At 52.8% G+C, this 53,479-nt stretch overlaps 4 protein-coding genes across 12 annotated transcripts; 1 reads left to right on the top strand and 3 right to left on the bottom strand.

The window, feature by feature from the left end:
• Window positions 1-16,342: 16,342 nt before the first annotated feature.
• ZNF668 (zinc finger protein 668) lies at window positions 16,343-25,601 on the bottom strand. Of its 4 annotated transcripts, XM_055136215.1 has the most exons (4): window positions 25,505-25,598; window positions 19,588-19,622; window positions 18,232-18,900; window positions 16,343-17,776 (listed from the first exon to the last, which is right to left on the bottom strand). In XM_055136215.1, the coding sequence occupies exons 3-4, from the start codon at window positions 18,876-18,878 to the stop codon at window positions 16,567-16,569; spliced, it is 1,857 nt and encodes a 618-aa protein (XP_054992190.1). In that variant the 5' UTR covers window positions 18,879-18,900; window positions 19,588-19,622; window positions 25,505-25,598; the 3' UTR covers window positions 16,343-16,566. The 4 variants fall into 4 exon arrangements, with proteins under 4 accessions (XP_054992190.1, XP_054992188.1, XP_054992189.1 ...); XM_055136213.1 differs by lacking the exon at window positions 19,588-19,622 and having other exon boundaries at window positions 25,505-25,601; XM_055136214.1 differs by lacking the exon at window positions 19,588-19,622 and having other exon boundaries at window positions 18,232-19,128; window positions 25,505-25,591.
• Window positions 25,602-25,663: 62 nt separating this feature from the next.
• ZNF646 (zinc finger protein 646) lies at window positions 25,664-34,794 on the top strand. Of its 4 annotated transcripts, XM_055135264.1 has the most exons (4): window positions 25,847-26,050; window positions 26,364-26,515; window positions 27,871-33,234; window positions 34,356-34,794. In XM_055135264.1, exons 3-4 carry the CDS (start codon window positions 27,945-27,947, stop codon window positions 34,475-34,477), a joined length of 5,412 nt encoding a protein of 1,803 aa, XP_054991239.1. In that variant the 5' UTR covers window positions 25,847-26,050; window positions 26,364-26,515; window positions 27,871-27,944; the 3' UTR covers window positions 34,478-34,794. The 4 variants fall into 4 exon arrangements, with proteins under 4 accessions (XP_054991240.1, XP_054991239.1, XP_004615952.2 ...); XM_055135265.1 differs by lacking the exons at window positions 25,847-26,050; window positions 26,364-26,515 and adding an exon at window positions 25,664-25,807; XM_004615895.3 differs by lacking the exon at window positions 26,364-26,515.
• A 139-nt stretch (window positions 34,795-34,933) lies between these two features.
• Window positions 34,934-41,717, bottom strand: PRSS53 (serine protease 53). 2 transcript variants are annotated; one of them, XM_004615962.2, is made up of 11 exons: window positions 40,004-41,717; window positions 39,254-39,274; window positions 39,016-39,178; window positions 38,109-38,374; window positions 37,844-37,998; window positions 37,521-37,740; window positions 36,168-36,315; window positions 35,839-36,083; window positions 35,612-35,757; window positions 35,259-35,469; window positions 34,934-35,059 (listed from the first exon to the last, which is right to left on the bottom strand). In XM_004615962.2, exons 1-11 carry the CDS (start codon window positions 40,059-40,061, stop codon window positions 35,040-35,042), a joined length of 1,653 nt encoding a protein of 550 aa, XP_004616019.1. In that variant the 5' UTR covers window positions 40,062-41,717; the 3' UTR covers window positions 34,934-35,039. The 2 variants fall into 2 exon arrangements, with proteins under 2 accessions (XP_004616019.1, XP_054991241.1); XM_055135266.1 differs by having other exon boundaries at window positions 34,962-35,469.
• Window positions 41,718-41,838: 121 nt separating this feature from the next.
• On the bottom strand, window positions 41,839-44,782 carry VKORC1 (vitamin K epoxide reductase complex subunit 1). Of its 2 annotated transcripts, XM_055135267.1 has the most exons (3): window positions 44,548-44,782; window positions 42,845-42,954; window positions 41,839-42,297 (listed from the first exon to the last, which is right to left on the bottom strand). In XM_055135267.1, exons 1-3 carry the CDS (start codon window positions 44,718-44,720, stop codon window positions 42,089-42,091), a joined length of 492 nt encoding a protein of 163 aa, XP_054991242.1. In that variant the 5' UTR covers window positions 44,721-44,782; the 3' UTR covers window positions 41,839-42,088. The 2 variants fall into 2 exon arrangements, with proteins under 2 accessions (XP_054991242.1, XP_004615953.1); XM_004615896.2 differs by lacking the exon at window positions 42,845-42,954.
• Between the last annotated feature and the right edge of the window lie 8,697 nt (window positions 44,783-53,479).

Below are 53,479 nucleotides of genomic sequence, written 5' to 3'. Positions count from 1 at the left end.
GAACCAGGAGTAAACCCTGAGCACAGGCCCCCACACAAACTTAGCTTCACTGGACTAAGATAAGAGTCAGCAGGGCTAGCACCTTTTTTGGGGAACTGTTTGCTTACGTTTTTGGGGAAAGGTGGGGCCAGCACCCCAGAATACACAGGGAGCCATGCAGTACTGAGGGTTAAACCCAGGACCTCACACATATGAGGTCTGTGCTCAACAACTTGAGCCATGCCCCCACCCAGCCTTGCTTTTTAATATAATTTTACTTTATTTAAACATTATGGTTTACAAAGTTGTTCATGAAACAGTTGTTTTGTTTTACCCAACTTCATTCCCACAACCAGAGTGACGATTGTCCCAGTTTTCTCCTCCCCCCAAGCGTGTCCCCATAGTAGGCACAACAACAATTATATTTTATATTCTTGTTACAGGACTGGAGCGATAGCGCAGTGGGTAGGGCGTTTGCCTTGCATGCGGCCAACCTGGGTTCAATTCCTCTGTCCCTCTCAGAGAGACCGGCAAGCTACCGAGAGTATCCCACCCGCACGGTAGAGCCTGGCAAGCTCCCCGTGGCGTATTCGATATGCCAAAAACAGTAACAACAGGTCTCAGAATGGAGACGTTACTGGTGCCCGCTCGAGCAAATCGATGAACAACGGGATGACAGTGCTACAGTGCATTCTTGTTACAACAAAATGGCCAATGGTATTATCAAAGAAATACTTCAGTAAAATTTGTGAAAGTTGTTTTATCTCACAGTGGAGCTATTAAGTAGTTGAGGGTTTACTGAACTGTGTGTTGCTAGTTGAGCCTTCTATGGTACTGATGTTGCTTACTGGGCGTAGCTGGCCTCTATGCTACTTTCCCATCTAATTGGCTGTGCTCCTGCCGGGCCCTCAGTCATGTGGAATTTGAAGGTGTTGCCCCAGGAGCTCCAGGCTCTGTAGAACTAGGATGATTCTCAGCCTGCCCTTTCCCACGGTTGGTGGTGGGGGGCGGGGAGGCATGGGCAGGATTTCAGCCTGAAGACAAGTGCACCTGGAAGTTTCGTTGGCTTGGCATCTCCGCAGAGATAAGTCATGCAGTAATGAAGCTGTGCCATCTACAGGGCAGTGGCCTGGGCTGTGGGTGAGGCTGCCAAGGCTTTGGCAGGGTGGGGACTCAGCCCACCCTTCCTCCCAAGGGTACCCCAGAGTTTTCAGCCTGAAGGCCAGGGGACTCGTGAGTGTTTGCGGCTTGGCTTACATCTCTTCTGAGATCAGTTGCGAATTTGTGAAGCTGGGCTGTGGTGTCGATGGCGGCGGCTCAGGAAATGCTTTTTAAAATTTTGTGTCTGGGCTGGAGTGATAGCACAGCGGGTAGGGCGTTTGCCTTGCATGCGGCCGACCCGGGTTCAAACCCCAGCACCCCATATGGTCCCCTGAGCACCGCCAGGAGTAATTCCTGAGTGCATGAGCCAGTCCTGAGTGCATGAGCCAGGAGTAACCCCTGTGCACTGCTGGGTGTGACCCAAAAAGCAAAAAAAAAAAAAAAAAAAAAAAGTGTCTGCATTTTTTTTTTTTTGGCTTTTTGGATCACACCCAGTGATGCACGGGGTCACTCCTGGCTCATGCACTCAGGAATTAGCTCCTGGCGGTGCTCAGGGAACCATATGGGATGCTGGGAATCGAATCCGGGTCGGCCACGTGCAAGGCAAATGCCCTACCCGCTGTGCTATCACTCCAGCCCTTTATTTATTTATTTGTTTGTTTATTTGTTTTTTGTGCCAGCATTTCTTTTTTGTTTGTTTGTTTGTTTGTTTTCAGGTCACACCTGGCGATGCACAGGGGTTACTCCTGGCTTTGCACTCAGGAATTACTCCTGGCGGTGCTCGGGTGACCATATGGGATGCTGGGAATCGAACCCGGGTTGGCTGCGTGCAAGGCAAACGCCCTACCCGTCCAGCTCCATATGGGTATTATTTTTAAGATGCTAAGTTTGTGGTCACTTGTGGTGCAGCAACAGAAACCTAACACTTACAATTTGAGTTGAGATTTGAACAAAGAAAAAGACATCACAGGCAGATCTAGGGTAATGGGTTCCATCCCCAGGGAAGAGAAAGTACAAAGGCCCTAAAGAAATAAACCAAAGACTAGTGTTGGTTGCTGAGCCCGCTGGGTATAAGGCGCAGGTGGGAAAGGAAGTCAGAACTGGGGCAGGAACTGGAAGCCACTTCACGGCAGGTCCTGGGCGGCTGATTGATTGATTGACAACTGCTCTCCAGGCCTTCTCAGTGGTTTCCAGAATAATCGCCACCCACAGAACCCACTGCCTCTGTACCTCTGCTTCTGTGGATTCTGGCAGCCACTGAGAGAGACTCATCCAGCCACTGCAACCCACAGCACAGGTGGGTGATGCTGCTGTCGCCCCTCAGTGGGGCGGTGACTTGGCCTTCCCAAGATGCTTCACTCTGGACAGTCCTGTCCCAGCACCGAGCAGGGGGAGGAAGCTGGAGCGGAGAAAATGTCAGACCAGCCCGGCAGGAATCTGGTTCTTGCCACAGAGGCTGGCTGGGGGCCCGGAGGGAAAATGGGGACATTGCTGGAGGGAAGCAGACAGCAGTGAAGGGACCAATGTTGGAACGTCGCAGGAATAACTCTGTAACTTTGTCACACTGATTTAATAAGTAAACTTTTATTTTTTTTGCTTTCTGGGTCACACCCAGCGATGCACAGGGGTTACTCCTGGCTCTGCACTCAGGAATTACCCCCGGGCAGTGCTCAGGAAACCATATGGGATGCTGGGAATTGAACACAGGTCGGCCGCGTGCAAGGCAAACACCCTACCCGCTGTGCTATCACTCCAGCCCCATAAGTGAACTTAACAAATAAAAACAGTGAGAGACATGTAGATTTTTTTTTTTTTTAAAGGAGAAGTCAGACTGTCTAGGAATTATCCCGATGACAAATCTGGACAAAGTCATCCCAAGACAAAAAGTTTAATAATAGTTGTTTTGAATAGAGATGTAAAAATCCTCCACCAAATATGAGCAAACCAAATCAGTAATTAAGAAACATGATAGGTAATGTGATAATGTGATTTTTTTTTAAGTTTTGCTTTTTCAAATCGAACAATACTATTAATAATGGTTTCTTGTGCACATAATTTCAACACCACACCCATCACCAGTGTACCTACATTTCTCCCGCAAGGATGCCCCAATTGTGTGGACCAGTTCACCCATTATGTTGCTTTTGGCCCTTTGTTGCTCCCTCACTGTGTACCTTTAACTCCCACATATAAGAGAGATCAATCTTTTTCTGTCCTTTTTTTTCTGACTGACTCTGCTCAGCACAATATCCTCTAATTCCATCCATTCATCCATCCATCCATCCATCCATCCATCCATCCATGTTGCTGCAAATTGTATGATTTTGTTCTTCCTTAGAGTTGCATAGTATCATTGTGTATCAACTTTGAACCATTCATCTATAGTTAGGCATTTGGGTTATTTCCATATCTTGGCTATTGTACTAAGTGCAGTGATGAACAAAGATGTTAATGTTTTTGTGTTTTGATTATAAATGCCAAGAAGTAATAACCAATATGATTTATCTCAGAAATGTATGGTGGTATTATGTATAAAGATCAATTAATGGACCTGTACCAGAGAGTACAGTGGGCAAGGCACTTGCCCTGAATATGGCTGATTTGGGTTCAATCCCTACTGCCCCATCGGGTTGCCCGAGTCATCATTAGTAAGTCCTGAGCACTGATAGGTGTGGCCCCAAAATGAAAAAAAAAAGTAATATAAAATAAAGAACGGGGTTGGAGGAATAGCACAGTGGGTAGGGTGTTTGCCTTGCATGCGGCCAATCCGGGTTCGATTCCCAGCATCCCATATGGTCCCCCAGCACCCCCAGGAGTAATTCCTGAGTGCAGAGCCAGGAGTAACCCCTGTACATCGCCAGGTGTGACCCAAAAAGCAAAAGAAAAAAAAAAGAAGAAATGAAGGAAACTAGGAATAAAAGGGAACTTCCTTAACTTGCTAATTATCTCGTGAATCTATGAAAAATTCACAGCTAACATCACACTTCAATGCCAGAAGATTTGGGGCCATAGCCATAGTATAGCAGGAAGGGTGTTTGCCTTGCACTCAACCAACCTGGGTTCACTCTCGGGTGCCCCATATGGTCCCCTGAACACCACCAGGAGTGATCCCTGAGCGCAGAGCCTGGGGTAACCCGAGCATCACTGGCTGTGTGGAGATTTCATATACATCCCCTAAGATCAGCATGTCTGTATGTCTGTTCCCAGGAGTTTTTTGTCTGAGAGGGGACTCCTAAGCGGTGCTGGGCAGGGGCAGGAGCACCCCCAGAGATCAGTGGCCAGTGTGGGCCTTGCAAGGCCAGAGCTACCCCACCTAAACCTAGCGGCGCCAAAGTGCAGGGGTGGGCACTCAAACCTGCGCTCAAACTTGGGGTGCATGTGCTATCTCCCCAACCCTCTGTGACTTTAACATTTCTTATTTCTGTTTGTTTTTTTGTTTGTTTGGTTTTGGGTCACACCCAGCGATGCTCAGGGGTTACTCCTGACTTTGCACTCAGGAATCACTCCTGGCGGTGCTCAAGGAACTATGTGAGATGCTGGGATTTGAACCCAGTTCGGCCGCGTGCAAGGCAAACGCCCTACCCGCTGTGCTATTGCTCCAGCCCCTTATTTCTGGTTTTTGACCACATCCAGCAGTACTCAGGGCTCACTCCTGGCTCTGCATTCAGGGCTCATGCTAGTGGTGCTTGGGGGATCATATGGGGTGCTGGGGATCAAACCCATGTTGGCCATGTGCAAGGCAAGTGGCCTACCTGCTGTACTGTCTCTCCAGCACCTGTTTCTGGTTTTATTTTGGGGTTCTACCTGGTTGTGCTCGGGAGCTACTCCTGGCTCTGTGCTCAGGAGTTGCTCTTGATGGTATTGAGAGAGCATCAGTGGTACCAAGAGCAGATCTGGGCCTCCGGCATGCAGACAATGTGTCTCTGCTCAGCCTGTTGAGCTGTCTCCGACTAATAGCTGTTTAGCTTTTGGCCACACCCTGTGGAGTTCAGGGGCTATTCCTAGCTTTGAGCTGGGGGATCATTCCCAGCAGAAAAATTAGAGTTTGAGGGGCTGGGAGAAATACTACAGTGGCTAGGGCATTTGTCGTGCATGTAGCTGACTCGGTTTGAGTCCCAGCACCCCATACTGTTCCTCAAGCATGGCAGGAGTGATTCCTGAGCACAGAACCAGGAGTCATCCCTGAGCTCCACTGGATTTTTGGCCCCAAAACCAAATAATAAATTAATTTAAAAAAATTTTTTTAAGTTCTAGTTTGAACAATTTAGGCAATTTAATCTCTTTTATCTAAAAGAGATACAAGAGATACAGAGTGAAGAGAAGTAAATCATTTCTAATGCATCTAGACTGTGAGCTGAGCTAAAATATCAGAAATCCAAAACTCATATAACTGTGCCCATATAATCTTCATTCTCAGCAATGGAAAACAAATTATCAAATGATGTCTTTTCAGCACGTTTGATTGTTGGGGTAAAATTCCAAATAATAATAGTGAGTTCTCGGGGCTGAAGTGATAGCACAGCGGTTAGGGCATTTGCCTTGCACGTGGCCAACCCGGGTTCAATTCCCAGCATCCCATATGGTCCCCCAGCACAGCCAGGAGTAATTCCTGAATGCAGAGCCAGGAGTGACCCCTATGCATCGCCGGGTGTGACCCAAAAAGAAAAAAAACAGTGAGTTCTCTGTTGAAATATTGAAAGTATTCAAAGTATAGAGAGAATAAAGTGAAGATCATTAGCCACTCAGGTGGGGGGTGAGTGTGTGGGGGTATATTGGGTTCTTGGTGATGGAACATGTGCACTGGTGAAGGGATGGGGGTTTGATCATTATATGACTGAGACTTAAACCTGAAAGCTTTGTAACTTTTTTCACGGTGATTCAATAAAATAAAAATTGAGAAAAAAAAGGGGCTGGAGTGATAGCACAGCGGGTAGGGTGTTTGCCTTGCATGTGGCTGACCCGGGTTCGATCCCCAGCATCCCATATGGTCCCCTGAGCACTGCCAGGAGTGCAGAGCCAGGAGTAACCCCTGTGCATCGCCAGATGTGACCCAAAAAGCAAAATAAATAAATAAAAAATAATAATAATAAAATATTTTTTACCAAGGTCAAACAAAAGAAAAAAATAAGTAAATCATTTCTATTTGTAAATTAAAAATCTAGTAAATAAAGAACTCTTGGGCATTCATATACACACAAAAAACATTATAGTAATAAAGTAACTTAGCAAGATTTCAAATGCAACAATTATGTCTTTGTGTTCTCACCACTAGTGATGAACAAGCCAAAATTGAAACAAAGAAAGCATTATTTATAACAGCTGCATAAGAAATGAAGTATTTCCATGTAAATGTAAGAGGTGTGATATTTATACACTGGAAAAGAAAACACATTATTGAGGGCAGAGCCATAGTACAGCAGGGACGGCGTTTACCTTGCATGCAGCCAACATGGGTTTGATCCCTGACACTCCATATAGCACCACTAGGAGATCCCTGAGCAGAGAGCCAGGAGTGATCCCTAAGCACCACTGATGTGGTACACCCCCAAAAAAAAACACTATTAAAAAATCAAAGGGGCCAGAGCAACACTACAGCAGGTAGGGCGTTTGCCTTGCACGCGGCCGACCCGGGTTTGATCCCCCCGCATCCCATATGACTGCCCCAGCACCGCTAGGAGTAATTCCTGAATGCAGAAACAGGAGTAACTCCTGTGCATCACTGGGTATGACCCAAAAAGCAAAAACAAATAAATTAATTAATTTAAAAATAAAAATAAATTTGATGACACCTATTTAATAGATTATCTAATTAAAAATAAAGTTAAGATTTTCCCAATGTTTATAGATCAGAAGATTTAATATTGTGAAGGTGGTCATATTCCTCAAGTTTATTTATTTTTTGCTTTTTGGGTCACACCCTGATGGTGCATAGAGGTTACTCCTGACTCTGCGCTCAGGAATTACTCCTGGTGGTGCTTGGGGGACCATATGGGATGCCGGGGATCGAACTGGGGTCGGCGATGTGCAAAGCAAATGCCCTACCCGCTGTGCTATGGTTCCAGCCCCACCTCAAGCTGATTTATAGATTCAGTGCAATCTCTACCAAAATCTTATCTAAATTCCCTTCCTTCCCTTCTCTCCCCGTCTTTTCTCCCCTTCCCTTCTTTCCCTCCCCTCTCTCCCCTTCCCCTCCCCCTTCCTCTTTTTCTCCTTCCCTCTTCTCTCTTCTCATCCTTAACCCTTCTTCTCCCCTCCTCTCCCCTTCTCCCATTCCTCCTCCATCCTTCCCATTGATTTTTTTTTTCTTTTTGGGTCACTCCCGGCAATGCACCAGGGTTATTCCTGGCTCTGCACTCAGGAGTTACTCTTGGTGGTGCTCAGGGGACCATATGGAATGCTGGGATCGAACCTGGGTCTGCCGCATGCAAGGCAAATGCCCTACCCGCTGTGCTATGACTTTAGCCCCCTCCCCAGTGATTCTTGACTTCTGGTTGCAGTCCCACTTTGCTATGCTGTGTTCGATGGTGCTGGAAGGCACCAGGCCTCAGCCAGCAGTGCTCACTGGAGCCGTGCAGTACAGGGCCTCACACATGCAAGCCTTGCTCTCTGCCCCTTGGAGTGCTCTCCCTAGGTCCCCTTCTTTTCCTTCCTTGCAGTTGTTGTTGTGTTTGATGCCACACCCAGCTGTGTTCAGTGCTTACTGCTGGCTCTGTACTCAAGAACCCCTCCTGGCAGTGCTGGGGTGGGGGTGGGGGGCACAGGGATTGAAACCAGGCTGGGTGCATGGAGGTAAATGCCTTACCTGCTGTTCTACCTCTCTGGACGCTTTGAGCTCTTTTGTCGTTACTGTTCTATTTCAGAGATCAAACTAGGATCTCCCACATGCAAGACAAGTGCTCTGCCCTTTGTCTATACCCTCAACCTCTTTCATTTTTTTTTGTCTTTTTTTTTTATTTTTGTGAAACTGACACCTGCTGCTAAAATTACTAGGAAAATGCAAACAATCTAAAAATAATATGATTGAAATACAAGAACAAATGGACCCATTCACAGGTTCCTGATTTTTGTGTGTATGTAAAGGAGTTGTACCTAGCAGGGCTCAGGGTTTACTCCCAGCTCCCAGGTCACTCCTGGTGGTGCCGGGGAGGGAACTGGTGTCAGGTACATGCAAGACAAATTCCTTAACTCTTGTTCTGTCTCTCTGGTCCCTGACGTGGGGGTGAAGGGGGTATGGTTTGGGTCACACCTAGATGTGTTCCAGGGCTGCTCCCAGCTCTCTGTGTTTGGGGGTTGCTCCCAGTGTTTCTGCTGGTGCTAAGGGGACCATGTGCTGTCAAAGGGCTTGCTGCAAGCACAACATGGCTTAGTCCTTTGGGCTTTCTCTCCCTCACATTTTTTTCTTGTTTATTTTTGTCTTCACCCAATGGTGGTGAGATGCTACTTCTGGCCCTGCACTCCCGGGCCGATGCAGTACTTGGGATTAAATCTCGGGGTCCCACATGCAAAGCATATGCTCATGCTCTTTTTTTTTTTTTTTTTTTTTCTTTTTGGGTCACACCCAGCGATGCTCAGGGGTTACTCCTGGCTTTGCACTCAGGAATTACTCCTGGCGGTGCTTGGGGGACCATATGGGATGCCGGGGATCGAACCCGGGTCGGCCGCGTGCAAGGCAAACGCCCTACCCGCTGTGCTATCGCTCCGGCCCTGCTCATGCTCTTTGAACCATCTCCACAGCCCATAGGTCCTGAGTTTTGAACGTTCTTACACAGCTATATAAGTAAAAGTGTGGCACACAGGCCAGAGAGCTAGTACAGCCAATAAGGCACTCACCTTGCACATGGCTGCCCAAGTTTGATCCCTCACACACTGCCAGGAGTGATCCCTGAGCACAGTACCAGGAGTAAGTCCCGAGAACTGCCAGGTATGGCCCCAAAACAACAAACACACAAAAACAAAAAATGTAGTACACTCATAAAGAAAGGAACCAGAGAGATAGTACAGGGGTTAAGGCACTTGCCTTGCCTATAGCCAACCTTGGTTAGGTTCACATACGATCCCCCCAAACTGCTAGGGGTTCACCCCTGAGAACAGAGCTAGGAATAGCCCCTGAGCATCATAGGGTGTGACCCTCCCCCCAAAAATTTCAGAGGCTAAAACTGAGAGTCGAGAAATAAGTCCTCATATTTAGTTTACTTTCAACAAGGGTGTCAAAACAATTTCAATGAAGAAATAATTTTTTCAACAATTTATTTCAAAATGGTTCTTTTTTGAAAAAGTTGAGCTTCCAAGTCATATATAAGAATTAATAAAAATGGGACAAAAATCAAATGCAAAAACCACTAGCTATAAAATATTTATAGTTGAAAAAATCTGAAAGGGGCAGAGAGGAAGTATAGCAGGTGGAGCGCTTGTCTTGCATGCGACCAACCTGGGTTCAATTCCTGGCACCCTATATGGCCCCCCAAGCCCCCCCAGGGAGGATTCCTGAGTTCAGGGCCAGGAATAAGCCCTGAGCACTGTCAGATGCGCTCCCCCCAAAAAAAGGTGGGCAAAGAACATGAGTAATTTTTGTCCAAAGGTGATATCCAAATGACAGCGAAGTACAGAAGAAAATGTTCAATATCATTTTCCATTAGGGAAAAATGCATATCAAAACCACTAATTCTATTCCAGAAGGATGCCTATAATTAGAGAGAGAGACAATAGCTGGTGATTAAGATATGAAGAAATTGGAGCATTAATATATTTTTGTAGAGAATGTAAAATTACTCCCTTACTTGGGAAAACAGATTGACATTCCTCAAATGGTTATATATAGAGTTATCATGTGACCCATCAATTTCACTCCCAGATCCATATCCAAGACAACTGAAAAATATGTGCAGGGGCTGGAGAGATAATAGAGTGAATCAGATGCTTGCCTTGCACAATTCTGGCCTGGATTCAATTCCTGGCATCTCATTTGGTCCCCTGAGTGCAGAGCCAGGAGTAACCTCTGAGCATCACTAAGTGTGACCCAAAAACAAAATTTAATAAAAAAGAAAAAGAAAAAGGAAAGGAAAATATGTTCAGACGAAAATTTACAAATGAATGTTCATTCACAATAGACAAAAAAATAAACATAGGGGCCCGGAGGTATAGTACAGCAGGTCGGGCGTTTGCCTTGCATGCAGCTGACCTGGGTTGATTCCTAGCCGCCCCCTCATCCGATATGGTCCCCTAAGCACCACCAGGAATAATTCCTGAGTGCAAAGCCAGGAGTTAGCTCTGAGCATTGCTAGGTGTGGCCCCAAAACAAAACCAAAAAAAGGAAACCTAAACGTCAACTGATGAATAAATAAAATGTACACTCATTCAGTGGAATATTTGACAATGGAAAGGAATGAAGTTCCTATGAGCTACAATATGAATGAAACTTGAGAACATTATGCTTAAGAAAGAAGCCAGTCATAGTAGATCACATGCCATGATTCCATTTATATGAAATCAACAGGCAAATCCAGAGAGACAGATTAGCAATTGACTAGGGCTGAAAGGAAAGAGTTGGGGATGATGACAAAAAGGAGTAACAGCTTTCAGGGGACATGAAATTATTCTAAAATTGTAATGGTTTCATGACCCCATGTGTAAACTTAAAACACAGAACTTTCCAGAACAATAGGACAGCGGGTAGGGTGTTTTTCTTGCATGCAGACTACCTGGGTTTCACCCCCAGCATCCCATATGAGCCTCTAAGCACCATCCGGAGTAATTCCTGAGTGCAAAGCCAGGAGTAACCCCTGAGCATTGCTGGGTGTGGCCCCAAAACAAAAATAAGTATATTAAAAAACCCAGAACTATAGTTTTGCACAGATTACCATACAATTGTATGATATGTTAATTATATCTTAATAAAGTAGTGAGAATAACATGAAAAGTTATATAAGGGGCTGGAGCTATAGTAAAGCAGGTAGTGCGCTTGCCTTGCATGTGGCTGACCGAGGTTTGATCCCTGGCATCCCATATGGTCCCCTGAGGCCCACCTGGAGTGATTTCTGAGAACAGAGCCAGGAGTAACCCCTCATCATCACCAGGTGTGGCAAACAAACAAACAGTTATTTAAAAATTCTGCTATGGAGAACAGAAATGAAGGTCTGTGTATGACAACCTGAGACCCACAGCATCAAGGATAACATCAAGAAGTAATATCCATTACTCCCGCTCCTGGTGCTATCTGATGAACCAGTACTGGGTTCTGACCTGTGTTCTCCACCCCCACATGCACCTAGAGGTGAGGTACACATGGTCACTAGCCAAGACTTCCATCTTGGTGGACCCCAAAATGCTAGCTATGAGTATAGAAAGAGGCATCTAGTTCACTCTGATCTTTGACTTTATCTTAGCCTTCTTGAGAATCCTGGACATATGAAGGATAAATGAGCACTTGTGGGGGCATTCTAATCAATCTGTCCTGTGCTCTGTGCTTTGCCTTTTCACCTATTTAAAAAAAATTTTCAGGGGCTGGAGCGATAGCACAGTGGGTAGGGCGTTTGCCTTGCACGTGGCCGACCCGGGTTCGATTCCCAGCATGGTCCCCTGAGCAGTGCCAGGAGTAATTCCTGAGTGCAGAGCCAGGAGTAACCCCTGTGCATTGCCGGGTGTGACCTAAAAAGCAAAAAAAAATTTTCAGCAATATTATTAGCCATGTTTGCTTGTTTGTTTTGTTTTTTGCCTTTTTTTTTTTTTTTTGGTGGTGCTTGGGGTTTAGAGCTGGCTTTGTAAACCAGCAATAAACCCTGAGGTTTGATCAAATCCTGGTATGTCATGGTCCCCCAAGCATCACTGGGAGCAACCCCTGCCCAAAACACAGAACCAGGAGTAGCTCCCTAAGTATTACTGGGTAGGATCCCAAACTCCAAAACAAAATTTTACTTTAAAAGTTGAAAACTGGGGCTGGAGCAATAGCACAGTGGGTAGGGCGTTTGCCTTGCAAGCGGCCATCCCAGGTTCGAATCCCATCATCCCATATGGCCCCCTGAGCACCACTGCCAGGAGTAACTCCTGAGTGCAGAGCCAAGAGTAACCCCTGTGCGTCGCCAGGTGTGATCCAAAAAGCAAAAAAAAAAAAAAAAAAAAGTTGAAAACTTGGGTCTGGAGGGATATATAACGGGTAGGGAATTTGCCTTGCATGCGGCCGACCTGGATTCAATCCCTGGCATCCCACATGGTCCCCAAGCACTGCCACTGCCAGGAGTAATTCCTGAGTGTAGAGCCAGGAGCAACCCCTGAACATCGCTGGGTTTGACCCAAAAAGCAAAGGAAAAAAAAATAGTAGTAAGCTTGAGAGCTGGAGTGATATAATACAGTGGGTAAGGAACTTACCTTGTAAGTGCTGACCAGGGTTCTATCCCTGACATCCCATATGGTCTCCCTGAATCTGAGTGCAGAGCCAGGAGTAACCCCTGTGCGTCATCAGATACAACCCCCAAACAAAACAAAAATAGTTCTAAGCTTTACTGAGTGTGGATGTAACGGTCAAGCTTGAACTGTGGTCAAGATTGAACTGTTCCCCACTTCACTGATGAATTTGTTCTTAGGCCAGTCATCTCTTTTTTCCTGTGTGTGTGGTGTTATTTTTCTGTCATTGGTCCTCCCTAGCACCACGGAGAGCATAGGGACCCTCTCAGACAATAGCCGGCTCAAGGATTTCTTGGGCCCTGAGGTGCTAGAGATTACCCGGGTCACCCTGGCAGGGCCTGGAGGTCTCAGGGCCACATCCGCTGTGCTCGAAGCCTTGAGGGCTGCCACCAGCCATGCTCAGGAAACCTGTGGTGCCAGGGACCAAGGGTTGGCCACATGCACCTTAATCCTGTACTATCGCTCCAGTCTCTGTCAAATCTTACTGGGGCTGGAGCGATAGCACAGCAGTTAGGGCATTTGCCTTGTACGAGGCTGACCAGGGTTCGATTCCCAGCATCCCATATGGTCCCCTGAGCACTGCCAGGAGTCATTCCTGAGTGCAGAACCAGGAGTAACCCTTGTGCATCACTGGGTGTGACCCAAAAAGCAATAAATAAATAAATAAATAAAACAACTATTACTCCAGTGCTCTGGTTGTGAAACCACTAAGTATATCACCTCCATTATGTTAAAAAATGTATTGCATATCATGCTAAGTGAAATGAGTCAGAAAGAGAGGGACAGACATAGAGGGACTGCACTCATTTGTGGAGTATAAAATAACATCACATGAGGCTGACACCCAAGGACAGTAGATACAAGGGCCGGGGGATTGCCCCATAGCTGGAAGACTGCTTCATGAGCAGAGGGGAGAAGGCAGATGGAATAGAGAAGGGATCACTAAGAAAATGATGGCTGGAGAAACCAGTTGGGATGGGAGATGCATGCTGAAAGTAGATAATGGACCAAACATGATGACCTCTCAATGTCTGTGTTGCAAGCTATAATTATCAAAAGTAGAGAGAATATGGGGAATATTGTCTGCCATAGAGGCAGGGGGAGGGTAGGAAAGGGGGGTATACAGGGGATATTGGTGGTGGGGAATGTGCACTGGTGGAGGGATAGGTGTTTGATCATTGTGAGATTGTAACCCAAACATGAAAGCTTATAACTATCTCACAGTGATTCAATAAAATTTAAAAAATTTTAAAAAATAAATGTATTGCATATATGTTTGTAGTTTCATGTTCTATTTAAAAATCCCTGGTGGGGCCCACCACCCACGTCTACCACCATGTCAACTCACTCACAGGCCCTGCTTCAGCAAATCCCGACTAAATCTCTGACGAGATGCAGGCCAAACGGCTAAACCTTATGGAATTGACGTCCCCCACCTCTCACCTCCACATGCCCCCCACACCCCCTACACCCCCCTAAAAACTCCGGAGCGCCAAGGAAGGCAGGCGTGCGAATATCCATCCCACCAAGGCAGCTACGCCAGGGGCTCAACTTCACGCCCTCACGAATGAACATTCTCTGAAGAGATGCCAATCACCAAATAACTTCAGGTACCTGGGGCTGAACCCAGAACGCTGGTGTATTTGCGGGAGTCAGGGCGGGTAGCCTCTTCCCCAGCCCCCCATACTTCCGGGATACCCAGGAGCCACGCCCACCTCCCACATCGGGCACCTTGTTGATTCGGTTTTCTTTTCTTTTTTTAAAAAATTTTTTTCTTTTTGGGTCAGACCTGGCGGTGCACAGGAGTCACTCCTGGCTCTGCACTCAGGAATCACCCCTGGCGGTGCTCAGGGGACCATATGGAATGCTGGGAATCGAACCCAGGTTGGCCGAGTGCAAGGCAAACGCCCTACCCGCTGAGCTATTGCTCCAGCCCCCACCTTGTTGATTCTGGTCCAAATCACAGATCTGGAAATGACTGGACTACTGGCCATGTGCGGGACACCTCCTGGAGCAACAAAAAGCTTAATAAATTCTTAGAAAAGAAGAATTTAGTGCTGGAGCGATAGCACAGCGGGTAGGGCGTTTGTTTGCCTTGCACGCGGCCGACCCGGATTCTAATCCCAGCATCCCATATGGTCCCCTGAGCACCGCCAGGAGTAATTCCTGAGTGAAGAGCCAGGAGTAACCCCTGTGCATCGCCGGGTGTGACCCAAAAACAAAAACAAAAACAAAAAAGAAAAGAAGAATTTAGGACAGACCAACCCTGCAATTAGATATTTGTTCACACAAATTTATTTTCTAGATCTATTGCAATTTTGTTTTGTAATTCAATTTTAATCCTAGAATTGTGTCAACAGTTGATTCTTTTTTAAATCAACATTGAATGAAAAATTTAAAAAAATAGATAAGGAGCTGGAGCAATAGCACAGCGGGTAGGGCATTTGCCTTGCATGTGGCCAACCCGGGTTCAATTCCCAGCATCCCATATGGTCCCCCGAGGACCGCCAGGAGTAATTCCTGAGTGCATGATCCAGGAGTAAACCCCGTGCTGTGACCCAAAAACCAAAAGAAAAAAAAATAGATAAAAATCCCTGGAGAGGGGCAGAAAGATTAGTACAGTGGGTATGTACCTGTCTGATTCACGATATATGGTTCTCTGAACCCTACCAGGAGTGATCCCTGAGCTTGGAGCCAGAAGTAAACCTAAGAACATCTGAGTATGGCCGGACACTCTCCCTCTCCTCCCCGCTGACAAATCCTTTGGGACTAGAATGCATTCTTTGTACGCAGAAGCCCCAGGTTCAATCCCTTAGGCCAGATGACCTTCTGAAAACCCCAGGTGTGGCCTCCCTAGAAAAGAACATTTTAGTTGGCTATGAATTTAAGGATTAAACTGGGGGGAACCAATATCTTGGTGTGTGGGAAGTGACAGGGGGTGCCAGGTTTGGAACCCCAGGTCTTGTGCATACTTAGGCATGTGCTCCAGCCCTTTATCTCCACAGCTCCTCCCCCGCCTCCCCAACTCATACATTATATTTCTGTTGTTATATTACATTATATAGGACTTACACTAATTTGTGGCTTCAATTAATTACCTGTAAAAGGATTATCAGTAAAATGGGCTGAACAAAGGAAGGATTATCAGTAAAATGGGCTGAACAAAGGTAGTTGTTCATTTTGGTGCACATCAATGACTTTAAATCTTTTAATTTTTTTTTTCAGAGCAGATCCAGCTGTGCTCAGGGCTTACTCCTGACTGCATTCAGGGATCAAACCTGGGTCAGCTGTGTGCAAGGAAAATTCCCTATCTGCTATACTATCACTCTGGTCTTAATACGCTTTTGTTCATCAAGAATTCCCAATAAGCGCATTAGAATTTTCTGCTTGTCCACAGAACCCTTTGTCACGAGACATTCTGAAATACTTTGTGAAACAAAACTCCCAAAAACTCCTCTGGGTTTTTTTTGGCACAGCCAGTAGTGCTCAGGGCTTACTCCTGCGGTAGTGCTCAGACACCCTATGGGGTGCTGGGGATCTAAACTAGGTGAGCAAGTGCCTTACGTACCCCCTGTACTCTCTCACTCACCCAATTCTTCCAGTTATTTTTATTTTTGGACCATACTCCCCTGGCGGTGCTCAAGGCTTACTCCTGGCTCTGCACTTAAGCATCACTTCTGGCAGGGCTTGGAGGACCTTATGGGATGCTGGGATTGAACCCCAGTTGTCGTGTGCAAAGCACACACCCAACCCGCTCCACTAACTCCCGGGCCCACTCTTCAGGTCTTTGTCAGTTTCAGTGTCTCTAATGAACCTCTACTAATGCCCAAACTCCCAGTCCCACACCCCGAACCAGAACACAGAAGACAACTCAGTACACAAGCGAATACTTTAATGTTTGCTTTTCAAAGGAACCAGGTTTTTCAACAGCTGCTCCCAGCATTCCGTCCCCAGCTCTCACGCTGGGTCAGGGGGAGCTACTGCCGAGGGAGGGGGGCGGACACCTAGAGTCTAGAATGCACGGGGGGGCGAGAGTAGGTTCGGGAGGACCCTGTGGGGGCCGAGCCCTGGGAGTGTGGCGGAGGGACTTCAGGCTGGCCCCTCTTCAGACATTTCCAGCAGAGCGACAAGTGGCTCGAGGGGCGTGGGGGTCTCCACGGGCACGGGGTGGGTGCGTTCGTGCTTGCGCAGGTCGCTGGCACTAAAGAAAGCCTTGGGGCAGTGGGGGCAGGGGTAGGGGCGCACGGTGCTGTGCGTGCGGCTGTGCTTGCGCAGCCCTGCGCGGTCGGAGAAGCTCTTGCCGCACTCGGTGCAGGGGAAGGGCCGCAGCTCGGGGTGGGAGCGCTCGTGCCGCCGCCGCAGCGTCTGCGTGGCGAACGTCTCCTTGCACTCGCGGCACGCGAACTGGGGGGGCTTCTCGTCGACCTCCTCCCCGACCACCTCGCTGGTCTCCCCCAAGGGACCGGTGGCCTCTTCCACCTCAGCCTCCGGGCACTCCACTTGCTCCAGCGTCATGCCCACTACTTGCCACTGGGTGGTCATCAGACCTGATTCAGTGGACAGTCCGAGCAGCCCTGCCTGTGGGTCCCCGAGCCCGTCGCCCGAGGCCGGGGCCACCGAACCCTCGCCGGCCACGCTGACCGGCAACGCCAGCCCCACCACCAGCTCCGGCTGCGGGGGCGCCACGGCGGCCTCGCTCGTGCGGTGGGTCCGCTCGTGCTTGCGCAGGCTGGACGACACCACGAAGGACTTCCCGCAGGCGTTGCAGTGGAACGGGCGCTCGCCCGAGTGCACGCGGCTGTGCTTGGTGAGGCTGGCGCGCTCGGCGAAGGCCCGCCCGCACTCCTCGCAGCGGAAGGGCCGCTGGCCCGAGTGCACCAGCGCGTGCCGCTTGAGGTCCCAGGACGCCACGAAGGTCTTGTCGCACTCCGGGCACTTGAAGGGCCGGTCCCCCGTGTGTACCCGCCGGTGCATGGCCAGGTCCGCTGGCTGCCGGAAGTCCTTGCCGCACTTCTCGCAGCGGTACGGCTTCACGCCCTCGTGCGCCCGCTGGTGGCGCCGGAAGCTCGACGGGTCGGAGAACATGCGGCCGCAGCGTGGGCACAGGAAGGGCTTCTCGCCCGAGTGTGTGCGCTCATGGCTCTGGTAGGAGCTGAGCTGCGTGAAGCCCTTGCCGCAGGAGGGGCAGCGATAGGGCTTGTGCGCCGCGTGGATGCGCTGGTGGCAGGTGAGAGAGGAAGAGCGGGAGAAGCTCTTCCCGCACTCGGAGCAGAGGAAGGGCCGCTCGCCTGTATGGGACCTGTGGGAGGGTGGAGAAGCCGGCATGAAGAGAACAGGCCCCTGACCCGAACCCCCACCCACCCCCCACCCACGCTTGTTTGGGGGGCAATTTAGGACCCTCCTAGTCTCCCCGGGAGCCCTGAGAACCATAGGGCAGTCCCGAGTGAGAAAGCTCTGGCTTCATTTCCGACACCACGCACCAAGCCCCCCACTCACACCTGGGCTCTCCCTGCCTCCACCATTCCTGTTCCCTTTCTGCTGTCCCGGGGCGGAAACCAACCCCCACTACCCCCATCAATTTCCCAGCCCTGCACTGAGCCATGGCCAAGAACTCCAACATATCCGCTAGGGCTTTGGCTCCGCCCACGCGCCGGCCCTTTGACACCCAGCCCCAAGTCCCATTGGCCGCTCAGTGGGGGCCTCTTGTCCCGCCGGCACCCCATTGGCCCGCTCCCCCCTAGAGCCCGCCCTCACCGCTCGTGGTTGCGTAGATCCTTGAGCTCCGCGTAAGCCTTGCCGCAGCGCTCGCAGCCGTAAGGCCGGAGGCCGGCGTGTGTGCGCCGATGCTTGCGGAACACCGACGGGTCTGCGAAGCTCTTGCCACAGTCGCCACAGGTGTAGGGCCGCTCGCCCGTGTGGCCGCGCTGGTGGATCTTGAGCTTGGAGAGCGCGCCGTAGGCTTTGGGGCAGTGGGAGCAGCGGAAGGGAAGCTCGCCAGCGTGAGAGGCCAAATGTACGCGCAGGCACACTGGCTGCATGAAGCGGCGGCCGCACTCGGGGCAGGGGAAGGGCTTCTCGCCCGTGTGGCTGCGCCCGTGACTGCGCAACTCGGGAGCAGTTTTGTAGGCCTTGGGGCACAGGGGGCACGCATAGGGACGGGGCTTGGCCGCTGCATCTGACGCCTTGTCCCCACTGGCATCCTCCGCTTTGGACTCTGTCTCTGGCTTCAGCGACTCTTCAGTTGCCGGCTCTGCAGAATCTGCGGGCCCATGGGTCGCAGCATGTCGTGCTGCCCTGGGCGCGTTTGGAAATGTCTTGGTGCAGGACAGGCACTTGTATCTGCGGCCAGAACGCTTGTAGCCGGGCGCTGGGGCTCTAGCCTCTGCAGACTCCACCTCCATGGTGCCACCGGGCGGGACTTCTCTTCGAGAGACACAAAATTACAATTGCAGCTGGAGGGAAACCAGGTCTCTTTTCCCCAAAGTCCCCAGGATGCGGGAGTGGGGTGGGGTGGGGGACTCATCTCATCTGCATTTCCCATCCAGATGCCAGGTGCTTCCTAGGCATTCGGGCTCTAACACTTCAGGTTTGAAGTGTCCTCTCTGGCCCGTTCGTTGATGAAAGGAGCTGGACCACGCAACCTCAGAAAGGCTAAGAGAGGGAGCTGGGGTCATGAATGTGCCCACCTGCGCCTCCTCTGACCCCCACTGGCCTCCGGCTTTTCCAAAGCCTGTGATACTGATGGCCCAGACTCCATATCTCATCATATTCCTCCTTCAGACTCAGATGTGGGGGCCCAGGGAAGACAGAGGTGGGTCCAGAAATGGGGGGGGGGTACCACTGAGCCCGCTAGCAGCTGGCAGCTCTCTCTGGAAGCACATATATTTGCCTTTGCTGGCTGGGGAGCTCAAGTGTTCACCATGAAGCCTGGCCTAGCGCAGCTGTAAGGGACCCCACCCAAGAGAGGAATCCGGGTCCACCCTCTGGAACTGCTGGGCTCCTGGCTGGGGTAATTCTGGTAATGAGGAGCTCAATCAGCCTTTAGCAGTTTGTCACTGCCAGCACTCATTCTGGGTGGGGTGGGGGGGTATGGTTCAGGGTAGTGCTGACCTTGCCTTGTATATGGGAGGCCTTGGATCCAATTCCTCATGAGAGAGAGAGAGAGAGAGAGAGAGAACTTCTTTTAGACTGATGCGGTATCTGCTCTAGGCTGGCTTCTTGGGACACCTGCTCTAGCGAAGGCTCTTTCTTTGTCCATTCAGAACCCAAATATACCCTCTCCCCAAGCTGCTCCTGGAGATCATGGTTGGGAGGAAATAGGATTAATGGCTTCAGTTAGTCTAACACCAGCTCATCCTCCCCTGGGGATGAAGGGAAGAGGATTATGGCAGATCCACTTAAGGAGAGCTCAGTAGCTGCCGCTGGGGCTGGGGGGGTGGGTGGGCAGGAAGGATCATGCCACAGGGGGAGCCAGGTGTGCAGAGAAACCAGGCAGGGAGGCCTGTGTTCCTAGCCTGCTTCCTTATCTATTTATCTCAGGGATTGGGGGCATCTATGCTATGACCAGAGAGACCTGGAGCCTAGGGGTGAGGAGCAAGGGCTACCGCTGTAGTCAGTACCCTTTTCTTGCTGTCCTGCCTCTGTACCCCAGGACACACGATCTCACAGGCAGCCAGAATCGTGTCCCTCACGTTCCCATGCTCAGGAGCCTTCCATGACATCCATCGCACCAGACAAGTTCTCAGGTCCTTCCTGGTTGTCAGAGTTCCCATAAATTCTACCTCTGAGCCCCGTTTCACCCAGGAAGCACTTCCTGTATTCTCCTCTTCTGTTATTAGCCCCAATATTGCAAAACTGTTTCACCCACAGCTTGGTTAACTTCATTTTTTAGACTAAATTCTGGGACTGGAAAATAAGTGAAATGGCTTGAGGGCCCAACGTTCCCTAGAGCTCAGATTCCTTCCTGGAATTCCAGGGACTCTTCACTATCCCCGGGCGAGGCACTTTCCTAGTGAGCCCTGGGAGTGGACTGAGCAGTTTCTCCTGAACAAAAGCACTGTCACTGTCCTCCCATTGCGCATCAATTTGCTTGAGCGGGCACCAGTCACATCTCCATTGTGAGACTTGCTACTGTTTTTTTGGCATATCGAATATGCCACAGGGAGCTTGCCAGGCTCTGCCGTGCAGGCAGGATACTCTTGGTAGCTTGCCGGGCTCTCCGAGAGGGAAGGAGGAATCGAACCCAGGTTGGCCGCATGCAAGGCAAACACCCTACCCGCTGTGCTATTGTTCCAGCCCAAACAAAAGCAATAGCTCACATTTAGAGAACCTGCTAAATGACAGGGCAGTCGAAGCTCTGAAGCTCTTCACAGGATGAGAGAGCTTCTATTCTCATTCCCTTTTCACAAGCAAGATAGTGCGGTCCAGAGAAATAAAATATCATTGTAGTAAAGGTCCACTCTCTGCATTCAGGCTCTTGCTTGCCTTGCTCGTGGCAATTCTGGTTCAAATGAATCCCCAGTACCCCGAGCACCACTGGGGGTCACTCCTGAGCACAGAGCCAGGAACAGCTCCTAAGCACTGGCTGAGTGTGGCCTCCAAACCCAGGAATAAAGCTCACAGTTTCTTTTCTTTTTCTTTTTTGCTTTTTGGGTCAAACCTGGCAATGCACAGGAGTTACTCCTGGCTCTGCACTCAGAAATTACTCCTGGTGAGGCTCAGGGGACCATATGGGATGCGGGGAATCAAACCTGGGTTGGCCGAGTGCAAGGCAAACACCCTACCCGCTGTACTATCACTCCAGCCCCAAAGCTCAGTTTCTTAAACTGATTGGCTTTGGGTCTTACTTCCCTCATTTCCTAGCTGTGGCCCTGTACAACTAATTCGTGCCTTAGGACTTAGTTTTCTCAGGGCTGGAGCGATAGTACAGCAGTACAGCAGGTAGGGCGTCTGCCTTGCACGCAGCCGACCCCCCCCCCCCCCCCCCCGGCTTCATTCCCAACATCCCATGTGGTCCCCCGAGCACTGCCAGGAGCAATTCCTGAGCACAGAACCAGGAGTAATCCCTAAGCATTGCTGGGTGTGACCCAAAAAGCAAAATAAATAAATAAATAGATGAGAACTTAGTTTTCTCATCTGAAAAAATGGAGATAAACAGATTTTACCTCACAGGGCTGGGTGAGGGCTGAATGAGGTAAGATAATTGTGCTTTCTCAGAGGTACTTTGCTGATTCTCTCATCACTGCCTGAGAAAAATGGTCCTCATTTGACAGAGTAAGTTGAGGTTCCGTGGTCACAGCCAGCACGGGACTGGAATCTAAGGGGATAGCTGATTTGGAGATGCCTGGGTCAGCGCCACAGTGACCACAGCCTGAGCTACGGCCACACTTTGGTCTCATTCCTGCAGCTCTGCCTGAGAAACTAGCCTCAAGCCTCAAGCAGCGGCCATCGTTTCTCAACTCTGGGCTTCAGTCTTCGTGTCTCTGAATCAGAAACCACGCGGCTGGGAGGGTAACCCCCTCCTAAGGCACTTCGGAAGAAGTGTGCCATGTTCCTAGCAGGTACCCAGCTCTGTGGAAAGTAGAGGATGAAATAAGCAGGTACTGATCCCAAATTCTACCTGTGGCTCCTCACCTTCCTGTCCAGGGAAGTCTACCTGCTCCAGTGAGCCACATTCTCCCCCATGGGTCCTGTACCAGTGTCAGAAGCACAATTACTCACGTAGAGTCGGGACTTCCCTCTGGCGGTGTTCAGGGGACCATACAGGGTGTGCGCAGCCCAGCAAGGCTAGCACCTCACCCACTGTACTATCTCTCAGACCCCCAACTATCTTTTGGGTTTTGTTTGTTTGCAAATTGTTTTGTTTTTGGCTCCACTAGGCAACGCTTAGGGGCTACTCCTGGCAGGGCTTGGGGGGCATATGGGATGCCAGGGAATGAACCCAAGTCAGCTGCATGCAAGGCAAGGGCCTTATTGTCTGTATTACTGCTCTAACCCTTTTTTTTTTTTTTTTTAAATTCATCTGGGTCTCAAGTTTCTGTCCTGGCTTCAAAGACTGTCTTCATGACAGCCCTTTGATAATACCAGCTAATAACTCTATTCCCACCTTTAACTTCCCTAGGCTGATGATCTGCTTGTCTTTCCTTTGTCACTTAGCAGTACCTGGAGGTCAGAGAAGAGGGATCAAGCCTAGGGCCTCACAAATACAGGTCCTTACTTGAGTCACTTTGACAATCCTTGAAACGCTTTAAAAAATTATTTATTTTGGGGGCTGGAGCTATAGCACAGCGGGTAGGGAGTTTGTCTTGCACACAGCCGACCCGGGTTCAATTCCCAGCATCCCATATGGTCCCCTGAGCACCGCCAGGAGTGGTTCCTGAGTACAGAGCCAGAAGTAACCCTGTGCATCGCCAGGTGTGACCCAAAAAGCAAAAAAAAAACAAAAAACAAACAAAAAAAAACTTATTTATTTTGATTTGGGGGTCACACCCAGCAGTGCTCAGAGGTTAATCCTGGCTCTGCACTAAAGAATAACTCCTAGTGGGCGCTTAGGGGACCGTATGAGATGCAGGGAATTGAGCCCTGGTTAGCGAAGCAAGTGCCTTATCTCTCCAGCCCCTTGAAATACTTTTTTTTTTTGCTTTTTGGGTCACACCCGACGATGCACAGGGGTTACTCCTGGCTCTGCACTCAGAAATCACCCTGGCGGTGCTCGGGGGACCATATGGGATGCTGGGAATCGAACCCGGGTCGGCCGAGTGCAAGGCAAACACCCTACCCGCTGTGCTATCGCTCCAGCCCCCCTTGAAATACTTTTATGTACTACCTGAACTAAGCCAAAAAGTTTGATAGATGAATGTAGGCTGAAAGACCATGTGAGGATAGAACAAGAAGAAAGCTATGTCATCTTGCAGCCGGAAAGAGAGCCTCGCTAGGAACAAACTAGGTCAGCATCTTGCTTTTGCCCTTCCCAACCTACAGAACACGGAGAAATACATTTGTGCCTTCAGTCACCTAGCCTGGGGTTTACTGCCGTTGTTATAAACAATATTATTTTCCTCATTTTCAGACAAGTAGCGTGAAGCATACAGAAGCAAAGCAACTGGTGGTGATCACAGTCAGTGATGCTGCTCAAACTCGTAGTCCCTTGATTACTGCCTTGAGAGCACAACTGTACAGTCTGGTTAACTCTCGATCTCTACTGTAGGCTGAAGAGCCACGAGCTTTTTTAAATTCTGTATTCTTTACAGCTCGAATGGTGCTTGATGCCCCAAACAAGTGGAATGGATCAACATTTGCCGCAGCATTCTAGTCCCGGCCTAGATTTCTGCTTTCCCCCACAGTAAGAGTTCATGAAAATGCTGGTAAATAACTATGAACTGAATTTCTCTGCCTTTTAAGTCAGAAGGTTCAATTACTGCTCCCATCTGTGAGTTCAAAGTGAGGGACCAACACTGTCTTTCCTTCACCACTATTTTAGAAGAGGGATGAAATTTAACGGGCTCTAATGTCAGAGGGTTAACCTAAGAGATAAGGTGGAAAAGGCGACATTTCCTACCCACTCCCCTGTCTTTGGAGTGATAGAGCCCAGGGTATCACAACTGTGAGGGTATTTGTTCTACCCCACTATCCTAACTTCGAGGGTATTTGTTCTACCCCACTATCCTAACTTCTTTTCTTGCTTGTTTTTGGCCCACACCGGGTCATTGCTGAGGGCTTACTCCCGGCTTTGCTCTCAAGGATCACTCCTGGTGAAGCTTGGGAAACCTTACGGGGTGCTGGGGATTGAACCTAGGTCAGCCAGCCACATGGAAGGCAAGCACCACCCACTGTATGATCTCTCCAGCCCTCCACTCCTAATTTCTAAACAAGTAGTCCCAATAGGCCAAAAGAGATCTGAGACATGGTGTATTGGTAAATGAGAAGCATGCAGAGGTGAAAGTTCATCTCCAAGGGCTGGAGAGATAGTACAGGGGCTAGGATGCTTGCTATGCACGTGGCCCACCTGGCTTTGATCCCCTGCGCAGATTATGGTCCTTTGAGCACTACTGGGAGTGATCCCTGAGCACTGATCCAGGAGTAAGCCTGAGCACAGCAGGTACAGCTCCCCCACCACACACACAAAATAAATAAATAAAACCCCAAGAACTCGAATCTGGTCAGTTTATTACCTAATCCCAACCCACTTTTCCACCTTCAGCTCCAGGAGCAACCCTACCTTGACCTCTCCCAACAAAAATTCTTGCATCCTTCCCCACTGCTCTTCATACCTAGAAAGGGAGTAGAGGAAAGGGCCCCAGGTACTCTAGGCCTCAGTTTTTCATCACTACAATAGGGGGGACGCAGGCATACGGGAAAACTGAACAACGTTTGGGCCTAAGAGATGCGCAAAAGAAAGGGGGCCCAAGGGCTGCGGAAACCGTTTGTGGCTGGCTCCCTGCAACCATTTGCAGACGTACAGTCCCGCAGGGCAGGGCAGGGCACTGGGATGACTCGATTCGGTATAAACCCTGGTAAAATGTGGCCTCAGAGAAGGTGGCAAGGAGGAGCGAACGAAAGATGACAGACCGAACAAATGAATGGACCGAGGGCGGGACGCTGGACAAAGGCCTGCAAAATGGCGTTCTCTAGGACCGCGGGAGGGGCCGCCAGAACCTCAGTCCGGGAGGGGGTTCTGCCGGAGCCGCGGACCTTGCTAGGCGAGCCGCGCGCCAGGGACAAAAGCCCGCAACATGGCGGGCTCTAGGACCCCCGGGCCCGCACCGCGCTAGGCGGGCAACCCCGCCGCCAGAGCCCAAGCGTCGGCAGCAGCGGGCCCGCGGGGACAGCCGGCGGGTTCTAGGACCCGCTGGGCCCGGAGCCCGCCCGCGCTCTCCCGGGGCCGTACTCCGCCTGCCCCGCCCGCGCGGCTCGCGCCGGGCCAACCCCATCCGCCCTCAGCCCTCACAGAGAAACTGAGGACGGTTCGGATTGCTTCCACGCTGGGTTTGCTCGGGGGTGTTCGCGGCTCCCTGCGGGCGTTTCCTACCTGAATGGACTGGGGCCGGCTCCGTGGAATCAGAGGCAGCTCCTCTAGCCGACAGAGCCCGTGACACTGGCAGGCGCTAGGACCCAGCAGGGGTGGGGGGTGGGGTGTGAGTGAGTGGGAGGGCGGGGGGCGGGGCCAGCGAACGGAAGTGGACGGAAGCTGTCCCGGCTACGAAGGAAGGCAAACTTTCCCCGAGCACCCCCAGCTGAAGGAGGTCTCAGTGGGTACAAATAAAAGGGGACGTCGGACAGATTTATGGTATACACCGAGCTAGCTTGGGGCCGGGTCACTCAGAACTCGAAGGTGAGAGGAAAGAAAGACCGTGTCCAAACTTCAGAGTGTTTAATTCCTCTAGTGTTACACAACATTTCCTTTAATGTGTGGAATGAATGAATTTACCATCTTGGGAAGCTGTGCAGGAAGCTTCACGAAAAGCGTCGCCATAGTAGCGAGACTAGGGCCGGAGAACCCCCTTATTTTCTTTTCTGCGCTCGGCCTTTCCGCGCCGGAACGATTTTAGCTGCTCTTGCCGGAAGTGTGGCTAAGGTTAGTGGGTTACCGAGCAAGTACTTTGACCTACGGGGGCGGAGTCAGAGCCGCGTTGCGTTCTGCGGCTTCTCCCTAGCACCGGAAGTGTCTGGTAGCGCTCTTGCTGGCGGAGGGACAGGAAATGTTCCAGTGGCGGCGGTTTCGCGGGGAAGCTTTTGCTGCCAGGACACTTCCTGTTTCCTAGTAACAATAGGAAGTGTTCGCGGACCTGGCGGTAGACTCCTAGTTAGAGTCAGCTGCGCCCTTTTCTCTTTCCCTCCTTCCTTCTTACTTTTAACCTTTTCCTCTTCCCTCCACTCCCACTTCTCAGAGCCCCGGCTACGGGTGCGGGTGCGGCAGCGCGAGAACTCCCCGCAGTGGCGCGGCTGCAGTTAGGGTGAGGGTCCCAGTGCGCAGGCGCGCTCGCATTCGCGGTCCCCAACGGACTCACCCGCGGCGGGAAGAAGGGACCACCCGTTCGAGGTAGGGATCCTGAGAGGAAAATAGAGCAAGAGAAGATGAGTGAAGCCAGAGGCCCGCTTTGGGGGTTGACTGGAAGAGGGAGGGGGCGGTTTGAGCGAAGGGGACCTGTGAGGGCAGAGCGTTTTAGAGTCGGACGCGGAGTGGAGAGTCGGAGATAGGAACTGTACGGAGTTCCCCAGGAGTGAAGAGTCAGTCAGAAAAGGCCAAGGTGATGTCGCCGGCAGGGGTGGGGGCGGGGCGGCAGAGGAGAGAGCGAGTGCTGTGGAAAGAATGCCTGAGCCCTTGAGGTTGCTCCTGTGTAAGCCACGGCCGCTGCAGAGGCAATGCAGTGTTAGGATAAGCACGCAGGGGGCCTCGGTGCTCTGCCCAGTGCACGGTAGTCCTGGCCGAGCCTGGACTGCGTCCTTCATCAGGGCTGTGAAAGGGGGAGGAGGAAAAATGAAAAAGGGTCGTGAGGGTAAAATGATGGTGAAGGAGGCATGGGGAAGAAAAAGATAAGGGGTGAACAACGCCCAGAAATGGAGGGGGCGTTCCAAGAGATTTGGGCTGAGGGGAAATAGGTGAAGGAAAGGGCGATGCTTTGGAAAGAAAAGTTTGTTTCCCTGAAGGGACCAGGGAAGGTGAAGAAAAAGCCAGACATTTTCCTGCTGGGCGCTAACGTCACCTCAGATTCTGCTGTCAGCTGGAGAAAGAGGCTGCTTTCTCAGTGCCTCTGGTCTACTCTGTAACTGAGGGACGTAGAAGGGAGTGTTGGACTTTTATTATTGCAGAACTAGAAAAGGTTGAGGTTTCCTTTTTAAGATATTACAGCAGATAAGTTGACCTGTGATTTCAGAATTTTAGAAAATAGTGTTAGGCACGTTTAAAAAGTTTCGGGTTTGTTCTTGTTATTTTTGGGGACTACACCTAGAAATGCTCAGGGTTTGCTCCTGGCTCTGCGCTCAGGGCTCAGGGACCATATGTTGTGCCAGGATTGAACTAGAGTCTGCTGCGTGCAAGACAGGCTCCTTTCCTGCTCGACTATCCTTCTGACCCCTGGGTTTGGTTTTAAGAACAGAAGGCTGTCATCAGAAATAGCTTGCATGTTTTTAGGTCTTAGTTTTCTCTAAGGATGAGTTAGGCCTAAGGGAGCTCTCATATTTGGGGGAACTTATATGCAAGAAAGCCTTAAATGTTGGTGCTTCCATCTTAGACTAGGTATAAAACAGGTCTGTGAGGTAAAATGATGATGGGGAGGGAGGCATGGAGAAGAAAAAGGTTTATTGGGGAATGTCTCTGGGGATAGGGACTGTTTATTGAACCAAGAGACAAAGGTAATTCAGCCCTTTCTTCTGAATCTGCCCCCGTCTTCCTAGGCCTTGGTCTCTCCCCCAGAGGAAGATGCTGCTGCCACCTCCGTGCTCTTCCTGAGCCTCCAAGTTTCTGCCCCATGGAGGACACTCCCACCTCCTTCAGCTGCTCTGACTGTGAACGCCACTTTCCTAGCCTCCCAGAACTATCACGGCACCGCGAACTGCTGCATCCATCTTCCAGTCAGGACAGTGAGGAGGCTGACGGTGTCCCACGGCCCTACCGCTGTCAGCAGTGTGGGCGAGGCTACCGTCACCCAGGGAGCCTGGTCAACCACCGCCGAACCCACGAGACTGGCCTTTTCCCTTGTACCACCTGTGGCAAGGACTGCACCAATCCCGTGGCCCTTAAGAGCCACATGAGAACTCATACTCCTGAGGGCCGACGCAGGCGCAGGCCCCCTCGCCCTCGCCCCAAGGAAGCCGCTCCACATCCCCCGGGTGCAACAGTGTCTACTGACTCCTGGGCCCAAAGAGTTGGCCCTGCAGAAGACTGGGGAAACCAGAAAGAGCATGCTGAAGAGACATCTGGCTGTGAGTCTGGGTCTGAACCCAGAGTAGCTTCGGGCAGCTGGGAAGATCCACCCGTCCAACAAGAAGCCTGGGAAAGCCAACCAGGTCCTGAGGAAGGTGCAGAGGACTGGGGCCCTTCCACCAACTCTGCCAGAGCCCCAGCACTCCCATCACAAGCCAGCAACCTTCTTAGCAATTTGGAACAGTATTTGGCTGAATCAGTAGTGAATTTCACAGGGGGCCAGGAACCCACCCAGTCTCCTCCTGCTGAGGAGGAACGGCGGTACAAGTGCAATCAGTGTGGCAAGACTTACAAGCATGCTGGGAGTCTCACCAACCATCGCCAGAGCCACACCTTGGGCGTCTATCCTTGCGCCATCTGCTTTAAGGAGTTTTCTAACCTCATGGCTTTGAAGAACCACTCACGACTCCATGCCCAGTATCGGCCTTACCAGTGTCCCCACTGCCCTCGCGCCTTTCGGCTTCCCCGAGAGCTTCTAGAACACCAACAATCCCACGAGGGAGAAAGTCAAGGGCAACTGTGGAAAGAGAAGGGGATGCCCACTACCAATGGGCATATAGACAAAGGCTGCCAGGACCAGCTCCCTAGTTCTCAGATGCTGAATGGCTCTGGGGAGCTCAGCACTTCAGGGGAACTAGAGGACAGTGGCTTGGAGGAATACCGGCCTTTCCGCTGTGGGGATTGTGGCCGTACTTACCGTCATGCTGGAAGCCTCATCAATCATCGCAAGAGCCATCAGACCGGTGTCTACCCCTGCGCCATCTGCTCCAAGCAGCTCTTCAATGCAGCGGCCCTCAAGAACCATGTGCGGGCTCATCACAGACCTCGGCAAGGAACTGGGGAGGATGGGCAGTCATCCCTGCTGCCGGCTCCCCTAACTCTGGCTGCAGGCACCTCCAAAGAGGAAGAGGGGCCCGCCAGCACCCTGGACCACCGCCCTTATAAGTGCAATGAGTGTGGCCGAGCTTACCGTCACCGAGGGAGCCTGGTAAATCACCGCCACAGCCATCGGACAGGAGAGTACCAGTGCTCACTCTGTCCCCGCAAGTACCCCAATCTTATGGCCCTGCGCAACCATGTACGAGTACATTGCAAGGCTGCTCGGCACAGTGCAGACCCGGGGACTGAGGGTACCCCTGGCCGCCTCAAGGGGGAGCTGCCGCCTGATTCGGTGGGAGCAGAGGCATCCCCACCAACAGGTTCGGGGTCCTGGTGCAAACCCACGGAAGAGGCCCCTGCCCTCCTCCCAGCAGCAGACAGGACAGCACCACAGATCTGTAGTGTGTGGGGGATGTTCTTTGAAGACCCCAAGAGCCTTGAAATTCATAGCCGGACCCATGAGGAAGGGGAGGAGAGCAGGACAGAGGCGCGGGAGTCACCTCCGCGTGCATTTGCCTGCCGCGACTGTGGGAAGAGCTATCGCCACTCAGGCAGTCTTATCAACCACAGGCAGACTCATCAGACAGGGGACTTCAGCTGTGGGACCTGCGCCAAGCATTTCCACACCATGGCTGCTATGAAGAACCATCTGCGACGCCACAGTCGACGGCGGAACAGGCGGCACCGGAGGCGAGTCGGTGGCGTAGGTGGCGAGGGAGAAGCCAAAGCCCCCTCCACTGGAATCTGGGCTCAGGAATCGGTAGGAGATACTGCGCGCCTGGACTGTGGCCAGGATCGTTCAAGGGAAAGTTCTAGTGGAGCCGAAGTCAACTTGGAAAATGATGAGGGCTGTTTGCAGGCTGACTCTGAAAGGGACAAATGTGAGCTTGAAAGGGATGAGGCATGTCTCCAGAGTGACAGAGAGAGCAGAGGTACTGAGGAGGGAGTAGAGCAGAAGGAGTCCTGTTTCCTCGACAACTTGGATGTTTCAGGTGATGAGGAAAGCAGTGGGGCTCGCTTCTGTAACAGCCCGACTGGGATGGATGAAGATCAAAAGCCAACCCCTGGCCAGCCCGGCCCTTCCCATGGTGCCGAAGCTCTCAGTGACTGGCAGACTGAGGCCTCCCACACGTGTTCTGACTGCGGGCATTCTTTCCCCCATGCCACCAGCTTGCTGAGCCACAGGCCTTGCCATCCACCTGGCATCTACCAGTGCTCCCTGTGCCCAAAGGAGTTTGACTCTCTGCCTGCCCTGCGCAGCCATTTCCAGAACCACAGGCCTGGGGAGGCAGCCTCAGCCCAACCCTACCTCTGCTGTCTCTGTGGCATGATCTTCCCTGGGCGGGCTGGCTACAGGCTTCACCGGCGCCAGGCCCATGGCTCCTCCAGCATGACTGAGGGCTCAGAGGAGGAGGGAGAAGAGGAAGGAGCCGCAGGGTCAGCCTGCAACCGGAGCCCCCCGCTGCAGCTCTCGGAAGCAGAGCTGCTAAATCAGCTGCAGCGGGAAGTGGAGGCACTAGATGGAGCTGGGTATGGGCACATCTGTGGCTGCTGCGGTCAGACCTATGATGACTTGGGGAGCCTCCAGCGTCACCACCAAAGTCAGAGTTCTGGTAACACCATGGACAAAGCTCCCAGCCCCTTGCGGGAGGCAGGTGATGCCACGGACATGGCCACAGATGGCGTCTTTGAGAGCACTATGACCTCTCTCTCTGAGGAGTGTGGGGACACAAAGTCTGATTTGGGAGTAGGCGCCATGGCAGCAGACAACCTTTGTGTGCAGGGAGAGGAAAGTTCACTGGAGGCTGAGGCCCAGCCCCGCCCGTTCCGCTGCAATCAGTGTGGCAAGACCTATCGCCACGGGGGCAGCCTGGTGAACCACCGCAAGATCCACCAGACCGGAGACTTTCTCTGCCCTGTCTGCTCCCGCTGCTACCCCAACCTGGCAGCCTACCGGAACCACCTGCGGAACCACCCGCGCTGCAAAGGGTCTGAGCCCCTTGTGCGGCCTGTTCCAGAGCAGGCAGGCAGCACTGAATCCCAGGACATGGAGGAGGGGCTGGGACAGGCCGAGGAGGTGAAGCTCCAGGAAGACTTTAAAGAGGAGCCCCTGGAGGAGGGCACCAGGGTGAAAGAAGAGGCCTGGGAGGAGACCACCGTGAAGGGAGAGGAGGAGCTGGAACTGAAGCTGGAGACTGCAGAGAAAGGCTGCCAGACCGAGGCCAGCACCGAGCGGCCCTTCACCTGTGAGGTGTGTGGCCGGTCATACAAACATGCTGGCAGCCTCATCAACCACCGGCAGAGTCACCAGACTGGCCACTTTGGCTGCCAGGCCTGCTCCAAAGGCTTCTCAAACCTCATGTCCCTCAAGAACCACCGGCGTATCCATGCCGACCCCCGGCGCTTCCGCTGCGGGGAGTGCGGGAAGGCCTTCCGCCTGCGGAAGCAGCTCGCCAGCCACCAGCGGGTCCACACCGACCGGAGTGGGAGTGGGACCACCCGAAAGCTGCCTCGGGAAGATAGGCCCTTCCGGTGCGGGCAGTGTGGACGGACCTACCGCCATTCCGGCAGCCTCCTGAACCATCGGCGCAGCCATGAGACAGGTCAGTACAGCTGTCCTACCTGCCCCAAGACCTGTTCCAACCGCATGGCCCTGAAGGACCATCAGAGACTGCACTCGGAGAGCAGGCGGAGGCGTGCGGGGCGCTCACGCCGGGTGGCTGTGCGCTGTGCCCTCTGTGGCCAGGGCTTCCCAGGCCGGGCGTCTCTGGAGAGGCACTTGAAAGAGCATGAGGAGACCAGAAGTGGTCAGGATGGCCCAAATGGCGCAGAAGGTGGTGAGGAGAACTTGGCCGGTGGCCAGGAACAGAAAGTCAGCTTAGATGGTGTTGAGTCAGTACCCCAGCTGGAGGCTGGCACCGTGGGGCCAGGGGGGCAGAGGCAGGGCCCCATCACGGCAGCAGCTCCAGAAGCCGTAGAGTCAGTATCTTGGCTGGAGAAAGCAGAAGGGTGGGGAGAAGATGGGGGACCAGTGAAGCATGATGGACAGTGGGTGCCTCAGGGTCAAGTACCAGCCGAACCAGAGGACGAGGCAGGAGGTAGTGTCCCCCGGAGTCCTCGCCATCTTGCTGATGGTCAACACAATGGGCCTCATCTGAGTCATGTGAATAACTGGGACAGTGGAGATGCCCTCACTCAGCCAGAGAGCCACTCCTTGTCTTGCAGCCGTTGTGGCAAGACTTTCCAGTCAGAGGGCCTGAACCACGGTGCCCACCGACCAGAAAGCCGCTGTTGCCTGCTCTGCTCCAAGGAGTTCCTGAAGAGCCACAGTCCTAATCACGGAGCTGCCCATGCCTGTGCCAGCCCCAATTGTGGCAAGACCTTTGAGTCCCACCACGAGCTAACCACCCACCTGCAGGCTCATTCCGGGGCCCTCAGTCAGACAGAGGCAGCCAGAGGCCCTGTGGCCAAGGAGGACGAAATGGCTGTCCCTGGTGAAGGGCAAGTCCTGTCAGCACCCTCGAGGGTCTCGGGAGAGAATGCCAGGAGTGAAGGGACGCCAGGACAAGGAGTGAAGTCCCCAGTGGCTGCAGATGAGGAGCGGCCCTTCCGCTGTGCCCAGTGTGGGCGCTCCTACCGCCATGCCGGCAGCCTGCTAAACCACCAGAAAGCCCACACCACTGGCCTCTATCCCTGCGCCCTCTGCCCCAAACTTCTCCCCAATCTGCTGTCCCTTAAGAACCATGGCAGGACCCACACAGACCCTAAGCGCCACCGCTGCAGTATCTGTGGCAAAGCCTTCCGGACAGCCGCCCGGCTGGAAGGCCATGGACGGGTCCATGCACCCCGGGAGGGGCCCTTCACCTGCCCCCACTGTCCCCGCCATTTCCGACGCCGAATCAGCTTCCTGCAGCACCAGCGGCAGCACCAGGAGGAATGGACAGAGTCCAATTCTGGTACGGGGATTGTGAGGGGCTGGGCCGAGGGTTCAAGGGTCACTTCCTAAATGTGCGTGCTCATGGGGCTCAGTTTGGCCCCCAGGTGGGTTACCCCAGGTGGGTCACCCCAGGTGGGTCAAGGGTTCCGGGAGGACTGGGATGGTGGGTGAGAAGATAGTTGGAGAACGCTGTTGGAAGAAGGGCTGAGACTTATGAGTCTGGGTCAGTAAAGTAAGTAGATCGGGGTAGGCAATGGTCAGGACTTCTGTTATGCAAGAGCCACAGAGGACTGGCCAGGGGTGGAGAAAGATTTGGCTTCTGGAAGCCCCCCTAACGAATGAAATAACTAAGGGCAGAGGTAGTGGAGGCTCCTAGAGTGGACAGGGAGTGAGGAACAGGGCATGGGAGGCACCCTCAGACCCGTGCTGACTTAGGGAAAGTGGTAACTGCATCTCTCCGTGCATCTTTTTTGTTTGTGTTTGGGGCTATGCCCAGCAGTGCTTGGGGGCAGCTCCTGGGGCTCCCACATCTGAAGCATCTCCCCGACCTCTTTCCCTGCATCTTGTTTCTGCGCCCGCGGCCCCCGCCCCCCAACCTCTGGGCTTGGCATCTTGCGTACCAATAAGTCCCCACATGACTTCTTCCTTTTAGTCACCCCTTGTCTTCTCTGCTGCTTATCTCCTTTTCAGGATCCCACCAAACCACCCCTCCCACCCGCACCCCCTTCCCCAGCAGCACCCCTGTAAATGGAGGACTGAGTCACCGGTAATTGCTTCTTTGAAGTCAGGCCCCACTTAGCAACAACAGTCATTAGCCCTGTCTCCAGCTCTATCAGGGCATCTCCCAGCCACTCCACCCCGCCCTGTGGACAGAGGCTGCCTCGGAGTGGGGTGGGGTCCCGGCCTCTCGCATCAGGACCTGTTCTGTTTAAGGTCACCAAGGGTGGGGGCCATCAGAGGGCTGAGAGAGGCCTTTCACCTTCTGGGGATGAATGAGGAATCAGTTAGCCAGGGCTAGGGATGCCATTGGTGCTGGTATTCAGGCCTCTGGTGCCTAGGCAAGGGGCGGTGGCAGGCCGGGACCTTAAGGCTGGACAGAATTGGCCTTCTCAGGCAGTGATGACCTCTTTCTCTCCTCAGGTGCCCCAAAGGCGGCGGCGGCAGGCAGAGGGGATTTGTCATTATCCCCTGCACCCACCTCCTCGACCCCACTCCTGGACCCTTCACCCCAGTGGCCTGCAGACCTCAGCTTCTCCCTCTGAACTTCAAGTCTCCAAAGATCGGAATTTGGCGGGATGGTGCAGGGACAGAAGTGATCTCCAGGTTTTTCTCAGGAGTAGTTGGGGCATCCTCATGCCTTCTCTCCCACTGAGAAGAAGACCCCCCCCCATCTGGTTCTGGGTGGGGGGGAACCCCCGGCCTGCCCTCCTCACTCTGCTCTTCCTGCAAGAAACCAGGGCGGGGCAGAGACCAGAGCTACAGGTGGGGGGCGCTGCCTGTGGAAGGGGAGCCTTTTGCTACAATTTGTAACTTATTTTCTAAAGTCTATTTTGTAACAATTTATTTAAGTTTTAAAAAAAAGGAACACTGCTCCCCCAAAAAACAGAAATTTTCAAAGTGAGGGCCTGTTGTGGTTGTGTCCAAGGGGCGGAAGAACAGGGGCACCTAAGGACACCGCGCTGGGTAGCGGAGCCGGGTGGGTCAGCCACGGTGGCAGCTCCCTGTCCAGCAGGGTGGGGGCACAGGCAGCTGTCAGGCCTGTCCCAAGGCCTGCAGTGGCGTGCGGGGGGGACTGGGAGCGGCCTCCCTGTGTCTGTGTGTCTGTCAGCAGCTGCCAGGCTGGCCTGTCAGAGGAAGAAGGGCGGGTCAGCCTCATACCGTTTCTCCCTCCCGAAAGGAGAGGAAGGAGCCAGAGCAGCTCAGGCACTCCCAGTCAGTCACCGCATCAAGCACCCAGACGCTCTGCCCCGTGCTCTGCCTACCCGGGTAGGAGGGTGGTTAGGGAAGGGCCGGAAATCTGCAGGGAGGCCCCTGGCCACCTACTCATGTTGGCCGGGCAGCTTGCAGGCTCGGGTTCAGGCTCCTCAGCAAAGTAGACCTGCCAGTCTAGGCTGGTGACCCAGTGCTCGTAGGGTGGCAGCGCCGTGAAGACCGCGTGCTTCGGCGGCCCCTGGCAGGCATCTCCGAAGCTGTGCAGTCCAGCCAGGAACCACGTGCCCCTCACCTCGTGCACCACTGGTGCCCCAGACAGACCCTGCCAGGGTCAGGGGACACTCATGGGCACATGGGGGTCAGGGAGCCAGAAGGATGGGCTGGGGAAAGACACCTGGAGGCCAGATCTGGCCCAGGTGCTCTTGAGTTGGAGGGCGGGGGCAGGGATCGGGCTGGGGGCTCACCTCACAGTGCGTCGGCTCCCCCACGACACTGGTGCACACCATCCCTGGCAGGATGGGGGTGCTGTTGCTCCCTAGGGCTGTTTGCAGGTGGCTGCAGGCCCTGTGCCCCAGGAGGGTCACAGGCACTGTCTGAGGCAAGCTGAGGCCTGTGGGGCAAGGGTTACAATGCAGCTGCCCCGTGCCTCCTGGCTGGCTGGACAGCCGCTGGTGTCCCCCATCCTACATACCTGTGCCTTCGTGGCTCAGCCCGAGGACCCAGCCACGCTCCCCATCAGGCAGGTGGTGGTCAGCATAGGGCAGGCACAGGGGCCTCAGGCTGGGGCCCAGTGTCACGGGCTGAGCCAGTAGCAGCAGGGCCACGTCGTAGCCTCCATTGGGGTGGGTGTAAGCCCCGTGCAGGATGAGTTGCTTCAAGCTCCATTCCTTTGGCTCGGTCCCCAGCCCCACGCTCCATTCCTCTGGGGTCTGGCGTCTATGCAGGGGAACGTTGACAGCACTGGATGGCGGGGCTGCCAACAGGGCTGGGGGCTGGGGCAGCAAGGGGCAGGGCACTCACCCGATGAAGCAGTGAGCGGCAGTCAGCACCACCTCTTCTGACACCAGGGCTCCACCGCAGGCCAGCCTCCCCTGGTGCTTTAGCCTGGCGTCCCAGGGCCATGGCGAGGGGGCCCCGGCAGTGGGCCCTCCCTTCAGAGATCCGCAGGCTGAAATGTTACACCCGGGACAAGTGTTCATTGCCTGCCACCCCCTGTGCTAAGCACTCCCCAAGTTAGTAACTTGGGAAATAACCTCCAGTTGGTTGCTTCTGGGGGGTTACATCATCCCTGTTCAGTGCTGGGTTTAGAGATCGTATCAGGGGCTCCTGCATGCAAAGCTTTCAGTTCCGCCGGCACCCCCAGCTCCAAAATAACATTTCAAGTTGAATGTTGTTTCTCACATTCCTGAAGGTAACCAAACTTCCAGTGAGGACTTTATAGCCGAGTTCAGTAACCACAGGCAAGTTGCCAACAGAGATTCAGAATATCGATCAGGGCTGTGGGGTATGGTTCAGCAGAAAAAGCCTAGTGGTCCCCAGCATCGAAACAGAAAAGCCAGATTCTTGGAGGCTGTGAATCCTGATGGTCCAGCTCCATGGAACTGGCCCTGCCCCACCCACCACCTGGACTGGCCCAGAACTCCTGGCTTACCAGCACTGCTCTGCCTATCAAGATAGCGCTTCCTTCCCGGGAATTCTTTTGCATGGAATTAGCATGTTACTCACTTAATGCCGGGATTGAGTAGAGCCCTAGTACCCACTCCACTTCCTCTGGGCCCCAAACCTTCAGCCAGATCAAGATCAAACCTCAAAAGATCAAACCCCAAACCTTTGGCCAGAACAAGCAGCTCAGAGGACGAGTTTGGACTTTGTATGTGGGCACCTTGATTCTATCCCAGCCCAGCTGTGTGAGGCTCCCCTGCCCTCCCTGGGAAGGGCCCCAAGCACCAGCAGGTGTTCCCCCACAAACCTAACAGACCTTCGAGATCTTTTTCTTTTTTGGGTCACATCCAGAATGCTCAGGTGTTACTCCTGGTTCTGCACTCATCAATTACCACTGACCATATGGGATGCTGGAAATCGAACCCAGTGTGCAAGGCAAATGCCCTACCCACTCTGCTATCACTCCAGCCCAAGATCTTTCTTTTTGCTCAAGTTCCAAATCTGTGAGGTCCACGCCATCCATGCCTCAGCCCTCTATAGAGCTGTTCCCAGCCTCAGAGCTGAAAGGAACCCCAAACTCCAACCCAGCCCTGGGGAGCAATGTGGGGGCCCTGGACTACTTCTCTCTTCCCAGCTGAAATGTGTTGCCTGCATTTTTCTTCCTGCCCACGCTGTCCCCGCATGTGCCAGTCCTCACAGCCCTGCTCCTACCTACACAGCTGTCCTCATCACTGATCTCCTCCGGTTCAGGGGTCTGGGCCAGGAAGGCGGCCCCCTCCGCTCGAGCCTGCAGCCAGGAGCTGTGAGCAGCCATATCCGTCAGCAGGACGGGCGTGTCTTCCTGGGCACAGCTGGACGCGAAGCTGATGATCCCAGCCTGAACCCAGTGTCCATCGGGCTCACGACAGATTACGGGGCCCCCGGAGTCTCCCTGGAGACAGGCAATGGAGTCGGGCAGATCCTTTACCGCTCTGCCCAGCCCAAGGCTGGGACCCTCCCTGCCTGCTGCTTGCTTCCTCTGCCCCAGCTCTGACCTGGCAGGGCCCCTGCATCCCAGGCTGGGCACCCCCACACAGCATCCCAGGCCGAGCCGGGCTGGCCAGTAGCCGCTGGTGTAGCCGGTTGTAGAGACAGTTGCACGTGGGGCGGCTGATCAGACGCAGGCGCAGGTTCCGTAGGGTCCTAGGAGCTGGCCAAAGAGGAGAACAGGGAAGACCGGGAGCAGGGCCCTTGGGCAGCTGCAGCTGGGTGACCCTGGCAAACAGCGCCTCTTTGGGCATCAGTCCAAGTAGCGCTTACCATCACTGGTGTCCTGATCCCAGCCAGTGGCCCAACAGGAGGTCCCAAAGGGGAAGCGATGGGCAGGTCGGGGCAGGCAGAGGGGTGTTGGGGCCATGGGGTGGGCGAGGCGCAGGAGGGCGAGGTCGGAGCCCTGGCTGTAGTGGTTATAGGCCCTGGGGAGCTGCAGGGCCGCCACTCCCACCTCCTCAGCCCCTGGGCTCAGCCCCTCTCGCTGCAGAGAACCCAGGACTACAGACCAGGAGTTCAGCTCTGTCATTGCCGCCCTACAAGGGGAGGGAAAAGGCCCAGGCATTGCGTGCATAGGAGGAAGGTGACACGCCAGGAGACAGGGAGTGGGAAAGGGCAGATAAGTTCACAACGGGCTGCAAACCCCCTCCAGCTCTCGGCCTCGTCTCCTTGTCAGGATTCTGCCGACATGTTCTCATTCAGATGAACCTGCCGTGGTCTCGGTAAATGGTACTTTGTTACTCTGGGGGCAGGGCTCCACCTTCTGGAATAAATCACCCACCCCCAAACCCAGAAACCCTGCTAGAGTCTAGCCAGGACTCAATTTTTTGTTGTTTTGGGGCCACACCTGATGATGCTCAGGGGTTACTCCTGGCTCAGCACTCAGAGATCACTTTTAAAGGTCTCAGGGGAACTGTATGGGGTGCCAGGGATCAAACACAGGTTGGCCACATGCAAGGCAAGCACCCTACTTGCTGTACTATCTCTCTGGCCCCAGCACTTTTTGTTTGGGGCAGCCACACTCAGCTGTGTTCAAGGCTTACTCTCAGCTCTGTCCAGAGATCGCTCTGGCAGTACTTGGGGGACCATACAGGGTATCGGGGATCGAACCCTGGTCAGTCACATGCAAAGCAAGCGCCCTACCCTCTGTACTATGGCTCTGGCCCCCAGGACTCACTTTTCAAAGCAATGAGCAGCGGTGAGGACCCAGGTGTCTGCCACCAGGGAGCCGCTGCACACGTGGACCCCCTCCTTCCTCACACTGGCCTGCCATGGCCACTCGCCCGGCACAGTGTGGTCCTCCTGGGGCTCAGGGGGGCCAGGGCCACGCTGCCCACAGGCTGTGGAGAGAGGCGAGTCAGGCGGACCACAGGACCCATGCTGCCTTCATCTGCCCCTCCCGCCCCGGCGCTTACCACGTTGAGCAGCTTGGAGACCTGGGGAGAGAGAGAGGCAGGTGAGATGGGGGAGCCTGACCTGCAGGCTGGGGGTGGCGGGGAGATGGGGTGGGTGGATGGGCCTCAGGTCCTTTGCCTATGACTCTCTGGCCACCTCACCAGCCCCTCCCAGAATGAAAATATTTATACGAGGTCAAATAGCAGCTTTTATTGGAACCTATTCAGAGTCTACACTCTAATTAATTCTCTCTCAGCTGTGCTCAGCACTCCTGGACTTGAGGAGCAGGCCTGGGGTTCAGCTTGGGCCCAGCCTAAGCCTCATCCACAATGAAGAGCCCCCACCTGCTGCCCCCGCCACTGGGTTCAGCTTAGCTGCGCGCACAGCCATGGGGCCAGAGAAAACCCGGGGGCCTGTGCTGAGGAGCAGAGCATCGGGATGGGCACTCCTGCACCCCTCTCCCCACGACTTCCCCCTCACAGCAAGAGCCAGATTTGACCCAAGCGCCTCACCTCTCCCCGCCAGCTCACAGGAGCCGTGGAGAGAGGCCAGAGATGCCCTGAGCTTGCCCACAGTCATTTTGAAGTTGAAAGACAGACAGACAGACAGACAGACAGACAGACAGACAGAGGCGGTGCCTGTCCTGGCAGACAGACCCAGCTGAGGTCACACCCAGTCAGAGGACCCCACTCCCCACAGGCAGGCTTCCTCACACACAGCACACTCTGGGTGGCAGGGGGGACCCCGACCCCCCGACACAGGTGGCTCACCCTCCATGAGGACCACCACTCCCAGGATGAGCAGCCCCGGCGCCCAGCTCGGCTTCATGCTGCTCCAGGCCGTTCTGCCACTGGCTTCCAGGAGGCGCCGGGTCCCCCTCGCTCCGCCTCCCCTGGCCCCGCCCCCGAGGGAGAGCAGTGGGGTGTCATTGCCTGGCCTGGGCTGGGAGGGACCTGCACTTGCTCCGTGACCCGGGGCGGCTCACCACCCCTCTCTGGGCCTCAGCCGTGCCAACTGCCTGCTCTGCAGCCCAGGGCCCCTGCCTGCGTGTCTCCGCGTGAAAAGGACAGTGGCCCGAGTGACCGGGCCATGGCAGAGCCTGCAGTCACCCAGCCTGATGCTGTCCTGACCCTCTGCAGGCACAGGGAGGCCACACGGTCCATGTTGTGCAGTGGCAGTGGTGGGGAGAGAGCAGCCAATGCTTCCCGGAAACAGGTGACAGTGGTGCCCCACTTCCGCACAGGTACGAAAGACACAGTGGAGTAGCCCCTTTCCTCTTCCTGACCTGAGTCAGGCCACCCAAACGCTTCAGGAGCCCTGACTCCAACATAATGGCAAATGTGCTAGTTCAGAGCGTTAACAATGGGGCCGGAGAGATGGTACAGCGGGTAGGGCGCTTGCCGGACACACAGCTGACCTGGGTTCAATTCTGGCACCACTTAAGGTCCCCCAAGCCTTGCCAGGAGCGATCCCTGAGTGTAGAGCTTGGAGTAAGCCCTGAGCATTGCCAGGTGTGACCCCCAAATAAATATAAAACAAACCCCAGAAAAACAGAAACCCCTCCACCCCCATAACAGCATAAACATTGATGGGGCCAAAGAGATAGCCTGGGCTGAAGGAAGTGTGCCTGGCAAACACGAGGATCAGAATTCCATTCTGTCATTGCATGGTCCTCATGCACTACCAAGCCTGAGCACTCTTTAGCTGAGTATGGCTGAAGGCAGTCCTTTGGCTCTCTGAGCACTGCTTGAGAGTACTCCAAAAGATAAAGAACATAGACATTGGAGCCAGACAACTCAGGCAGATTCAGATCCTGAGTTCCTCATCCCCTCTTAATTGTGTGATTTAAAGGACTATAGACTCTGTGCCTCAGTTTCCTTATCAAGAGAGGGATAATCACAGCCCCTAGCATTGCTGTCAGGATCCAATAAGCTAACGCGTCATGTTATTTTATGTTTTGGCTTTTGGACCACACCTGGCTGTGCTCAGCTGAGGCTCACTCCTGGCAGATCTCAAGAGACCATATGTGGTACCAGGGAAATGAACCAGGTCCAGCCACATGCAAGGCCTACCGATTATATTACCTCTATGGCCCCCAAAAGTTTGTCCTTAGTCTTGACCCGTGCTAAATGCTCAGTATACACTGGAAAAGATGAAACCAGAATGCCCTGCAAAACTAACTCGTGAGTACCAAGGGGTTCTGGCTCAACTAAGAGTGAAAAGCCGGAGCACACGCTTTGCATGTGCATGTCCCAGTTTTATTCCCGGACACTTTGTGGTCCCTGAACATCACCAGGTGTGCTGCCTGCAAAGGCCAGACCACAGGAAGGACTTTTCAGCCCTTGGAAGAGTGTGTGCGGCCCTTCCAGGGGAGGTGGCCTGACTCCATGAGCTGGAAGGACCAGCTGCCAGCCTGTTTCCTGGGGGTGGGTGCTGATGCGGCCCCACGTCTTGCTGAGTGCATACATTGGAAAAGGAATTAACCACCTTCCCAGACAGGCCCTCCGCTCTCCCTCTGACTCATTCTTCCAGCACTCAAAGGGGCGAGGCTGGGGGAAGCCCAGAGCTGGGGTGCCTGACAGACAAATGACGGAGACTTGGCACATTTATTTCAGTAATTTTATCGCTTAAGAACGCTTTCTTATCGCTTCCCTCCTTGGGCAATGGCAGGAACTTGGGAACCAGACTTTGGGGACAGAGTCAGAGGCACTGGGGTGCAGTAAGAGAGAATAGCACATTTGGTCCATTGTCCTACGCAGGCCTATAGTGTCTACGGGGCCAGATGGGACCCCCTTTGGCAAGGCTCACATGACAAAGCGGAGCAGATTTGGTCGGGCTGGCTCGGGCGTGAGCACTCAGTGTCTCTTGGCCTTGCTCGGGGCTCCCTGGAACTCCCGGAAGCTGAGCATCATCAGACCCCCATTGATGGCATAGGTAGTTATGCAAACGATGCAAAAATCATAGAGCACAAAGAACAGGATCCAGGCCAAATAGAGAGAACCAGCGAGAGACACCAGGGAACTCAGCACCAGCAGAATAGATGCCCAGCGGCCCCGGAGGCAACCTGGAAGACAAAACAGAATCAGGCATAGGAGTCAGGAGCTGGCCACTTTTCAGAATTCTGCCCCGACTTAATGGTGCCAGACAGCAAGGCTGCAAGGAAAACCTAAAGTAAGAAGTCTTCCAAGACCGTGGTTCTGCTAGCCAGTGGTTCAATGGTCCCTAGACCCAACTAGTCTCTTTTCCTACTGAGCAAGGCAGGAAAGGAAGGCGAAGAAAGTTTGCATTCCCCTTGGAAAGAAACTTCTGAATCCTTCCCACTGAGGTTCGAGGGAATCTTTAACCTCTTCCAGCCCTAAAAGTAACTGAACTATCTGGGACAGAGACAGTGCACGGGTGAAGGTGCTTGCTCTGCATGTGGCCAACTCTGATTTTAATCGCTGGCACCACTTGGTACCTCAGCAGTGCTGGATGTGGTCCAACTCCCCCTCCCCCTGCCTCCTAAAGCCATTCATTCCCACCTCCAGGGCCCCAAGCTGTCAGCAAGAAACAGAGGCGGCCAAGGCCGGGCCAAAAAGGGAGGCGAGTCCGGAGGTAGCGAGGCCACTCACCTAACACCAGCTGCAGAGTGTAGAAGATGCAGCCAAATATGCTGTTGGATTGGTTGAGGACGCTGTCCTGGCCCAGCACGTGCTCCACCAGCCCGAAGCCCTGCCCCCACCTGACAGAGGGGTGGGCTCAGATTAGGGTTCAACCTAGTCTTGGTCCCCAATATTTGTTTTTTGCTCTTCAGGTCGGGCTGGAGCGATAGCACAGCGGGTAGGGTGTTTGCCTTGCATGCAGCCGATCTGGGTTCAATTTCTCCGTCCCCCTCAGAGAGCCCGGCAAGCTACTGAGAGTATCCCGCCTGCACGGCAGAACCTGGCAAGCTACCCGTGGCATATTCGATATGCTAAAAACAGTAACAAGTCTAACAATGGAGATATTACTGGTGCCCGCTCGAGCAAATCAATGAACAACGAGACGACAGTGCTACAGTGCTCTTTGGGTCACACCCAGCAATGGAAAAGGGCTCCTCCTGGCTTTGCATTCAGGAAACCATACGGGATGCTGGGGATCGAACCCAACGTCAGCTGCGTGCAAGGCAAACACCCTTCCCGCTGTACTATCACTCCTGCCCCAATGGTCCCCGATATTGACTGGCAGTTTTTGAAAAGTCACCAGGACTGGTCTTGTTCCCCTCCCCACACATTCCCAAGCGCAATCCCCAAAGTCCAAGGGTCCACGACCTTCTGGCACTGTGTCACACTCTTGGCCACATCAGGATTCCATGTCACTGCTTCTCTCCTTCCCTGTCCCCACACCAGGCCTTCTCATTGCTCCTCCAGGCCACTCTTTTCATTCTCAACTTTCAGTAACTTATTTCTGGAGTGGTTGGGCTGTTGAATGCTTAGTGCTTAGTGTTCAGGGGACAGTGTGGTGCAGGATTAAACTATGTACCTGTTGAGCTATCTCTCCCGCCAGACTTACAAAAATTATTTGTTGTTTTTTATTTTTTTGTTGGCCACACCCTGCAATGCTCGGAGGTTACTCCTGGCTGTGCACTCAGGTTAACAGTCGTGGAGGTGCTCAGAGGACGATATGGAATGTCATGGATCAAACCCGGGTCAGCCGGGTGCAAGGCAAATGCCCTACCCTCTGTACAAGAATTAAATTTAATTCCAGCCATAAGAATTTTTAAAATTCCCCTATGCACCTCCAGGAGTAATTCCTGAATGCATACCCTGGAGTGACCCCTGAGCATCACCCAGCGAAGCTCCCTAACCAAATAATAATAAGTTTCTTTTTAAGAACAGCAAAGACGGAATATGGATTGATCTTGCTTTACAAAGTCACTAGAAACTGAGAGTCCTTGGTACAATCTTTCTGCCCTGAACCCTTCAATCCTGGCCGCTCTGCAGCCCATTTTATTCCTCTGTATTTGCCCTTCTGCTTAAAGGACCCTCAGGCGCAGTCTTCTCTGGCGCTTCCGGCCACGGTTACCATCGAGATCCTCCTCAGTCGGTACCCGGGTCCTCCCCACGCCCAGTCACCGTTATTTATCGGCATCCGGATCCCCATAATTACCGAACTCCTTAGCATTATTTATATACGCGCGGGCGCCATACACACGCACGCACACACACACGCGCACGCACGCACGCACACGCACACACATGCACACACTCTACTTCCCACACACCCGGTTCTCAGCGCTGTGCCCCCTCGACCCGCCCGACCGCACGCCTCAGCTCCCCTGGCACCCCAAGCGCACCTAGAGGAGAAGACGCGCGAACAACTGATGGCGGTGCCCACGTCGCAGAGAGCGCGGTAGTCCTGGCTCCGGGCGCGCGCCGCCTTCACGTGCAGCGCGTAGACCGAGAGCGCGAAGCCCGCGAGGCAGAGCGCCACGCGGGCCCAGCCCGGGCTGCGCCAGGTAGCGCCCATGGCCACGGGAGCCGTCGGAGGGGTGCGGGAGAGCCGCGACCACGGGGCGGGGCGGGGCGGGGCTGGCCACGCCCCTCCCGCCCCTCTGACCCGGCGATTGGCCCGCCCGGCCTCGCAGCGCCCCACCTCATTGGTTGTTCCCTGGCTAGCGAGCGCGGCAGGAAAGCCACGAAGAATGCCGGGACTGGGAAGCCGACCCGGGAATACGGGTCGTCACCGACTGGGAGGCCGCCTAGTTGGTGGCAGTTGTAGTCAGAGCGGCGCAAAGCCTCCAGGGAAAGGGAGTCCTGCGGGGTTTAACTTGTTAGCGCACAGAGCGCTTAACCCAGAGACCGGCGGATTGCGCAGTCCAGGGAATACTGCAATCCGCTCAAGACCCCAAACACCCCCAAATCCCTATTTCAGACATCAGAATTATTAGTAATTTCCTATTCTCTCAGTTTCCTCAACACAAACCTCCTGCCTCATCAGCGCCTCCTGCCGGCCGTTTTCGCTCCCTTTCCCACGCTCCATCATCTCCGGCACAAGAGCCACGCATGGTTGGTCTTCTGAGAACAAGTCCCAGCCTCGTGCTTGAAGCAGGAGGGGCGTGCGGTGCTGGGGTTGGAACGTGGGCTCCCGCATGTGCCCTCAGACCTCTGAGGTATCTCCTGGCCTGGACACATCCTTGACAGTATTGTGACTATTCCATTGTGGCACCCACCTGGCAAAACTGACCTGGATCAACCCCATCTTCTTTCAAAGCCTTTGTTTTGTTGTTGTTGCTTTTGGGGGGTCTCACGTGGCTGTGTTTAGATCTTACTCCTGGCTCTGTACTCAGGGATAACTCCAGATGGGACTTGGGAACCATATGCGGTGCTAGGGGGTCAAACCCAGCTCAGGCACATGCAAGGCAAATAAATGCCCTACCCACTGTTCTATATCTGCTCTCAAGCCCCTAATCTGCTGATTTTTTTTTCTTTTTGGGTCACACCCGGCGATGCACAGGGGTTACTCCTGGTTCTACACTCAGGAATTACTCCTGGCGGTGCTCAGGGGACCATATGGGATGCTGGGATTCGAACCCGGGTCGGCCATGTGCAAGGCAAATGCCCTACCCGCTGTGCTATCGCTCCAGCCCCCTAATTTGCTGATTTTAAAGCAGATAATCCTATGGATCTAATGTAGTCGTTTGGATTCTCTTAACGAAGTCCTTAAAAAAAAGGGCCAGAGACATAATAAAGCAGATTTGCATATAGCTGACCTGGGTTTGATTCTGGCACCAGGAGCAGAGCCAGAAATAAGCTCTGTGATCCACTGGGTGTGGCCTAAACACAAGAAAGGAAGGAAGGGATAGTACATCAGGTAGGGCGTTTTGCACATGGCCAACCAAGGTTTAGGTTTAATTCTCAGCATCCCATATGGTCCTGGAGTACCACCAGGAGTAATTCCTGAGTGCAGAGCCAGGAGTATCCTCTGAGCACCAATAGGTGTGGTCCAAGAAAAACAAACAAACAAAAACAAAAAGAGAAGAAAAGAAAGATGCAGAAGCAGTCAGAGTCAGAGGGACTTTGAAAGAAAGGCAGAGGCCAGAAAGAGGTCAATGGGCTCAATGCATTGTTCACGGAACTATTTTGTGCCAACGATCAAATTTAGGTTTCCTGCATGCAAAGAATGCACTCCAGCCATCAGAGCTCTCTTTCTGTTACTAATTCATGTGTTTATGTGTGTGTGTGTTTTAAAAACTCTAAATTTATGGCAATTTGTTACAGGAATGATGGGAAATAAATTTCAAGACCAAGAATTAGGTCCGTTTTTAGAGTTTTCTGCAGTGTTCCTGTCATTTATGCCTGCCTTCCTCTCGTACAGATGATGAAAGGGGAAGCAAGATAGAAACTGAAATATATATATATATATTTATGGCTCACTTTCCAAATTCAGTCATTCGGAATGATCCCAATTCCTTATCCATGTGGAAAAACTAGAGTGGGGGTGTGGCTGGGGATTGCACACAGATTCCTGTCCCAAGGGGAGGGTTAGTGGTTAAGTGGCAGAGCACAGATCTTGCAAATATAAGGCCTTTGGTCTTTGGTATGCTCTCTAGTACCACAAAGAAAAACAAAACCCCAAAATGATATAGGGAGATCTATACCGAGTGGTGGGCTCTATTGAGGGCTTACTGTTGTTCAGTGGACTTAAAATAGTAATGCTCATTTTCTTTTTTTCTCTCAGTATTTATGGATTAGGAATTGGGGAAGAAAAAATTTGATTGGTCAACTTTGCCTGATGCACTTACTGTCAAATTATGGCTAAAATTGGAACAATGGGGGACTGAAGTAGATGAGGAATAACCCAGTTTCTCTCTCCTTGCCTCCCTCCCTAACTGTCCCTGTTCTTGTTCCTGTCTCTGTCACTGATTTGTTCTTTCTCTCTCTCTCCTCCTCCCAACCCCCACACACCTCTCTAAGGTTCACCTATATCCATGAAGTCTCTTTGTCGGGGCGTCTTCTCCCTCACAGCATGACAGCCTTCAGGCTGCAGTAGCCAGTTCCATAATTATCTGTTATTTCCACCCCCTGGCGTTGTGCAGTGTCTTCTTTCATTGTGCAGAGCCCATCTGATCAAATAACATAATACAGAACAGACAGTTGTGACTTTTGAGGCTAAGTCAGAGATATTGCTGTTTCCATCTCGTACACTCAGTCTAGGTGAATCCACTTGCCGTTTTATGAGGATGCTAAGGACCTAGGAAGTGGTTTACTCAGCAAGGAAGGAAATCGCACTCATTGGCCTGGCCTGGGAGACACCCACCTGAAAGTGGATTTTCTGGTACCAGTCATCTAATGGTGTTGTTTTAGCTATCATCTTTTTTAAAAATAAATGTTTGTGGGGGGTCACACCCAGAGATGCTCGGGGATTAATCCTGGTTCTGCACTCAGGAGTTACTCCTGGCAGTGCTTGGAGGACTATATGGGGTGCTGGGGGGTCGAACATGCAAGGCCAGTGCCTAATCCACCCTACTATCTCTCCAATCCATTTGTTATTTTGGGGGCCACACCTGTCAGTACCAGGGGCTCACTCCTGGCTCTACACTCAGGAATTATGCCTAGTGGGGCTCAGGGGACCATATAGGGTGCAGGGAATTGAACCTGGGTCAGCTGTGTGCAAGGCCCTACCTGCTATACTCTCTCCAGACCCCACCCCAATAGCTACACTGTAATCTCAGGGGAAACTTTGAGGCAGAACCACTGAGCTAAACTGCTTCCAGATTCCTGACGTAAGAAATGTGACATGGACCAAAGGGATCCCTGGCAACACTGTGTGTGCTCCCCCCCACTCTTCCATCCCCCCACAAAAAAGGTGTGAGAGATCATAAACTCTATCAGTTTAGTTGTTTCATTTGGGGAGGCAATTTGTCACACAGCAATGGATGATTACCACGAGGCGATCAGACTGTTTTGCTGTTGTTTGGTGTATTTGTAGTTGACGGTGTCCTGAATCCACCTGACAGTCCTGCATGGGAAAAGCCAAGCCGGTGCTTCTAGCTGAGCAACAGCGTCACCTGGTGCCTGTGATTTTAAAGAGGACGATCAAGGGAGACAGGACAGTGTTGTTAAATGAGATGGTGTTTGCCTGGCATGAGGCCAAGCCGGGCAGCAGCGATAGCACAGCGGGTAGGGCGTTTGCCTTGCACACGGCCGACTCAGGTTCGATTCCTCCGTCCCTCTCGGAGAGCTCGGCAAGCTACCCACCTGCACGGCAGAGCCTGGCAAGCTACCCATGGCGTATTCGGCATGCCAAAAACAGTAACAAGTCTCATAATGGAGACGTTACTGGTACCCGCTTGAGGAGATTGATGAACAAGGGGACTACAGTGCTCAGTGCTACAGTGCAGCCCACCCAAGTTTGATCTCCAGCACAGAGCTGAGAGTAATCCAAGCACTACCAAGTTCAGCCGCAAGCCCCAAATTAAAGAGGATGATCAGTATGGGCTCTACTCACGGCCACACAGGCAGAAGCTTGATGGAAACTGCTCCTGTATGTACAGTGTACTCCTGCAGTGCTTACAGTGCTTACTTTTTTGCACTGCAGAAAAGTAGTGGGGAAAGGTTCAGACAGAGGCTCTGCCCTCCCCCCACCCCCACCCCCCAGCTAGTGAAGCCCTCAGGCCCCCAAAGTAGAAAGTGTCTGAATGGGGGCTGGAGCTATAGTACAGTGGGTAGGGTGTTTGCCTTGCACGTGGCCGACTCAAGTTCGATTCCCAGCATCCCATATGGTCCCCCAAGCACCACCAGGAGTGATTCCTGAGTGCAGAGCCAGGAGTAACCCCTGAGCATCGCCGGGTATGACCCAAAAAGAAAAAAAAAGTGTCTGGATGTTTGGGCAGTAACACAGAGCCTGGGGAATATGTGGGGCAGTAAGGACGAAGAGAAAAGAGAAAGACAAGTATTTTAATCTTTTTTTTGTTTTGTTTTTTTGTTTTTGGGTCACACCCGGCGATGCACAGGAGTTACTCCTGGCTCTTCACTCAGGAATTACCCCTGGCGGTGCTCAGGGGACCATATGGGATGCTGGGATTAGAACCCGGGTCGGCCGCGTGCAAGGCAAACGCCCTACCCGCTGTGCTATTGCTCCAGCCCCGAGTATTTTAATCTTTTAAAATACTTGTCTTTCTCTTTTGGAGACGCCGAGCCAGCTGAAACAGGATGCGCGCGCGGGAGACCCCAGGAGGGTGGGGGCAGTGACCCCCGCCTACCGCAGATAGATACTTAAACCCACCTCCCCCACTGTGCGTTCCTTTGGGTCGTGCTGTGGATCGAGCACGATGGAAGAACCCAAAAGCGCGCCCTTGGACTCCAAGCAGCCCACTGAACTAATTCCGGCACGGGATCGGAGACCCCACGGTGGGCTGCGAGAGTGGAAACCGGGAATTTTCCAATTCTTTTAACCTCTCTCTCTCAATCCCTTCCTCCCGAGCACAGCGCAGGGTCCACGGCTTTCTGAGTGCAAAATGGAGACGCCGAACCTCTCTCTAGGTTTCTCCATCTTATGAGCACTATAAAAGGGTAAAAGTTTATAGTGATGTTATTTCTGGTTGTACTTTCCCTGGACTTTATACAGAAACCCAAAACCTCGCAGCCGCGGCCGCGGCAGTGGCTGCACGACCTAATGTCATCTTAGTATCAGCAATATGTAATGGTTCCTTCTTAATGGGTCGGACTTTTGTGGGAGATCCTAACAAGAATAGTAAGTCTGTTGCTGAAATATTGAAGGCAATCAAAGTGGTAGCCATCTCTCTAGACTGAACTAAGCTATATCCCCACGCCGGCTGAGAAGAAATATCCTTCTTTCTCGGGAAGAAACGCGGCGTGGTGTCAAACATAGTGTGATGTCCATTAAGCAAACAGACCTGGTGGCGTGGGAATGGGATATAAGGGGAAAAATTATGTACATGGAACAGCGGGACGCTGGTGGAATATCAAGCCGGAGCCGATACCAGCGCAAGACCTTTGGTTCCAGAAACTGCTTGCAGACACTCTACTAGACTATCAACTAAGCCAGAGCCCCACGCCGGCTGATGACGGGAAATAACCATCCTCTTCGGTTTTTTTTTTCCCTTTGTCAGACAGCGTGGCGATTACTAAACAGGCGTGAACTCGGTGGCGCGGGGCAAGGGGGAAAAAGAAAAGTTATGTAACAAACAGCGGGACTTAATATCTCTATATTCTTAGCAATGGAGAACTATCAAATGCTTCCTTGGCAATAGGACTGTCTTTTTCTTTTTGGGGGGAAACCCCAGCAACGGTAGTGAGTTGTGTGTTGAAACATGGAATGTAATCGAGATAAAGTGTAAACGAAGTGAAACTTATCACGTACAAGGGTGGGGACTGGGGAGGTGGGAGGGGGCGGCAGATATACTGGGGGGGTTGGTGATGGAAGATGGGCACTGGTGAAGGGAAGGGTGTTTGAGTATTGTATAACTGACATAATCCTGAGAACTATGTAACCCTCCACTTGGTGATTCAATAAAAAAAATTTTTTTAAAAAAAAGGACGAAGAGAAAAGAGAAAGACAAGTATTTTAATCTTTTTTTTTTTTTTTTTTTTTGCTTTTTGGGTCACACCCCGGCAATGCACAGGGTTTACTCCTGGTTCTGCACTCAGGAATTACTCCTGGCGGTGCTTGGGGGACCATATGGGATGCTGGGAATCGAATCCGGGTCGGGGTCGGCCGTGTGCAAGGCAAATGCCCTACCCGCTGTGCTATCGCTCCAGCCCCAAGTATTTTAATCTTATGGTCTGTTATAGCATCTGTAAAATGGGGACACTAGTATCTACTTCTGGGATGGTTGTGACAATGAACAGAGCTCCTGGGAAGCTTCAACCGCAAGCAACAACGTTTGCTCTGAAAGAAAGAGCGGCTGCATGCTGGCCACCGTCCGCCACGGGGAGGCAGCAGCTGACAGGGTCAGCTGGGGCGAGGCCCTTCCCAGCTCCCAACCTCCCACAGCCACTGATTCCCAGGGCCGTGTCCTCCCCTCTCTGGGCGTGAAGCACCTTTCCCTCCCTTGCTGGCCCCACAGCTGGGCGGGCTCCTGTCCAGAGCACTCACTCCCAGGGCTGGGATGCGGCTCTGTAGCAGAAAATGTACCTCCCCTGGGGAGTGCCTGGGATTAATCGCTTGCACTGGAAAAAAGAAAAAAAAACAAACAAAAGGAGAAGCAAAAGAGGAGGAGAAGAAGGAGAGGCCAGAGCTCTATCTAGTGCAGTGGGTGGGGCACTTGCCTCGCATGAGACTGACCCAGGTTCAATCTCCAGCACCCCATATGGTCCCTGAGCCCACCAGGAACAAGCACTGAGCACTCCCCAGTGTGACCCCAAAACAAAACAACAACAAGAAACCGGGAATATTTCCAGGATCCCAGGACAAGGGTAGGGGAAAGGACATGAGGGAAGGTATAGGGATGGGGGCTGATGAGGAAACCCCAAGACTTTGGTGCAGACAGGGCTCCAAGTCTAGTCCCTACTTTGGCATCACTCTAGGCAGTGCTGCGGACCAGGTGGCCCTGGGACTCAAACCCAGGGGCTCTACCATGGAGCCAGGACCCTGGAAATCCCTCTGTCTGAAAACTTTCCCCCAATTCTCAGGTAGGTGAGCCTTGGGGAAGGATCACACCTTATTTATTTTTGGTTTTGATTTTGGGGCCATACTTGGCAGTGCTCAGGGCTTGCTCAGCATCTTTTATCCCTGTTTAATCCCCAACTCTGCATGTTCCCTCATGCACCATAGGGCGCGAGCCCCAGGCCTTGAGCTGGAAGTAGCTCCTGAGTAGTTCCTGAGTCAATTTGTGACTCCCCGAATATAAAACAACAAAAAGTTTTAAATGGAGGCAGATAGATAAGTGAAAGGGCAGGAATACATGATTTGCATGCAGAAACCTCAGGACCAATGCCTCATACTACATGGCACTCAGAGCACTGCCAGGTGTGGCCCCCAAAAACAAAACTCAAATTTTGGCCTATACCCTGTGGTGCTCAGGGTTTACTCCGGGTTCTGCATTCAGGGATTACTCCTGGTGGGCTCAGGGGACTATGTGGGGTGCTGGGGATCGAACCTGAGTCAGCCAGGCAAATGTCCTACCTGCTGAAGTCTTATTCCAGCCCCAACCTGACATTTTAAAATGGAGTTAGTGAAGCAGGTGACATCTTTGGAGCACAAAGACAGTTTTTAAAATAGCTGTGCGGCTGGAGCAATAACACAGTGGGTAAGGCACTTTCCTTGCATGTGGGTTGATCCCTGGCACTCCATATAGTGTCTTGAATCCTGTCAGGAATGATTGCTGTGTGCAGAGTCAGGAGGAAAGCCCTGGGCACAGCTGGGTGTGGCCCATCAAATAAAAATTCTAGGACCAAATTTACTTGGCACTGAATGCAGTCATGTGTGGGGCTGGAGAAAAAGAGATAGTACAGCAAGTGAGGTGCTTGTCTTGCACCGGGCTGACCTGGGTTCAATCTCTGGCTCCCCATATGGTCCCTGGAGCCCCCAGGAGTCATCCATGAGCTCAGAGCCAGGTGTAAGCCCTGAGTACCAGTAGGTGCGCTCCTCCGCCGAACACTTAGAAAATATGTAACTGTGATAAAGATCTAGTCAACACACGCACTGACGTGCACACACACACAGACACACAGGTACAGAGTGCCTTGTTCCTCTCATCTCCTGCTTGGAGAAAATAATTGTCTTCTATTTGGGGAGGATGGTGTTGATCCACATCTGATGATGCTCAGGGATCACTCCTGGAGATGCTCAGGAGACCATATGCAGTTTCAATGCTCAACCAGGTGGACCACATGCAGGAAAGCACTCACTCCACTGTGCTCTCTTCGGCTCATGGTAGCACTGCACTGTACCACTGTCGTCCTGTTGTTCATCGATTTGCTCGATCGGGCACCAGTAACGTCTCTATTGTGAGACTTGTTACTGTTCTTGGCATATCGAGTACACCATGGGTAGCTTGCCAGGTTCTGCTGTGTGGGCGGGATACTCCGGTAGCTTGTCGGACTCTCCGAGAGGGGCACAGGAATCGAACCCAGAACCTGGGTCGGCTGTGTGCAAGGCAAACGCCCTACCCACTGTGCTATTGCTCCAGTCCACGGCTCACGGTAAGCACCTAAATATCTGTACTATCTCTCCGACCCACACAGCAATTTTTAACTTGCCACAAACAATTTGAGGCTGAACTAGAGTGGCGGCATTCATGCCCAATTCAATCAGCTTAACCA

Source organism: Sorex araneus, chromosome 4 (assembly GCF_027595985.1).
Source record: "Sorex araneus isolate mSorAra2 chromosome 4, mSorAra2.pri, whole genome shotgun sequence".
NCBI lineage: Eukaryota > Metazoa > Chordata > Mammalia > Eulipotyphla > Soricidae > Sorex > Sorex araneus.
This window is presented reverse-complemented; position numbering and strand designations above follow the sequence as displayed.

Coding starts and splice junctions, on each gene's coding strand:
- ZNF668 (XM_055136213.1), bottom strand. CDS start 18,878: ATGGAGGTGGAGTCTGCAGAGGCTAGAGCCCCAGCGCCCGGCTACAAG. Junction 17,777..18,231: donor GATCTACGCAACCACGAGCG/GTGAGGGCGGGC, acceptor ACCCTCCCACAG/GTCCCATACAGGCGAGCGGC.
- VKORC1 (XM_055135267.1), bottom strand. CDS start 44,720: ATGGGCGCTACCTGGCGCAGCCCGGGCTGGGCCCGCGTGGCGCTCTGC. Junction 42,955..44,547: donor TCGCGCGTCTTCTCCTCTAG/GTGCGCTTGGGG, acceptor CCCCTCTGTCAG/GTGGGGGCAGGGCTTCGGGC. Junction 42,298..42,844: donor CACTCTGCAGCTGGTGTTAG/GTGAGTGGCCTC, acceptor TTTGTCTTCCAG/GTTGCCTCCGGGGCCGCTGG.
- PRSS53 (XM_055135266.1), bottom strand. CDS start 40,061: ATGAAGCCGAGCTGGGCGCCGGGGCTGCTCATCCTGGGAGTGGTGGTC. Junction 39,275..40,003: donor AGTGGTGGTCCTCATGGAGG/GTGAGCCACCTG, acceptor CTCTCTCCCCAG/GTCTCCAAGCTGCTCAACGT. Junction 36,316..37,520: donor TGATGAGGACAGCTGTGTAG/GTAGGAGCAGGG, acceptor GTAACATTTCAG/CCTGCGGATCTCTGAAGGGA.
- ZNF646 (XM_055135265.1), top strand. CDS start 27,945: ATGGAGGACACTCCCACCTCCTTCAGCTGCTCTGACTGTGAACGCCAC. Junction 33,235..34,355: donor ATGGACAGAGTCCAATTCTG/GTACGGGGATTG, acceptor TTCTCTCCTCAG/GTGCCCCAAAGGCGGCGGCG.